Source organism: Pleurodeles waltl, chromosome 9 (assembly GCF_031143425.1).
Source record: "Pleurodeles waltl isolate 20211129_DDA chromosome 9, aPleWal1.hap1.20221129, whole genome shotgun sequence".
NCBI lineage: Eukaryota > Metazoa > Chordata > Amphibia > Caudata > Salamandridae > Pleurodeles > Pleurodeles waltl.
The window spans coordinates 643133881-643205969 of NC_090448.1; positions in this window are offsets into that span (position 1 = coordinate 643133881).

A 72089-nucleotide genomic window follows, 5' to 3' on the forward strand; every position below is an offset into this window, starting at 1 on the left:
ACGGGGACCAACGCGGCCCTTGATGTAAATCCGCGGATGGATCTGCGGATTTCGCCAAACATAGAAAAAAATATTATTTACATTTTCTACCTATTACTTCTCACTACTGCACATTGTTATACTCACTCTGGGGTCAGGGAACCGCTACCCTGACCCCATCATATTCATTTCCACCCCCATTTCTGCCCCAGGACCATTCCCAATATAAAAAAATGGCAGCCACAACTTTCCTGCTAGGTTGAGGCCAGCCAATCAGTGTGTTCCTGTGCCTCGCAGATCGATGTGCAATAGACCTGCAGATGATCTGCGGCCCTTGATATAATTTTTTTTTGCCCTTTAATACCACTGAACGGGTTTACACCAAACCGCAAAAAGCTAAATCTGTGTACCAACATCTACCTTCCTGCCAAATTTGGTGTAATTTCGCACAGCGGTTTAAGATGTAGGCGTGTCTAAAGACCATATGGGAAAATGAGTGGGGATAACACATTTTGGGACTTCCCACCCAATTTTTCGATCACCCCAAAACTTCACAGCTGACCTGACCCAAGTATAAGTTTTGAAAATGTGATAAAGACTCATCAAGAGGGGCAAAAAAAACAAAAAAACACTCTTGCTATGGAATCTAGATCCTAACTATAACTACCAGGTGGCGACCGTCAGTAGGCAACTGCCAGTAGGCTATATATATATATATATATATATATATATATATATATATCCTCACACTCAATTTCCTGGGTTCAGGAAAAGACAGCACTCTGTGGGTATCGTCATAGATATGGGTTTATTTGCACAAAAGAAAAGAACGCAGGAAATTGAGTGTGAAGTTATAGGCGAGGTAGCGCTCGCCACGAGATGAGCACCGCTGATGGTCTGGAGCAGTGTTGGCACGCTAACTAAAAGTGTTCGATATTTATATATATATATATATATATATAGGGTCATTATGACCCCAGCGGACAGCGTTAATATGGAGGAAAGTACTGCCAACAGGCTGGTGGTACTTTTCTCCATATTAAGACATGAAGCCAAACCGCCAATGTACCACACCGTCTGCCACAGCGGTAATGACCGCCAGGCTGGAGACTTCAGTCTCCAGCCCGCCCGTCACTAGCCCGCTTGCGGGATTATGACCCCGCCTACCACCATGGTTTTCGTGGCTGCCTTACAGCCACAAAAACCATGGCGGTAGGCACTATCAATGACAGGGAATCCCTCCTCTGTCATTGATAGGGGTCTTCCCCACCCCCTCCCTCTCCAGACCCCCTTCTTCACTCATAGACATTCATTCACATATGCACACACGCATTCACACACCCATTCCCACATTCAACCATGCACACAGACATCCATTCACACACACAATCACACAGACATACATACACACACATACGCATTCGCACAAAACAACATACAAGCACTCACACATCCATACATGCACACACATACAACACGCAACATACACCTGCATTCACGCACGCACAGACATGCACACACACGCACACAACACCCCCCGCTTCCCTACCCTGTCGGAGCACCCGATTTACCTTTTGTGAAGTGGCCCTCCGGCAGGAGGCAGCAGAATACTGCCAAGCCATATCATGGGTCATGATACGGTCTGTGGCGGTCTACTGGCTTCCGGCTTTGGTTATTATATGGCTGACCGCTGGTAGCCACGTTGACAGTCTTTTGGCGGCCAATGCTGCGGCGATAGGCGGTATTTACCGCCAATGTTGTAATGAGGGCCATACAGTTACAGTTACATCAATCAATTATAACTTGTGCCCTAAGGTATCTATAACTTGTGCCCCCGCCAGGCACAGTTTTCTCATCAATAGTGTTAATGTCACTGTAACATTTGCAGTATCATTATAATGATGTTATGTCATGAGTGCTGTAATATCTGAGGTCATTAGCAGTGCATGGCAAGGGCACGAGTTGTTACCTTGGAACACAAGTTATAGTTACTTGAAATACCTAACTATAACAGCGGAATTTCTATGGCTTTGTACATTTAAAATGTGAGCCTAACTATAACGCTCTTGTAACCTTTGGTTAAGGGAATTTCTATGCTTTAAAAAAAAATCTTTTTCCTAACTATCACGTCCTTGTAACCTTTGTTTTTTCGGTGAATTTTGATGTTTTTTTTAACATAAAGTAATTTTAATTACTATACATTAATCCAGCCACACCTGGCCCTGTGGCGAACCCCCTATAACCACACCCACACACCCACCCTGCGCCACGCACTGCCAAAGGCCTTGCGTGGCACGAGGGTTGGAGCTTAAAGGGGGCAACACTGAATAAATATATATTTGGGGGGGCCGCCCCAAAGGACCACCACCTCCCTGGGACATCATTAAGTATATGGGAGGGTCGCACAAACCCCCCCCGGTCACCACCACCTCCCCAGGCCAACATAATAATTGTTAGGGTGGACCATGTGGACCGACCCTGGGCCCCAGGGACCACCACCTCCCCGGGGCTACAAGATTACAATAAAGCGGGGGCAGCCGCATTGACCCCCCCGGGCTGTATGGATCACCACCTTCAAGGGCTACATTAACTTAATATAAGGGGGGCCGTGCAGACCCACTCCAGGTCCCGGGGACCCCCACCTCCCCACGGCCAAATAATTATTTAAAAAATGCAGGAGGGCCAGGTGTTCACTCTCGCTAGGCCGATTTTGGCCCCAGGGACCCCATCCCCTGGCCTTGCCACATGTTCGTGAGTGCCCTGGTCCCACCAGGGGAACCCAGTGAAGACTTGAGGGCACCGCACAGGTGGAGCCTCAAGTACCCCGCAGTTCCACCGGCTCCAGTCTCCTGCAGGAGCCGACATTGCTCCCACACAGAGGGAGCTGCAGCAAATAACAGCTCCTTGCATGCGGGAGCAAAAATATAATCTCGTTCCCTGCCCACATGTCTGTGGGGAGGGAAAGAGATGAAATCTCCGCTTGCGGGAGCATTTTTAAAGCTCCCACTTGCTTGAAGTGGAGTGTTTGTTTTTTGCTTGGCAGGAGCTATCATAGCTCCTGCCAAGCAAAAGCAAACAGCTACCTTCCGTGTGTGGGCATCTCGGGAGGTAGCAGGAGCCAGCCCTGGGGGTAGCGGTCCCCAGGGACATATGTGCCCTTGCAGAGGGTCCCCATGCGCCACCTCCATTTTTTTTGTATAAATGTGCGCAATGCACTGGAGGCCTGGCCCACCCGGGGACAAAATTAAAAGCAAGCGCAGGAGACTGCAGCTGCTCTTTTAAAAATAATTCACAGCGAAATTTTCGAATATTTCCAAATCTTGCAACTATTTTTTTTTTTTAAAAGGCATTTTTGCCCTGGCAGAGTCCCAATGGGAATCCTCGGCCAAGGCTGGGGGATTAGGGTAAACGTACCCTGCCCCACTTCTTTTCCTTTTTTTTTTTTTTTTTGCAGCCTAAGGTAACAATAACTCGCGCTTTCGCCATGCACAGCTAATTGCTCCACATATTATATCATTGATGACATCTTCTATGGCATCTTTGATATTATCACTGCAACATTTGCAATAAAATTATTGATTTAAAAAAACTGTGCATAACAAGGGCACGAGCTATAGTTACCTTAGGGCACGAGTTATAGTTACTTGAAATAACTTTAACTGCTGAATTTCTATGGTATTGTATGAGTAAATTCAGAACCCAACTATTAAGAGATGGTGCATGGCAAATGCACAGCTCTGATTGCCTGCCATCATGTCAAACCAGGAAGTGTTGGCAGCCCTCTTGGGACTCAGCTTCAGCCGAGTCTCAGAGGGGCCAGTGTAGAGTCACCCTGACTCTTTAGATCTGGTGCTTGGGTCCCAGAGGGACCATCCCAGAGCTAAAAAGCATTTTTTTTTTAATTTCACTGCGATTTGCACCAGAATCGGCAATTAATATTTTCTTTTAAAAAGGATGGGCTCCTATGCTTGTTTTCTATAGAGCCCCCGGGTGGGCCAGGTCCTGGGGGCACTGATTCATATAGGTGGGGGTACACAAGCCCCCCACCCCCTGCAGCCCCTGGGGACCGCCACCCCCTGGGCATTAAACAAATGTGGTGCGGGGGTTGAGACCCCACGCAGCCCCGGGGACAGCCATCATCCCAGGGCAGACAATGAATATGGTGTGGGGGCCATACAGCCCCCTCACAGCCCAGGAGACCACCACCTTCCAGGGGCTATGATAAAAAAGTGATGGGGATCAGTTTTGGAGCCCCAGGGACCACCACCTCCCCAGGGTAGCTTCACATTGTGGGGGTGGGGTGGGGGGGGGGCGCGCAACCCCCCACGTGGAGCCATACATGGCCCTGCGGACCGCTACCCCCAGGGCCGGCTCCTGCTATGTCCCGGGGTGACCACCTCTGGGACATTGCTGTTTGCTTTTGCTTGGTGGGAGCTGACAGTTCCCACCAAGCACAAGCAAACAAATTCCGGTTTATGACATCTCCCACGGTCAGAAAGCGGAGTTTTCATCTGTCTTCCCTACAAGAAAATATGTGTGCAGTGAAGACACATGAAAAAATTGCTCCTCCAAGCAGGGAGCTGCAATTAAAAGCAGCTCCCTGCTTGCAAGAGCAATGCAGGCTTCTGCATAAGTCAGGAACCGGATAGGAACGCAGGGCCGTGAGACACTCCTCCCCCCCACGCCCTGACCAGTCACTCTCTCTCTCCCTTCCATCCCTTAATGGGAGAGGGAAAGATTGGTATTTCAATGTTCGCTCCAAACAATGACTTGAAAGTATGACACCAGCAAAACTTTTCATGCACATCAACACAGAGTCAGTTCTAGCCTACTGATAAAGCTCTTGGACTGTTATTCAGTGGGTTGAAGGTTCAAATCCTGGTAGCTCAAAACAATGTGTTGTTTGTTTACACGTGTTTTGAATGTTAAACATGCCTAGTGATGGAACATTTACATCTTTTCCGCATCGGAATCTGTAGCTTAACTGCCATCATTATATCTGGACAATGTAGAAAAGAGTCACCTGTGGCCTAGTGGTTAATGTCTCAGGTTGTCACAATGAAGATTGTGGGTTGCAGTCTAAGGGGGTGATTCCGAAAGTCGAAAGACCGCGGAGGCCATTCAGGCTTTCCCGCTGGGCTGGCGGGCGACCGCTAGGAGGCCGCCCGCCAGCCCAGCGGGAAACCCCTCCCCACGAGGAAGCCGGCTCCGAATGGAGCCGGCGGAGTGGGTATGTGCGACGGGTGCAGTTTGCACCCGTCGCGTATTTCAGTGTCTGCATTGCAGACACTGAAATACTTTGTGGGGCCCTCTTACGGGGGCCCCTGCAGTGCCCATGCCATGCAGCCTGAGTGAAATAACGTCCACGTTATTTCACAGCCATTTACCACTGCACTTAAGTAACTTATAAGTCACCATATGTCTAACCTGGGTGCTAAGTTACTTAGTGTGTGGGCACCCTGACACTAGCCAAGGTGCCCCCTCATTGTCCAGGGCAAATTCCCCGGACTTTGTGAGTGCGGGGACACCATTACACGCGTGCACTATACATATGTCACGACATATGTATAGCGTCACAATGGTAACTCCGAACATGGCCATGTAATATGTCTAAGAACTTGGGGAGACAATTCCATGATCCCCCGAGTCTCTAGCTCAGACCCGGGTACTGCCAAACTACCTTTCCCGGGGCTTCACTGCAGCTGCTGCTGCTGCCAACCCCTCAGACAGGTTTCTGCCCTCCTGGGGTCCAGCCAGGCTTGGCCCAGGAAGGCAGAACAAAGGAGTTCCTCAGAGAGAGGGTGTTACACCCTCTCCCTTTGGAAAAAGGTGTTAGGGCTGGGGAGGAGTAACCTCCCCCAGCCTCTGGAAATGCTTTCATGGGCACAGATGGTGCCCATTTCTGCATAAGCCAGTCTACACCGGTTCAGGGACCCCCCAGCCCTGCTCTGGCACGAAACTGGACAAAGGAAAGGGGAGTGACCACTTCCCTGACCTGCACCTCCCCTGGGAGGTGCCCAGATCTCCTCCAGTGTGCTCCAGACCTCTGCCATCTTGGAAACAGAGGTGCTGCTGGCACACTGGACTGCTCTGAGTGGCCAGTGCCAGCAGGTGACATCAGAGACTCCTTCTGATAGGCTCCTCCAGGTGTTGTTAACCTATCCTCTCTCCTAAGTAGCCAAACCTCCTTTTCTGGCTATTTAGGGTCTCTGCTTTGGGGAATTCTTTAGATAACAAATGCAAGAGCTCATCAGAGTTCCTCTGCATCTCTCTCTTCACCTTCTGCCAAGGAATCGACCGCTGACTGCTCTGGACGCCTGCAAAACTGCAACAAAGTAGCAAAGACGACTACTGCGACCTTGTAACGCTGATCCGGCCGCCTTGTCGACTGTTTTCCTGGTGGTGCATGCTGTGGGGGTAGTCTGCCTCCTCTCTGCACTAGAAGCTCCGAAGAAATCTCCTGTGGGTCGACGGAATCTTCCCCAAGCAACCGCAGGCACCATAAGACTGCATCACCGGTCCTCTGGGTCTCCGCTCAGCACGACGAGCGAGGTCCCTTGAACCCAGCAACTCTGTCCAAGTGACTCCCACAGTCCAGTGACTCTTCAGTCCAAGTTTGGTGGAGGTAAGTCCTTGCCTCCCCACGCTAGACTGCATTGTTGGGTACCGCGTGATTTGCAGCTGCTCCGGCTCCTGTGCACTCTTCCAGGATTTCCTTTGTGCACAGCCAAGCCTGGGTCCCCGACACTCTAACCTGCAGTGCACGACCTCCTGAGTTGTCCTCTGGCATCGTGGGACCTTCCTTTGTGACTTCGGGTGAGCTCCGGTTCACTCCACTTCGTAGTGCCTGTTCCGGCACTTCTGCGGGTGCTGCTTGCTTCTGAGTGGGCTCTTTGTCTTGCTGGACGCCCCCTCTGTCTCCTCATGCAATTGGCGATATCCTGGTCCCTCCTGGGCCACAGCAGCAACCAAAAACCCTAACCGCGACCCTTGCATCTAGTAAGGCTTGTTTGCGGTCTTTCTGCACGGAAACACCTCTGCAAGCTTCTTCACGACGTGGGACATCCATCCTCCAAGGGGAAGTTTCTAGCCCTTGTCGTTCTTGCAGAATCCACAGCTTCTACCATCCGGTGGCAGCTTCTTTGCACCCACAGCTGGCATTTCCTGGGCATCTGCCCACTCCCGACTTGATCGTGACTTTTGGACTTGGTCACCTTGTTCCACAGGTATTCTTGTCTGGAAATCCATTGTCGTTGCATTGCTGGTGTTGGTCTTCCTTGCAGAATTCCCTTATCACGACTTCTGTGCTCTCTGGGGAACTTAGGTGCACTTTGCACCCACTTTTCAGGGTCTTGGGGTGGGCTATTTTTCTAACCCTCACTGTTTTCTTACAGTCCCAGCGACCCTCTACAAGGTCACATAGGTTTGGAGTCCATTCGTGGTTCGCATTCCACTTCTAGAGTATATGGTTTGTGTTGCTCCTATCCCTATGTGCCCTCATTGCAATCTATTGTGACTGTACATTGCTTGCATTGCTTTCTATTGCTATTACTGCATATTTTTGGTATTGTGTACATAAATCTTGTGTATATTTGCTATCCTCATACTGAGGGTACTCACTGAGATACTTTTGGCATATTGTCATAAAAATAAAGTACCTTTATTTTTAGTATATCTGTGTATTGTATTTTCTTATGATATTGTGCATATGACACCAGTGGTATAGTAGGAGCTTTACACGCCTCCTAGTTCAGCCTAAGCTGCTCTGCTAAGCTACCTCTTCTATCAGCCTAAGCTGCTAGACACCCCGGGACCTGGTGCAAAGTGTAAGTACCACTTGGTACCCACTACAAGCCAGGCCAACCTCCTACATTCAAGATTTGAGGTAAGTACATGAAATGCAAGGTACTTCACACAGGTAAGTATAGAACTTTGATTCAAAGCAGTAGTACAAACAGTTTTAGTTAAAATGGCAATAAGCTATTTTAAAAGTGGACACTGCAAAATCAACAGTTCCTGGGGGAGGTAAGTTTGGTGAAGTTTCTCAGGTAAGTAAAGCATTTACACAGTCAGTCTCCTGGGCATAGGCAGCCCACCGTTAGGGGTTCAAGGCAACCCAAAGGCCACCGCCCCAGCAACACAGGGCCGGTCAGGTGCAGTGGTCAAAGGAGGGCTCAAAACACATAGGTGCTTAAGAAGAACAGGGGTGCTCCGGTTCCAGTCTGCTAGTCGGTAAGTACCTGCGTCCTTGGGGAGCAGACCGGGGGGTTTTGTAGAGCACTGGGGGGGGACACAAACAAGCACACAAAACAAACCCTCTGGGACACAGGGGCGGCCGGGTGCAGGGTGCAAAGTAGGCATTGGGTTTGCTAATGAAAGCAATGGAGGGACACGGGGGTGACTTAGGCAATGCAGGCAGGGCACAGGGGGGCTTCTCGGGCCAGCCACAGACTGGTCTAGGAAGAGGGCCGCCTGCTGGTCACTCCTGCACTGGAGGGTGGTTCCTCTCGGTCCTGGGGGCTGCAGGTGCAGTGCTTGGTCCAGGCGTCGGGTTCCTTGTTACCAGGCAGTCGCGGTCAGGCTGAGCCTCTGGATCCTCTCTGCAGGCGTTGCTGCGGGGGTAAAGGGGGGTCGACTCAGGGTACCCACGTCGTCGTAGTTGCCTGGGAGTCCTCTCTGTGGTATTGGTTCTCTGGAGCGCGAGCCAGGGGCATCGGGTGCAGAGTGTGAAGTCTCATGCTTCCGGCGGGAAGAGAGAGTTCTTTGAAAGTTGCAAAGTTGCAAAGTTGTTGCAGTTTTTGAACAGTGCCGCTGTTCTCTGGAGTTTCTTGGTCCGTCGGGTTCAGGGCAGTCCTTTGAGTCCTTAGAGGTTGCTAGTCCCTGTCAGATGCGTCACTGTGCAGGTTCTTTAAATCTGGAGACAGGCCGGTAGGGCTGGGGCCAAATCAGTTGTCGTCTCCGTCGTTTCTCCAGGGCTTTCAGGTCAGCAGTCCTTCTTCTTGTAGGTTGCAGGAATCTGATTTCCTGGGTTCAAGGTCGCCCTTAAATACTACAATTAGGGGTGTGTTTAGGTCTGGGGGGCAGTATCCAATGGCTACTGTCCTGGAGGGTGGCTACACCCTCTTTGTGCCTCCTCCCTGAGGGGAGGGGGGCACATCCCTATTCCTATTGGGGGAATCCTCCAATCTCAAGATGGAGGATTTCTAAAGGCAGGAGTCACCTCAGCTCAGGGCACCTTAGGGGCTGTCCTGACTGGTAGGTGGCTCCTCCTTGTTTTTCTCATTTTCTCCTCCAGCCTTGTAACCAAAAGTAGGGGCAGTGGCCGGAGAGGCGGGCATCTCCACAAGCTGGGATGCCCTGGGGTGCCGTAACAAAAGGCATGAGCCTTTGAGGCCCACCATCAGGTGTTACAGTTCCTGCAGGGAGAGGTGAGAAGCATCTCCACCCAGTACAGGCTTTGTTCCTGGCCACAGAGTGACAAAGGCACTCACCCCATGTGGCCAGAAACTCGTCTGGTTGTGGCAGGCTGGCAGAAACTGGTCAGCCTAGCACTAGGAGTCGGACTGGTATTCAGGGGTCATCTCTAAGATGTCCTCTTGGTTTATTTTACAATAAATCCCACACTGGCATCAGTGTGTATTTATTGTGCTGAGACGTTTGATACCAAACTTCCCAGATTTCAGTGAAACCATTATGGAACTGTGGCATTTGTGTTTGACAAACTCCCAGACCATATACTCTTTATGGCTACCCTGCACTTACAATGTCTAAGGTTTTGCTTAGACACTGTAGGGGCATGGTGCTCATGCACCTATGCCCTCATCTGTGGTATAGTGCACCCTGCCTTAGGGCTGTAAGGCCTGCTAGAGGGGTGACTTACATATGCCACAGGCAGTGAGAGGTGGGCATGGCACTCTGAGGGGAGTGCCATGTCGACTTAGTCTTTTTCTCACCAACAGCACACACAAGCTGTGATGCAGTGTGCATGTGCTGAGTGTGGGGTCCCCAAGGTGACATAAGACATGCTGCAGCCCTTAGAGAACTTCCCTGGCAACAGGGCCCTTGGTACCAAGGGTATAATTTACAAGGGACTTATCTGTGTGTCAGGGCTGTGCCAATTGTGGGAACAAAGGTACAGTTTAGAGAAAGAACACTGGTACTGGGGCCTGGTTAGAAGGGTCCCAGCACACTTTCAATCATAACTGGCATCAACAGAAGGCAAAAAGTCAGGGGTAACCATGCCAAGGAAGGCATTTCCTTACACCCCCCATCCAAATTTGCCCGGATTACAACAGAAGAGTCCAGGAGTGCCAGCGAGAGTTCCTGGACGTCAAATGGAGGATATGCGCACGGCATCTTAAATATAGCTTAATCTTCCTGGCACGTCTCTGAGTAAAACAAAACAGAAAGACCCTCTTTTTTTGAGACCCCACAGGCTGCGGCTGACTGGCTTGATTGACCTTAATGGGGGAGAACAATTCCATGAGTGGAGAGAGTCCCACCGTGGGTCCAATTAAAACCCCAGCACTTCAAGGAAGGCATCCCCACCACAACAGGATTTCTCGCAGACCCAAACTGACAGGCGGCATAATTGTGGCCGAAGATGGCACATTACTATCTGAGGGGGCCCCAATTCAAACGCAGAACCCTTTTACTCCATTGAGCTACATCCCTGAGTCCTTAGAAGAGAACGCATCAATGGGATGAACTCCCTCGAACACTTCGAGTCGGACCTGGACTCATGGGAGGCATAATAGGCACAATGGGCCCTGATGGAGGGCATATTCAGAACGTAATACTGTACTCATCCAGATTATCACTGCACAAGCTATGTGGCACATATCCATCAAGACAGACATTATTTTATTGGGTGGTAAAGAGAGTTGAGGGAAAGGCACCCAGGAGCCCCGGCTGCAGAGACCTGTTGAGCCCATCTGTTGGTGCATGGTGAACAGGGACCGTGGGCACCGGACAAGAAATACACTAAACAACTATTATCCCTACTAAGAATATTTAGCCTTGGCTATGGGAAATTGGGGCTGGGTTCACCAGCCTCATACTTAGATGCATTCATGGGGTGTATGGGCCACTGGAGGGAGGGGGTTGAGATGAACCCAATAGTAAGTGTGTTTTACCGCTTAATACTGTTTGTACTAGGAGAGTATAGGACCACTCTCCTGCTGTTTACTCGAACGCTAATATTGTATTCTTTTTACATGTTTGAAAAGGAGACTGAATGAAGAGATTATAGCAGCTTTAGCCTCTTTGCCCAATGGGAAAGCTAACGGGCCGGATATGATTCCATTGGAATTTTTAAAGACCTTTTTTGATGAGTTAAAAGATGACATCCTTGCTCTATTTGTGTCAGTCCAGGAGGGAGGGCAAACGCCGGGCTCAGGGTTAGATGCTAACATTGTGGTTTTCTTAAAGGAAGAAAAGGACCCACTATTGCCAGTCTCCTATCGCCCTATCTCGTTAATAAACACGGGTATTAAACTGTATGTGAACATTTTCACAACCAGATTGAGTAGAGTAATTGGTGAGCTAGTTTTCCCATGGCAGCATGTGTTTATTCCTGGGCGTGGGACTGCTGATCATGTTAGGCGGGTTATTGCTATGCTGGATGCATCCCAGGTTGCTGCGGCCCCCATGTCATTAATCCTGTTAGATGCTGAAAAAGCCTTTGACAGGGTGAGTTGGGAGTATCTTTGGGAAGTGCTTCTTAAAGCCACTATTGGCCCTGGCTTTATTAGGGCCATACAGGCTCTATATCAGAAACCCACGGCACGGATTTATTCATCCAGAGTAGCATCTGACACTATCTTTATTACAAGGGGTACTAGACAGGGCTGTCCCTGCTCGCCTTTACTTTTTGCCCTTTACATCGATCCTTTAATTAGGAGGCTTTTTCATAGCAATTTGATCCAGCCTATGGAAACGGTGGAGGGTACGTTTAAAATTCTAGCTTATGCTGACGATTTAGCCGTTAGCACACCCGATCCCGGGTTGGCTATTGTAGAAATAGAGAAGCTAACAGCAGAGTTTGGTGTGGTATCGAGCTATTTATTAAATAGGGCCAAGAGTCAAATATTGGGTAATGAGTGGATTTCCATGGTTGATAATAGAAGGGTTGAGCAAGTGACCTACTTAGGAATTAGATTAACGGCTAACTTGGAGCAAATTGTTGAGAACAATTTTGCACCCGTACTTGCTAAATCTAGGAGAGAGCTGTGCCGCATGAATAATTTACATCTAACGATTATTGGGTGTTGTAACATCATTAAAATGCTATTTTTACCCAGGGTCCTGTATCTTTTCCGTACCATCCCATTGGAAATCAGCAAGGATTGGTTTATTATGGAGAATATAGCAAATAGTTGTATATGGTCCTTCTCCAAAACACAGCGGGCATATAAGTACTTAGTGCTTCCAAGAGAGAAAGGTGGGTGTACTGCTCCAAATTTTTTATTCTATTATTGGGTAACAGCTCTGCAATATATTCAACCTTTAATTACAGATGATTTGGACAATGGAGGCATTGTGGAGGAGTGCCCATCTATTTATAATATGATCTGGGGGAATCATGCTAATGCAGCTTTTATGAGGAATGTTGAGCCGTTTATTATACATGGATGAACTGTTGTATTTATATGTATTTGTATTTGTTTCCGGTCCGGGGAGGACTTGGCTTGGCAGTTCGGGCTGGACTGTTCCCATGAGGAACAGGGTCAAGACTGATTTTCATATGGCTGGGTCCAACCTGGGGTGGCAAGGTGAGCAAAAGAACAATGGATTAAACCCAAATCATTGACTGGGGGTGAGTGTTTGCGTTGTTCAGCACTCCGTCCATCATCCTTTTGTGTTGCTAGACTGTATTAGGGCCTTACAGAAGAGATGGTGAGGGACCCTAGAAGCAACATCCTACTAAGACAGCCCTAGAGGCACTTTGACCTGGATAGCTCCGGGGACCCTGTTCAAAACCAATAGGCAAGTCATAGATCCCGAAGGTCATTACACAGTCATTGAGGGGACCTTAGATGTACATCCATTATGTGTCATTAATATATACGCACCCAATACTGATGACGGGGGATTTCCTGGGGTTGGTCTTGCACAGTGCCCAGATCTCCCCTTACACAGAGATTATCCTAGCTGAGGATTTTAATTGTGTGCTGGTTCAGATCCTTTATAGGCACGCCTCCCCCAGATGGGATTAAAACCCCTGGTACGACTGCACTTCGCCGGACTCTCCAGAGCCTAAAATACATATATATTTGGTGTGACCGTCACCCCCAATCCTGCACATATTCCACACCCCGGCCACTAGCACTGACAGTCATCTGGACTATTTTCCTACAGGCCTCCACTGTGTCCCAGTGGACCACTATCTGGCGAGGTACATATCTAACCACTCGCCTCACCTATTAACATACTCCCTCTGTAGGCAACCACCCAAAGTTCCAATATGACACTTAAACACAGAGTCCTTAACAGATTCATCATTCCAAACAACGGTAGAGGAGTTGTTGACCCAGTACTTTGAGATTAATTGGAACCCGACAATGATCAAGGCTAATAAATGGGACACCATGAAGGTTGTCATCAGAGGGCAATTGTAGGGGGCTGGCCTGGTGTGTGGTGGACACTTATGGTGTTGGCACCTTATACCAGGTCCAGGCAAATTATTACTTAGTGTTACAGTGTCTTAGAATCCAGGGCTCTTTAGTGGTAGCTGTGGTGAGCAGTCAGGACTTATCTAGGACGAATGTGAAGCACTTCAAATACCACAGTAGTCACACAGTAACTTATCACATCTGAAAGGAACCACACCGTGTTGCAAAAATAAAGATTCTTTATTAAAGGAATACTGAACTAGGTTGCTATAGGCAATCCACCCTTTCTGGAGAGAAGTACACACAGAATATAAACACATAGGTATTAGGAATTAGTATAAAAACACCAGTAATCGCAAAAAATAGCAAGGGCCCTATAGGGGGGCCAAACCATATACTGAAATAGTGGTATGCGAGAATGGGTCCCTCCCCCACAGGATATGGAGTAGTTAGCCAAGGGCTGGGAGAGTATGGAACCCCAAAAGGTAAGTTTCTAGAAGACCCCCAGCAACTAGGACAGCAGAGGTAAGTTACCTGGTCATCCCATATGCTAACATGGGGACCTGGAATTAGAATATTGCAAGAGCAGGACCAGGTCGGTGTAACCCAATGGTGGATTCAAAAAGAAGAGGACCTGCAAGAGAAGGGGACAGAGTCCAGGCCACGCAGGAGTGTCCAGGTGGGGTAGGAGGCAATGCCCACCCTTCTGTGGGTGAAGATCCAAGTCGACGTTGGCGGAGGAAGTCCAGCTGCAGAGTCCAGGAGCTCCAGCTGAGTCCCTGAAGTCGCCTAGGAGCTGTCCCTCAACAGTCAAAGGGTCAGTGGCCAGAGCTCTACCAGCAAGCACAAGCAAATGCAAATTGGAGCTGAAGAAGATTTGCAGGGCTGAAGAGGACCGGCAAGGTCCACGGGACTCGACCTTCAGAAGGGAGTCCGGGTTTTCCCTAAGTAGACAGGAAAGCCAGCAGAAGCAGTCGGAGCTCCCACGAGCAACCCACTGGCAGCAGATACAGTAAGTCGCAGTGAGGCCCAGGCAGCACACCTGAAGAGGAGTCCCACGTCACTGGACCAGCAGAGAGGAGACTGTCCTTGCAGGGGTAGAGAGCTGGGGGTCAGGGCTACTTGGATCCTGACGATCCCTCGGAGCAGCAGTCAACAAGCCTTGGCTGCTGCAAAAGCTGCGGTGCACAGGGATTCCATCCAGGAGGAAAAGGCAAGGGCTCACCGTCTCCCAAGTTGGACAGAAGGCAGAGAGGACCCAGAGGACCCCTTAGAACTACCACCTGTGTTGGAGAATCTTCGCAGGTCCAGAGGACAGCAGACCTCAGCAGTCGGACGTCGTTGCCTTAGGTGACTGCAGATGCAAGGGAGTGACTTCTTCACTCTAGGGAGATTTCTTCTTGCATTTTGGTGCAGCAGACGTTTTACTGACCCCAAAGGATGCACAGCTGTGGAAATGTTGCAAGTTGCTGACAGGAGCTGTGGAAACAATGTTGCAAGGAGAGGTCATCTCCGTGTTGCAGTCTTGTTCGGTTCCTGTGAAGTCCAGGAGCAGTTCCAGTGGCCAGGAGCAGAAGAGGTTGTTGCAGAGGAGTCCGGGTGGAGTCTTGCACGCCAAATCTGGGGGCCCACCTGCAAGGGAGCCCCTGTATAGCCCAAAAAGGGGCATGGTCACTTTGCAAGGTGATCACTTATCAGAGGGGGTCACTGATGTCATCAGCCTAACCTGACCAGCCAAATGCTCCTAGCGGCCTCTGCCCATCTTGGTTTCAAGATGGCGGAATCAAGTGGCCACCTGGAGGAGCTCTGGGCACCACCCCTGGGGTGGTAAGGAAAGGGGAGTGGTCACTCCCTTTACCTTTGTGCAGTTTCGTGCCAGGGCATGGACTGGGGGTCCCTAGACTGGTGAAAACCGGATTATGCAATGGGGCACCACATGTGCCCTTCAATGCAGGCCGGTGGTGTGGGGAGGCTACCCCTCTCAAGCCTTGTAACACCTATTTCCAAGAGAGAGGAGGGTACATGCCTCTCCCACAGGAAATCCTTTGTTCTGCCTTCCCTTGCTTGAGCTGGTCAAGCAGCAGGAGGGTAGAATCCGGTCTGATGGGCTGCAGCAGCGTGGGCTGCTCACATACCCTGGAAGACAGGTAGAAGCAATACTGGGGGTCCTCAAATGAGCCCCCAGAGGGCAGGGAATCCTGCCACCAATACTAGCACCAGTATTGGGGTATGATTCCAACCTGTTTGATACCAAACATGCCTAGGTTCAGAGTTACCATTCTGTAGCTGGACCATAGGCCAGTATATAGCTAAAATGGCTTTCCGGCACTTAAAAAGTCCAGGGAATTGGAACTTAAGATGGTAAGGGGACCTCTCCTCTTGCAGGGGTGCCCACACACACAGGGACCTGCAAACTGCCCTTAAGGCTGGAAGGGCCTACCATAGGGGTGACAGTGACCTGGTGTAGTGACCAGCAGTGAAAGGGTGTAAGCACCTTTTCACGCAGGCTGCAAATGAAAGGCCTGCAGACACAGTTTGCATGGACTCCCATGGGTACCATAATACATGCTGCAGCCAATGGTGGACCCATGGTGTACCAATACCATGGGTACCTAAGTACCATATACTAGGGACCTACAGGGATAAACCAGTATGCCAATTTAGAGGAGAGAGCAAAATCACTGGGTCCTGGTTATCAGGATCCCAGTGAAAACAGTCAAGGCACACTGACAACAGGCAAAAAAGTGAGGATATCAATTGCCAAAAAGAGGTGCTTTCCTACAGCAATGTACTGCCACCACAGTGGGGGTGCAGCTTACATTAGAATGGACCTGTCAAAACAAGAAACCCAACTGGAGTGGCTGGAACAACAGCTTACCTCAGATGCAAACCTAGCTCCCTGGGTATGCAAATACATAAGTTACTGGGACGTGGAATTCCTATGGTCTGACACCCGGGACATATTGTTTGGAGTCAAGGGCAACAAGTATAAATGTTTATTTTGTTTTTGGGACAGGTAGGCCCAACCCACTGCAGCACAAACCCTTTAGCTGCTAGTTTACAGAGAAGGGAACTGCCTACAATTGAGGTAATGTGTGCCCATTGGTTAATTTTGTCAAACTTGTATTTATGGTTCATTAATTAAAAGCCTTCATTATTAGGGTGAGCACTGTAAATAGATGCTTTAAGGTCACACTGCACTCCTGACAGTGGTTCCAGGAAAAAAAAAAAAGAAGTGTACACACGTTTGAAAAGTTTAACAATTAGAAGCTAAGTATAATGCTCCCATAATGCTCTCTGATTAGATGCAAATGATTGTAGAAGCTTGTAAGCAAGAGTGATAATTATTTACGTTTAAAATAAAACGTTCTGAGATACCGCAATGTCAATAGATTGCAGATGCCTAAAAATGAAATAATGGCCCACAGTTTGAGAATATGCTTCATGAATATATGTGGGCTTAATAACCCCTAAAAAAGGAGAAAAGTGGCACTAGGGTTAAAATTAACCCAAGCAGATATTTATTGTATACAAGAGACTCATATTTCTTGGGAGAGGCGGGGGCTCATAAAGGAACTAGGGTTGATACCCCTCGCCTGCACGCAACAGATGGTGACAACACGGAGGGGGCAATTTTGGCAAGAAATTCTTGCTGTAATGCAAGTCGCTCTCTAGTGAATAAAGGGGGGTCGATTAGTTATCTTACAGTGTATGATGGGTGCAGCCAAGTTTACTTTTTGCACTATTTATGGCTTGAACCTTGATGAGGCCTAAGTATTAGATACCCTAAACTCCGAAATGATATCATGGCCACTACCATTGGTAATATGTGGAGATCTGAACATCCACTTGGAAGTCGGAAAAAACTTGGGCAATCAGAAGCGTTACCTAGTTCGTAAGCCCGAGGTATGGTGAGCCATCAGGAGACTAGTGAGAGGTCATGGGCTGGTGGATGTCTGCGAGAAACTCAAGACGGAGGTAAGGATAGATCATCTTCCCGGGTTTCTATCAGATCCTAAACTGCTGGTTTTAACTGTACCGATAAGTGGATTTGGGAAACCACGTCATTCTTGGTCATTCGATAAGAAGCTGTTAATCGATTCTGGCTATGTAGGATACATGAAGGCTTGGATAAAACAATTTTTAGAGGATAAAAGAGACACAGCGGCAACAGGACTGGTATGGGACGCATTAAATGCTGGATTTAGAGGGGAGACCCTGAGCTACAATTTACATTTACAGAAGGTAAGGGGGAGAGAGGTTAGGAACTTTCATTTAGAGCTCATGCAGGCAGAGAGGAAATTAATGCAGAGGATAATAAAAGAGGAGGATATCAGCACAGCACAGGCTCAGCGTTCCGTCCTAAAGGCTAAAGCGAACCAATACCTGAATAAAGCAGGTGCCGCCAACTATCAGAGTTAAAAGACAGAAAACTATGAATATGGAGAGACCACGGGTAAAGTTTTTGCTAGGTGAATAAGGCAAAAAAATGCTAGTTACAGGCATAGAGGTCATCATGGACACACAGGGGCGGAAATGTGAAAAGCCTGAGGAGATTTTGGAAGTTTTTAGGGATTTTTATCAAGAGCTATATAGGGATGATACAGAATATTCTGCTGGTGCACAGTGAGAGGCCATAGAATTTTTGGGGGGGACTGAGATCAACTAGGCTCTCTCAAGAGGATCAAATTGCATTGGATGCGCCGATTTGATTGGAAGAAGTATATGAAGCAGTAACTTCTTTAGCCTCAAGGAAAGCCTCATGACCAGACGCCCTACCACTCGAGTTCTGTAAGACGTTCTATAAAGAACTTCAGGGGACATTCTTGAAAATGGTCGCAAGGCACAACTAGGCCAGATTCCATTATCTTGGGAGATTGACAACACCGAATCATATAGACCAATACCCTTGTTAAACAGCGATGGGAAGATATATGCTAAGATCTTAGCAACTAGGCTAGCAAGAGTTATCCCTTTGCTAGTCTGCAAGAGGCAGCATGGTTTTATTCCCGGCAGGGGGACGGATGATCACATCAGAAGGATAATCTCCCTATTCGAGCTTGCGGAGATCCACCACACACCACTTGGCCTGGTGCTATTAGATGTTGAGAAGGCATTCAATCGCATTTCCTGGGACTTTTTATGGGGGACCTTGAAATGGAAGGAGATTGAGGAAGGCTATTTAACAGCTATTAGGGCCATGTATAAGGCTCCCAAAGCTCGGGGTACGTCTGGGAGGTTTTGAGTCAAGTTTAATATCGATTACTAGAGGCACAAAGATATTGTATCTGTTTTGGTTGATTCCTTTAGAGATTGCAAAAAGCTGGTTACATAAGCTAGAGGCAATCGGCAGCAATTTTCTGTGGGGTTATGCCAAGCCCAGAAAAGCTATGAAATATATGACCCTTCCAAAATGTTGAGGTGGCTGAGCAGCTCCCAACTTCATGCTATATTACTATGCTTGATGCCTTCAACATATGGATATATTGATAACTGGAGGTACAATATGGGGTATGCAAGCAGAGTATCCCTCCCAGTGTGAAATGTTGTTAGGCTCTGAGGCAAAAGGCTGGCTATTGAAATATATGGAACCCAGCTGTTTTAAAAGGGTAAGATTTAAAACTTTACTACCTCCTCATAAGGTTTGGGAGCAATTAAAACGATGGATTGGGATGGGCAGGATTAACTTTTATACACCGCTGTGCTCCTCATCACTCCGTTTTTCTATCTTTAGGGATCCTATTATAGATACTTGGCAACATCAAGGGATAGTGAGTATTGGGGATTTATATGCTAATTCTGAGTGTAAGTCATTTTGGAGTTATAGACGCCATTTGGCTTACCCAGGAATCTCTTCTTTAAATTTTTACAAATTCGAGATTTTCTCCATCGCCATAAGTATGAAGTTTCTCAGATGGATAAGATTTTAATAATAGAGGCTATTGGCCACATGGAGAAGATAGGCACATTGTATAATCTAGTAGTAGATGGTCAACAGGATGACTTAGTGATGCAAAATGACAGATAGGTTACCTGAGTGGGCAAAGAGGGGACATAGTTGGAGGAATCATTAGAGTTAGCACAAAGAACCTTTCTCTCTGCTATTTTAAAAACCCAGCATTACCAGACACTATTCAATCTGTATTATACACCAACAAAAATGTGCAAATTGGGCGGTTCTGATGGGAAATGTAACCGTTGTGGGGGGTCAGAAGCTGAGATTATGCATATGTTTTTTACATGCCCCAAGCTGAAATTATTGTTCTGTAAAGTAGAACTGTTCCTTAAGGATGTAATTGAAGGCAGGGTTTATCTTACACATACTCTAGTGCTACTAGGGGTGATGGACCCGCTGGAAAAGACTGGTTATATTAAAAAATATATATATTTTATTTTCATGGCGATGGCAATACTTTGGTTATGTATAAACTCGGACTGGATCAAAAAGGACCCTCCAACATTCAAAATCTGGAGGGCAAGACTATTGGCTTTTCACGGTATTGAGCTGAGCTTATACAGACATAAAAGCTATAAGAACAGGTGCTGGGGGGAACACATCTGGGCACTACTGACTAAATAGTTTGAAGAAATTGGCATATAAAATAGAGCTCTTCTGTATGGGATTAATTATGCTGAATGTACTGTATTCCCTGCCCGTAAATGATGACTTATAAAATGTATTGTGATGTGAGTGATCCTTGCTTGAATAGTAAAAAATGTTTTTAAAAAATGTTCTGAAAAAATGCAAGTAGGAAAAAAAATGTTTTGCTACTATGAAATTTAAGTGCTATTACTCTGCGGCGTCATTTAGTAAAATGTGTTGAATCATGCTAGTATTTCCAAAACATATTCCTAATTGAAAATCAGTGTAACCATTTTCAACAAGATCACGTGAAGTATGGAAATAAACAAGCACTGGCAAAGCCAAACGATACAACATTTTTGTGAGACTTTTGCCAATGCATGTCTTGTTTTGACATGGCTTTTGTAACACTTTATTGTTGTGGGGCTGCCAGACCTTCACCATTGTAACAGACACTGACAAAAAGGGGGAAAAAAAGGTTTTGGTTTCAAAAAGCACACATTGCCACCAGTGCCGTAACTTAGGGCCTGCAGTCCCCTTCCAGGGGGCCTACTCAGCGAAGCACCTGCCCTGAGGAGTCTGGAGGGGGGGGTGCCTCCATGTTCTTTGCAGGGGGTCGCCCTCTAGTTTTGTTACGCCACTGATTGCCACAGTGGTTCCTGGTGCTGAACAAAACTACTTTGTGTGCCAATATGCTTCTTGTGAAAATAGGAATGTGATCCTCACAGTAAAGCAGGCCAATAGAGAGAGAAATAGAAGTTTAATCAAAATAAAATGTCTTTGTTAATGCCAGACCTAATTAGGGACTCCGTTCACAAAAGTGCACACATGGTATATGTCTTTGAATCAGTGGCTTTCATGAATTCACAACAACTTACAGAAGTAGACCAGGAAATCGTACTCCTAGAAAATATCTGTGGGCTGTATTTTAGCACAAGCAGATATGCATGAGTAGATTTGCTCATGTGAAAATCTATTGAGCGTTTACAAGTTCATTTTCCCTCCAACCACTTTTTCCCAACCCTAGAAGAATTTTTTGTTCTGTCCTTGTCAGGAGTAAATTTCCAACCTTTCTCATTATGAGAAAAGATTAGAGAAGAGCTAGTGAAACTCCGTAAAACATGCAAGTTGTAAGGTTTGCAGACTCAAAGGCATTCCAGCCCTGGAACTATTGCTCACTGCTCCCTCCAGCCCCAGTATGTAGATCTGCGGAAAGGTGGCAAAATAAGAAAATTGCTATAGTAGGGATTGAAACTGCAAGTATTCAAGATCTACTATAGCCGTAGCCCTGGCATAATCAGAGAGGCTATTATCAGAGCTCTTACATAATGAGATTGCTGCCATAATTTGTCGCAGCACTACATGACATCAAAGGGACAACTAGATTATTTTGCAAGACAAGCAGATTTAAGAAGCAGCCTGTCCCATGGACAAGTAGATATTTCATTAAATTCAACACCCCTGGATCAACTAGAAAAATACAGTAAAAAGAAAACAAGATGCTGTTGGTACATAGACAGGGACTCTGGCTTGATTGCTTAGCTATGAGACGGTAACCTCACCAATACTTTCTATACGAGAAAGTGGCAGTAAGATACACTACATACAACATACAATCAATGCAGTTTTTACCGCCCTCTTACAGGCAGTGTACGCTCCGCCACAGCTCCCGGGACAATGGCCTAATAGACTATCTGAATCAACTCTCCTTGCCATGTTTGTCCTAAGAAGATAGGGCGATACTAGGAGCCCCAATAACTAAACAAGATCTGGTAAAGACTTTAAAAACCCTAAAAATGGCTAAGGCATGGGGGTGGGGGTTAGCCTATCCTTTGAAATTAATAAGACTGTCCCCAAAATATTGTTAGATAAACTAGTAGAGGTCTATGCAGAGGTATACAGTAGAAGGGAGCTCCCAGATTCCACAAATGAAGCATTGAAATCCCTCATACCAAAGCCAAGAAAAGATCAGCAGCAGACTAAATCCTATCGTCTCATTTCAATGCTAAATGAGGATCTTAACCTTTTTAGTCATGTGCTGGCTGCCAAACTTCTCCCTTATCTGCCTTGTCTGATCCATGTAGGTTAGTCACAGTTTTTACCTGGAAGAAATACCCTAAGAAATCTACGACGGTTAGCCCACGTGATTCACGATCCACAAGTACGGGAGGGGAGCTATGCATTAGCCTTTCTCGATATAGAGCAGGCTTTCAACATGTTCCACTGGGCATACGTATGGAGGGTTTTGGAGATGATGGGCTTAGGCACTACTTACATTGCCTGGATTAAACTGTTATACACCCGGTCAAAAGCAAGAGTGTGAATGGGCCGCTATGTATCAGCAAGGTTCAACCTCCACCAAGGAACCCTACAGGAGTGGCCACTCTCCCCACTACTATTTGCTATTGCCATAGAGCCATTGGCACGCCGACTCAGACACTCTTTGGCAGGATGGGGCATAAGGGTAGGACCCAAGGAACATATAATATCCCTGTACAGAGACAGCGCTTTGATCTACCTTAATCGCCCAGACCTCTCGGTACCAATACTACTAAATGTGATGCAGAAATATTAGGAATTCTCAGGACTGAGGGTTAACATGCAAAAATCGGTCCTATACCCTTTGGGTGATCTGGTGGGCCAGCACTTAGAGGGCAGTGCTCTGGAAGGCCTCCCTTGGGAAGACTGATGAAATTAAATACCTGGGCATGAATGTTGCCCATGATGAACGACAATTTTATAATCTCAATCTAGGGTCAGTAATAGCAAATCAAAAGCACTCCATATATTTTAGGAACACACTATATTTATTGCTAATGGGCAAAATAGCACTACTTAAAATGGTGATGTTGCCACAGTGCCTTTACATTATGTCGAGGTTCCTATTACGAGAAACAGCGGTCAGTTTTTCAGGAACTCGCTAGGCTAGTGCTTGACCTACTTTGGCAAGGTAAGAGCTGTAGGGTTAGTATATTGTCACTTTGAAGAGAATGGGAAAAGGGAGGTCTAGTGGTGCCTGACCTCGAGCTGTACTACCTGGCTGCACAATTAAAACACGCGGTACACTGGCTAGACGGGGAACCTAACTAGAAAAGGTGACTCCTTGACGGAACACATGGAACCCAACTGGGAGAACTTTTAAAGAAAAGCAATAGAATACCTAAAACTCTCCCTCTTCTTATCCAGGTAATGGGTAGAATATGTGAAAGAACGGTACAGAGAGTCATTAGGAGAGTGCCCTATGCTCAGGAAATCGATATTTGGATATTAGCCCCCTTCGTACAGATTCAGCAGATAATGTCCATAACCACGTGACAAGAAGGTGGGTGCCTTATACTCTCCTAACCCTATCCTGATGGCAGATTTATAATGTACCATCATGCACAAGACTCATTCGCTTAGGGTGCAGAGAATTTCCTACAATTTGCTAAAATTGTAGCGTTAGACAGACAACTGTGGCCTACATTTCCTGAGGCACCCATGTCTACCCAAATACTCAGCACACTGCTCATTATGGCCGGGGGACGCAGACTCATAACCCATTTGTATAGTGCACTGCACTTGGATAGACCACTACATCCTCTGCAAGTGGAACAGAGGTGGCATGAGTGCCTGGGAAAAGAACTAACCACTAAGGAATGGGCCAAAATACAGTTGGGTGTTAAAGAAGTGGTGGTTAGTGCCCGCTTTAAATTAATCCAATATAACTTCATACATATGGCATATCCGACCCCTAGGCCATTACACGCTATCTGCCTGTAGGAGGCTGGCCTGGTTTGTAGTGAGTACCAAGGGGTACTTACACTCTGCACCAGGTCCAGGTATCCCTTATTAGTGTAGAAGAGGTGTCTAGCAGCTTTGGCTGATAGAAAAGGGTAGCTAAGCAGAGCAGCTTAGGCTGAACTAGGAGACATGCAAAGCTCCCACTATACCACTAGTGTCATATGCACAATATCATAAGAAAACACAATACACAGATATACTAAAAATAAAGGTACTTTATTTTTATGACAATATGGCAAAAGTATCTCAGTGAGTACCCTCAGTATGAAGATAGCAAATATACACAAGATATATGTACACAATACCAAAAATATGCAGTAATAGGAATAGAAAGCAATGCAAGCAATGTACAGTCACAATAGAATGCAATGAGAGCACATAGGTATAGGGGCAACACAAACCATATACTCTAGAAGTGGAATGCGAACCACAAATGGACCCCAAACCTATGTGAGCTTGTAGAGGGTCGCTGGGACTGTAAGAAAACAGTGAGGGTTAGAAAAATAGCCCACCCAAAGACCCTGAAAAGTAGGTGTAAAGTGCACCTAAGTTCCCCAGAGAGCACAGAAGTCGTGATAGGGGAATTCTGCAACGAAGACCAACACCAGCAATGCAACAACGATGGATTTCTGGACGAGAGTACCTGTGGAACAAGGGGACCAAGTCCAAGAGTCACACTCAAGTCGGGAGTGGGCAGATGCCCAAGAAATGCCAGCTGAGGTTGCAAAGAAGCTGCCACCGGAGGGTAGAAGCTGTGGATTCTGCAAGAACGAAGAGGACTAGGAACTTCCCCTTTGGAGGATGGATGTCCCACGTCGTGAAGAAGCTTGCAGAGGTGTTCCCGTGCAGAAAGACCGCAAACAAGCCTTGCTAGCTGCAAGGGTCGCGGTTAGGGTTTTTGGATGCTGCTGTGGCCCAGGAGGGACCAGGATGTCGCTAATTGCGTGAGGAGACAGTGGGGGTGTCCAGCAAGACAAGGAGCCCACTCAGAAGCAAGCAGCACCCGCAGAAGTGCCGGAACAGGCACTACGAAGAAGAGTGAACCGGAGCTCACCCGAAGTCACAAAAGAAGGTCCCACGATGCCGGAGGACAACTCAGGAGGTCGTGCACTGCAGGTTAGAGTGTCGGGGACCCAGGCTTGGCTGTGCACAAAGGAAATCCTGGAAGAGTGCACAGGAGCCGGTCAGCTGCAAATCATGCGGTACCCAGTAATGCAGTCTAGCGTGGGGAGGCAAGGACTTACCTCCACCAAACTTGGACTGAAGAGTCACTGGACTTTGGGAGTCACTTGGACAGAGTTGCTGAGTTCCAGGGACCACGCTCGTCGTGCTGAGAGGGGACCCAGAGGACCGGTGATGCAGTCTTTTGGTGCCTGCGGTTGCAGGGGGAAGATTCCGTCGACCCACGGGAGATTTCTTCAGAGCTTCTAGTGCAGAGAGGAGGCAGACTACCCCCACAGCATGCACCACCAGGAAAGCAGTCGAGAAGGCGGCCGGATCAGCGATACAAGGTTGCAGTAGTCGTCTTAGCTACTTTGTTGCAGTTTTGCAGGCGTCCAGAGCAGTCAGCGGTCGATTCCTTGGCAGAAGGTGAAGAGAGAGATGCAGAGGAACTCTGATGAGCTCTTGCATTCGTTATCTAAAGAATTCCCCAAAGCAGAGACCCTAAATAGCCAGAAAAGGAGGTTTGGCTACTTAGGAAGGAGGATAGGCTAGCAACACAGGTAAGAGCCTATCAGAAGGAGTCTCTGACATCACCTGGTGGCACTGGCCACTCAGAGCAGTGCAGTGTGCCAGCAGCACCTCTGTTTCCAAGATGGCAGAGGTCTGGATCACACTGGAGGTGCTCTGGGCACCTCCTAGGGGAGGTGCAGGTCAGGCTACTCCTCCCCAGCCCTGACACCTTTTTCCAAAGGGAGAGGGTGTAACACCCTCTCTCTGAGGAAGTCCTTTGTTCTGCCTTCCTGGGCCAAGCCTGGCTGGACCCCAGGAGGGCAGAAACCTGTCTGAGGGGTTGGCAGCAGCAGCAGCTGCAGTGAAACCCCGGGAAAGGCAGTTTAGCAGTACCCGGGTCTGTGCTAGAGACCCGGGGGATCATGGAATTGTCTCCCCAATGCCCAGATGGCATTGGTGTGGCAATTCCATGATCCTAGACATGTTACATGGCCATGTTCGGAGTTACCATTGTGAAGCTATACATAGGTAGTGACCTATGTATAGTGCACGCGTGTAATGGTGTCCCCGCACTCACTAAGTCCGGGGAATTTGCCCTGAACAATGTGGGGGCACCTTGGCTAGTGCCAGGGGGCCCACACACTAAGTAACTTAGCACCCAACCTTTACCAGGTAAAGGTTTGACATATAGGTGACTTATAATTTACTTAAGTGCAGTGGTAAATGGCTGTGAAATAACGTGGACGTTATTTCACTCAGGCTGCAGTGGCAGGCCTGTGTAAGAATTGTCAGAGCTCCCTATGGGTGCCAAAAGAAATGCTGCAGCCCATAGGGATCTCCTGGAACCCCAATACCCTGGGTACCTCAGTACCATATACTAGGGAATTATAAGGGTGTTCCAGTATGCCAATATGAATTGGTGAAATTGGTCACTAGCCTGTTAGTGACAATTTGGAAAGAAATGAGAGAGCATAACCACTGAGGTTCTGGTTAGCAGAGCCTCAGTGAGACAGTTAGTCATCACACAGGGAACACATACAGGGCACACTTATGAGCACTGGGGCCCTGGCTGGCAGGGTCCCAGTGACACATACAACTAAAACAACATATATACAGTGAAATATGGGGGTAACATGCCAGGCAAGATGGTACTTTCCTACACTGCCCATCCAAGATCATACATGTCCCAACTGCGGGCAAATATAAGCCAATTTTCTACAGCTGTCATGGAGCAGCCCCACAATACACAACTTCTGGAAGGAGACACTTCCCCAGTTGAAAGCCACCATGGGATGGGAGGTTCCAGTGGAGATTGAAAATGAATATTAGGTCTACTTCCACAAAACCCTGAGGGCAGAGGAGATACACATACAAAGAACTAGGAGGGACATTAAAGCACACGACGTCCTGATGGCCTGGGCAGAAATGTCTAAGACCCTTCTCTCATATGCTGGGGCACAACCTAATGCAGGTATGTCGCAAGAGCTGGAAACTACTTAATAAACATGTGGGTAATAAAATGGGAAGGGTAGAGGGGGGTTTGTCTATAACTCACCATACAACCACAATAACAGAATGAAACACGAGAGAAGACACCTTTATTGAACACTGGCTTATAGATGTCAGACCAGACATGGAAGGTTAAGGGGGGTGGGTGAGGGATCATAGGAGGGGTGTTCAAGGTTGTTTTATAGTTTAAATCATTACAATGTAAGCTGTTCGACCTATACAACAAGACAAGACAATTATGCTATTACTCATCCGTGTAACAGGAAGTATAGGATTCATAACAGACTCTGTTGTGAAGATACTGTTTAATAATTTTTTATTTTTTTTAACAAAATTTTGCCACTTGTGAAATGCTAACATCATTGAAAATATCAATGTAATACTTGCAGTAAACATTTTGATGAAAAAAACTATTTGGCAAGGGAGCGAGTTTTAGTTACCTTAGGGCACGAGTTATAGTTACTTGAGATAACTAACTATAACTGGTGAATTTGTACGTTTAAAATATGAACCTAACTATAACGTCCCTTTAACTTTTGTTTTTTTTAAGTCTGTATATATATATATATATATATATATATAAATAAAGAAAACAAAGTGTTGTAAAATACGTTTGTGGACTTGTAACTTGGTACTTCCTACATATATTTTAGGACAACTACATCCTAAAATATATATTACATATTCACTTTTACATGAGTATAGTCCCCTGATTTTATGGGCTGGTTTTCCTCCCATCACCAACGTTTTAATTTAATGCTTTCCCCATTTTTGCATGCTTTGCATTTAGAACATTTGTAGAACCCATTTTTTTATTTAACCAAGTGTTACTTATTTCTCCCTTTCTGATATCACTTCTCACCAATTCATCTCTCATAGATTTCCCTCACCGATAAGTAATCTGTGGACTGCTCTTTATACCTACACCTATCACGGGGTCACTTTTCAACATGTGCCAATGTTTTTGTAGTATCCTTCTTATTTGTGTATGTGCAGTATTATAAGTAGTTATAAACATATGATTTTGTTGTCCCCTTGTCTGTTTCTTATTTTCTTGTGCATTAAACAATAAAAAATCTGTAGAACGTGAGCTTACCTTTCTGCTTGCTGCATCTAATGTTGTACTAGAATACCCTTGCATTTTTAATCTTGCCAACATGTCTTACTGAACTATTTCAAAATGTCTTTCTGTACTGCAAATTCTCTTGGCTCGCAGTAACTCTCCTAAGGGGATACTCTCTTTCAGTTGTTTGGGATGGAAACTAGCCACATGCAATATGCTATTTCCTGCTGTAGGCTTTCTATATAAAGTTGTCTCCAATTTACGATTCTTTATCCTAATTTTAACATCCAAGAACTCAATATCTTGTATGTTGATGTTGCCCGTGAATTTCAAATTCCAATTGTTTCATTGATATCACATAAGAATTGTTTTGCACTTTCCACACGTCCTCTCCAAATAACAAATATATAATCTATATATATCAGTCACATTACAATATAGTCATTCCATGCATCTAAAGGAGGGCTATTAAGAACCTGTTCCTCTCACTAACCCATATACAAATTCGCATAGCTCGGGCGAAACAGGTTCCCACAGCAGTCCCATACTGTAGTTCAAAGACTTCATTGTTGAAAAATAAAATATTGTGCTTTAGGCACCAATTTATCATACTGATCAACATTTTGCTATGTTTATAAAATATTTGCAGTAAACTTTGACAAAAATAAATACATGGCAGGGGCGAGAATTATAGTTACCTTAGGGCACGAGTTATAGTTACTTGAGATAACTCTAACTATAACAGGTGAATTTCCATGATTTTGTATGTTTAAAATGTGAACCTAACTATAATGTCCCTGTCACCTTTGTTTTTTTAAGTGTGTGTATATATCATTCTGGCAGTCACCAGTATGTAGTTACAGTTAGTATAAGTATAGTTAGGACCTAGTTTCAATAGGGAAAGTGTTTTTAGTTTTGCCAATAGCTTTGGCACCATTTGACCAATCTTCACAAAATTTTCAAAATTAGTACGCCATTCACTTCAGCTGATGCCTTGAAAGTTTTGGCATGATTTGCCAAGCGGAAACTGAGCAAAATAGGGGGGCTCCCAAAACTTCCCATGCAATTTCCTATATGGATTTTAGACAGAACTACAGCCCAAACTGCTGGATGGAATAATACCAAATATGGCAGAAAGCTAGCTCTTGTTCCGGAAAGAGCCCTTTTTGTTATTTGGTGTAAATCCATTCAGTAGTTCTAGAGTTATTAAAGAAAAAAGAAATATAGATATCTAGTGACTCAGATCCTCTGCAGATCTCTTGTTGAGATCTGATTGGCTTCCAGCACTTTGATCAGGAAGTGCTGTCAGCCATCTTAGGACTCGGACTCAGCCTAGTCCCAAGAAAAAACTGTTTTAAAAAAAAACAGAAGAGACAGGGTTGAAATACCCTGACCCCCTAGGGCTGGTAGTGCGGTCCCACAGGCACCCTGCTGGGGATCAAAAACAGCTTCTTTTTTTTATGTTTCGACAAAATTAAGTTGTATCCACGAATATGTTGCAAAAAATATTTTAAAAAAAATCATGCCTCCTGCGCTTGTTTTTTGGTTTAGTCCCCCTTGTGGGCCATGTCCAGGGGGAATTGTTTATGAGTGCAGAGAGCTAGAGATTGAAGCCCTGAAGTGGAACACGGAAGTTGATGGAGCAGAAGGAAATTAGGAGCCAGGCATTGCAGCTTAGTAGAATTCAGCACCACGTGCTATCCAAGGGGAACTACCATGTGTCCCAAAGGGATTATCTGGGCTCCGGTGCACTGCCTGTGGCAGCTGAGGGACCCGAGGATCAGAAGGTGGGAGAGCAGCCCATGGACATTAGTGCCTAAGCAAGAGGCACCTGGTGTCTACCTCGTACGGACCAGAAGAGCACTCAGAGTTCCCATGTGCCGACAGAAGGAGGAGATCATCATGATCCTCACACTTAAGTGCCGTCCACGGGCGCAACTGCAGAGGTGCATGCTTGGTGTGAAGTCCCTCTGGATGGTACTGGAGAGGATTCACAACCAAATTAGAAAGAATGGCTGCGGGAGTTGGGATCTGACAAGTCAACTGTTTGCCACTTCAGTACTCTTTGCTGGGGGGTAATCTGGGGACGTGGTCTCTGCAGCTTGGCTGCTGTTGGTCTTCCCAGAAGTTTTGTTTGTGGCACGTAAAGCAGAGAGCGATCAGCACATCTAATGTACCCAGCTGCCTGCACTGCAGGGATTCCACCAACGTACCCACAAACACTGTATTCTTTACTGAGTCATTTCTTCTTAAATTATGCCTCGTTGTTGAATCTCAGGGACTGGGGTAAGGTAAGTCTCCCTCTGGAAGTTTCAGGTGGTGCCATGTGCGTGCAGGATGCAGAGGGAGCAATATTGCACGCACTCTGTCCCCACAAAAAGAGTGCTGTCCCTTTGACCCCTTAAATGTATGTGCTGATAAAAGGAAAGCATTGGGCAGCTTGCTAAAATAAATAAACCCAACCTGTCTCAATCAACTCACTGAAGTCTCTGGAGAAGAAGGCGTAAACAAAAACAGTTGGGTTAAAGTGTGCATCAAGGACTTTTTGGTTCAAAGATGTATATTTTTATATAGGTAGCGTTCCCGTCAGGGGGTCGTGCTAAATTGTTCCAAGTTAAGATTTTACCACTGAGGCTTTTGAGGGTCAGTATGTTTTGTGAAGGCATGTAATGGTCATCAGTGGCGCACCAGTAGGTGATATCATTGTGTGAGTGTTGTGAGTCTTCCACTAGAGAGGCGATCTGTTTGAATTAAAGAGGTTGTACTTAAAATGTGGAAAAACGCTTAATGACAACCGTTTTACTTTTGCAGCGAGAAATAGGGTGGCTGGGTGTTTTCAAGCCGTGTGCCCAAAGGAAACAAACAGAAAGGGACACTTTCATTTGTTTAGTTATTGTTTTATGCAGCGCAACCTTTATCCTTCTCTAGGCTGCCAGAGCCAAATCTGTTATGTTGTACACTGAGGATGATGTGAGCAGAAGAACAATATCACCATGCGGCATTCACAGTCGTGAGTCATAAGTCTGATATTTTCTTAAACAATTAAGGTCTCAATCAAACAGCAGGCTACAACAGTGATTCTTTGACAGCCCACCAACTTGCCTCAAAAACAGTGCATACACTACACAGTTGCAACAGACGCAACCTGGTTTTGCAAGTGCTGTTGTTCCGTCACCGCTCCAGCGAGTCCTTTCAATGGAACATGAATGATAGCAAGAACTTTTTGAATGGCCATTGGCTTCCCTACTGGCATGTACGTTTACTTACAAGGAATTGCAGGTGTGTATGTAATTTTATGTTATACTGTTATTAAGTTTCTACATTCTTCATTGTTAGTCAAATGGCTAGTGACACACACAGCCCTTTTAACAATGGCGTGGTTACTATGCAGAGCCATGCTGCCATCTTCTGGTGTGTAAGGATGGTGGAGAACCCACCTTCCTTTAGATGTGCTTGCACTCAAGTTAGCGGTTACCTCTCCATATGCAGCATCTTCAGACATGCATGTTGGCTTAGGGTGTTATATAAATGACACTTTTTAAAGTGTTCTTCCATAGTGCCCTTTTATACTTGCAGCTTCCTTTGGAAAAAATCAGGGAGGGGCAGCTAATCATGTCTTTAAAGTGACCAATAATTAGTTTGCTGACTTTGAGGAGCCAAATAAATCAACCCCTGGGCCGGGTGGCTCTCCAAAACTATGAGGGCAGGGCTGCTGCCTTTGATGAATAGCCAACCCCAGCTGGCGGAAAACAGCTTCTGGGCATCATAAACAAACAGAAAAACAAATAATGTCTGAGTAATCAGACTGTCCTAGGGCTTCTCCACAGCTTAGAGGAGGACCCAGACTGCATTTCTAAAGACTATTACTGGCCCCTTGTGCAGCCCTCAGCTACTTTTGAAGTTGTACTTTATAATTATTGGGGTCGAGTTCTCGACATATGCTGTTTCCCAAAATAGTTCATTTCCTTTTATCGACATCGAAAAGATGGAAGACCGATTCAGCCGTAACCATTTTGGAAGCTGTGATCAGGCTACACCGGGTACCTACAGTATCCAAGTTGGGGGAAGGGCTGGTTTATTTTTTAATACATGGGTAGTGTCCCCAGGCTTTGCAGCCAAAATACAAGGAAGTAGGGTAATTTGACCAACTTGTAAAAGGGAGAGATCAGTAATGTTGTTTGAGAGGTCATCAGTGATGTCACTGACCATGTAATGAGTGATGTAATATGTGAGGTCATAAGCAGTGTATTGCGGGGGTGTAAGTTATAGTTGGCTCAGGTAACTAAAACTAATGAATTTCTAAGGTTTTGTGTGTGTAAAATCTGAACCCAACTATAACGTCCCTGTAACCTTTGTGTGTGTGTGTGTGTGTATATATATATATATATATATATATATATATATATATATATATATATATATATATATACATACAGGGAGTGCAGAATTATTAGGCAAATGAGTATTTTGACCACATCATCCTCTTTATGCATGTTGTCTGACTCCAAGCTGTATAGGCTCGAAAGCCTACTACCAATTAAGCATATTAGGTGATGTGCATCTCTGTAATGAGAAGGGGTGTGGTCTAATGACATCAACACCCTATATCAGGTGTGCATAATTATTAGGCAACTTCCTTTCCTTTGGCAAAATGGGTCAAAAGAAGGACTTGACAGGCTCAGAAAAGTCAAAAATAGTGAGATATCTTGCAGAGGGATGCAGCACTCTTAAAATTGCAAAGCTTCTGAAGCGTGATCATCGAACAATCAAGCGTTTCATTCAAAATAGTCAACAGGGTCGCAAGAAGCGTGTGGAAAAACCAAGGCGCAAAATAACTGACCATGAACTGAGAAAAGTCAAGCGTGCAGCTGCCACGATGCCACTTGCCACCAGTTTGGCCATATTTCAGAGCTGCAACATCACTGGAGTGCCCAAAAGCACAAGGTGTGCAATACACAGAGACATGGCCAAGGTAAGAAAGGCTGAAAGACGACCACCACTGAACAAGACACACAAGCTGAAACGTCAAGACTGGGCCAAGAAATATCTCAAGACTGATTTTTCTAAGGTTTTATGGACTGATGAAATGAGAGTGAGTCTTGATGGGCCAGATGGATGGGCCCGTGGCTGGATTGGTAAAGGGCAGAGAGCTCCAGTCCGACTCAGACGCCAGCAAGGTGGAGGTGGAGTACTGGTTTGGGCTGGTATCATCAAAGATGAGCTTGTGGGGCCTTTTCGGGTTGAGGATGGAGTCAAGCTCAACTCCCAGTCCTACTGCCAGTTCCTGGAAGACACCTTCTTCAAGCAGTGGTACAGGAAGAAGTCTTCATCCTTCAAGAAAAACATGATTTTCATGCAGGACAATGCTCCATCACACGCGTCCAAGTACTCCACAGCGTGGCTGGCAAGAAAGGGTATAAAAGAAGGAAATCTAATGACATGGCCTCCTTGTTCACCTGATCTGAACCCCATTGAGAACCTGTGGTCCATCATCAAATGTGAGATTTACAAGGAGGGAAAACAGTACACCTCTCTGAACAGTGTCTGGGAGGCTGTGGTTTCTGCTGCACGCAATGTTGATGGTGAACAGATCAAAACACTGACAGAATCCATGGATGGCAGGCTTTTGAGTGTCCTTGCAAAGAAAGGTGGCTATATTTGTCACGGATTTGTTTTTGTTTTGTTTTTGAATGTCAGAAATGTATATTTGTGAATGTTGAGATGTTATATTGGTTTCACTGGTAATAATAAATAATTGAAATGGGTATATATTTTTTTTTGTTAAGTTGCCTAATAATTATGCACAGTAATAGTCACCTCCACACACAGATATCCCCCTAACATAGCTAAAACTAAAAACAAACTAAAAACTACTTCCAAAAATATTCAGCTTTGATATTAATGAGTTTTTTGGGTTCATTGAGAACATGGTTGTTGTTCAATAATAAAATTAATCCTCAAAAATACAACTTGCCTAATAATTCTGCACTCCCTGTATACATATACATACATACATACATACACACGCACACACACATTCACTGGCAAAAACCAAAGGTTATAGGGACGTTATAGTTAGATTCTGAATTTATTCGTACAAAACCATAGAAATTCAGCAGTTATATTTAGTTATTTCAAGTAACTATAACTTGCGCCATAAGGTAACTATAACTTGCGCCATAAGGTAACTATAACTCGCGCCCTCACCATGCACAGTTTTCTTAACAATAATTTTATTGCAAATGTTGCAGTGATAATATCAAAGATGCCATAGAAGATGACATCAATTGTATAATATGTGGAGCAATTAGCTGTGCATGGCGAAGGCGCGAGTTATAGTTACATTAGGGCGCGAGTTGTAGTTACTTGAAATAACTAACTATAACTACCGAATTTCTATGGTTTTGTAGGAGTATATTCAGAACCTAACAATAACATCCCTGTAACCTTTGTTTTTTTCAGTAAATTTCTCTGTTTTTTTAACGTAAAGACATTTTAATTACTATACGTTAATCTAACCACCGCTGGTAGGTGTTGGCAGCAGGGCCTGGCCTATGGCCAGGCCCTGCAGCCAACCCCTTATAACCAACCAACCCCGTGCTGCTCACAGCTTTGGCTGTACACAGCGGGAGTTGGCCAAAGGGCCTGCCTCTGTCAGTAGATCTATGAGAGAGTGCGTGAGTGGGTCTGAAAGTTGGTGTGTGAGTCTATGAGTGGGTGTGTGAGTCTATGAGTGGGTGCATGAGTCTCTGAGTGGGTCTGTGAGTGAGCGCACGAGTCTCTGAGTGCATGTATGAGTGAAAGAATTCTGTATGAATGAGACTGTGCCTTTACATGTATTTTTTTTGCATATTCTCGAATAACCTCAAATATTTTAGGATATTTGCAAACATCGCACGTGGTAAAAAAAAAACATTTTAAACCCATAATTTGACCCTCAAGCACTCCTAGATCACAACCCTGGGGTCAGGGTACAGCCATCCTGACCTCTTATGTCACTTTTAATTTTATTTTTCAGCCCCGGGAACCGCATCCCGTTACTCAAAATGGCAGCCGAAACTTTCTAGTCAGATAGCGGGCAGCCAATCACTGCAGTCCTGCTGTCGCGTGCATTAACAAATTCACTGCGATAATCGCGAAAACGTTAAGAAGGATCTACGTCCACAGATATACAACTTTTTTCCCCCTTTAATTTCTCAATAACTACAGAATGGATTTACAGCAAATAAGCAAAGACACAATCTGTATTTCGAAAGCTAGATTTCTGACAAATTTGGTGTCATTCCAATCAGTGGTTTGGGCTATAGTCGTGTTCAAAGGTCCTATGGGATTAACATGGGAAAAGCATGTTTTTTTACCCCCCTTTTTTCTCTGCCCCCGATTGAAGAATCACCCAGAAGCTTTCTGTGCTCAATAAGAATGACCAGCACACTTTTTGGGGGAAAAAATCATTAAGATTTGTCAAACGGTGCCAAAGCTATAGGCGGGGCAGAAAATGCTTTTTCTATGGAAACACGGTCCTAACTATAGCTACCTGCTTCTTTGTGGTCACACCTCAATGCCATGAAAAATAAATTATGTATGAGCAATGTCCTTTGCTTGCCACTGCCTTTCTTATTCAAGATACGAAGCGGAACTTTAGTCATGCATGTATTTATTTAGATAAAGGGTATATTCTGGTGTTGCTTACTACTTTTTGAGGAGGGGTAGAAAAGCACTTCGTGTAGCCACAACCCCTTTACAGTGGTGCTAATTCAGAACAGTGTACGGGTCCCTTAAACTAATTTTCTTTGACCCAAACTTCTCACGTTACTAAATTCTCGAAATTCCCTCCCTTAGTCTGTGGCTACCTGTATTTTATAGTGGATCTCGTTTAATCCTTTGCACAAGTACTTAATCGGTGACTGCGTCCAAGAGCCCTTCTACACCATTTTTTGCATCCGAAGGCACCTTTATCTAATTTCCAGAAGCTCTAGGACACATTTTTCTATCGTATCCACTATTTAATAGCCCGTCGTACCAACACCCGGGCCTTCTTTTACCTTGCGCCATGTTACCCCAAATATCCCAGTTTAACCTATTACCGGGCATCTTCGATCTCCTGGATCCGATCCTACATAGACATACACTAACCCATAAATATCCCCGACCCTCTTTGTTTAGCTCAATTCCTTGAAATTCTTCACCTTTTTCTAGGGACCACTGGGAGACGGTGATTCGGTGCATCTGAGAAGTAGCGGTCGCGTTCTTCACTAGCGTTGCCTTCTGGCACCCACATTGCAGCAGGCGTGCCTGTGCGGTGTACGAATCTTCAGCGCTGTCTTTCGTGCTGTGACGGGTTCTTCTAGGCTCTTCTCTGGGGCTCGAGGTATTTTCTCTCCAGTATGCTAATCAGCACAAATTTGGTTCACTGTCAAGGCACTTCTGATTTCTAATTGTCCGCGTAGTTATCGAAGATTCCGTCTCTACTATCACGTGCCGGATTCGCGTACACGCGCAACGTCCTTTACGCAAGCCGACTCCTGACCCTTCAACCTACAGTAAAACGCGCGGAAAAAATGTTTTCGGCTCTGAGGCAAATGGAAGTTTCAGCGGTGAGGAGAAGCCGTGGAAGTTTAACAACACTGATAACGTTGTCGTTTTATTCAGTCTATATTATACCAGTCCCAGAATGAAAAGGGAGAACACATGCACTGAACGACTCACGCATTGGATCATCTATCATTTCAAAATGAGGGGCAATTTTTAAAAGTCATCCCAAAGACATATTTAGAAAGAAGAAAATGTATCAAACTTGGTCCCACCGTCCACTCTTTATGTCGACTGGACTTTTATGATAGGAATTTCGGGATTCATATACACAAGGCATTTGGTGTGACAAAAACAGTACAAACCAGAACAAAAAAATAGTTGTGAAAACACAACAACACAACAACAAATTAGGAAAAAAGCAAACATGGCTGCATCATATGGGTTGTTCAAATGGCCAGGTTTGTAAATGTATATTTACCTCAAAGTGGAGATCTGGCAAATGGGACCATGTTCCAGCTCTCTACAGCTGAAGGGGATAATGTGATGGCGCCAGGGTATATGGAAGCTGCTGTTCAGTAGTGCAGCTTAATATTCCTATCATTCTAGGCCATTTATCTGAAGTTGGCAGCAGCAAAGGGATACCTTGGGCCCGTTTTATATACTGGTGGTATGTCTTAACCCCTTCGCTGCCAGGCCTTTTCCCCCTCCTGTGCCGAGCCTTTTTTTGGCTATTTGGAGCAGTTCGCGCTTAGGCCCTCATAACTTTTTGTTCACGTAAGCTACCCACGCCAAATTTGCGTCCTTTTTTCCCAACATCCTAGCGATTCTAGAGGTACCCAGACTTTGTGGGTTCCCCAGAAGGAGGCCAAGAAATTAGCCAAAAAACAGTGAAAATTTCGTTTTTTAGAAAAATGGGCTGCAGAAGAAGGCTTGTGGTTTTTTCCCTGAAAAGGGCATCAACAAAGGGTTTGCGGTGATAAAATCACCAGCTTCCCAGCTTTCAGGAACAGGGAGACTTGAATCAGAAAACCCAATTTTTCAACACAATTTTGGCATTTTACTGGGACATACCCCATTTTTACGATTTTTTGTGCTTTCAGCCTCCTTCCAGTCAGTGACAGAAATGGGCATGAAACCAACGCTGGATCCCAGAAACCGCAACATTTCTGAAAAGTAGACAAAATTCTGAATTCAGCAAGGGGTAATTTGTGTAGATCCTACAAGGGTTTCCTACAGAAAATAACAACTGAAATAGAAAAATATTGAAATTGAGGTGAAAAAAACATAAATTTTTCTCTAAGTTTTACTCTGTAACTTTTTCCTGCAATGTCAGATTTTCGAAAGCAATATACCGTTACGTCTGCTGGACTCTTCTGGTTGCGGGGATATATAGGGCTTTTAGGTTCATCAAGAACTCTAGGTACCCAGAGCCAATAAATGACCTGCACCCTGCAGTGGGTTTTCATTCTATGCCGGGTATACAGCAATTCATTTGCTGAAATATAAAGAGTAAAAAATAGCTATCAAGAAAACCTTTGTATTTCCAAAATGGGCACAAGATAAGGTGTTGAGAAGCAGTGGTTATTTGCACATCTCTGAATTCCGGGGTGCCCATACTAGCATGTGAATTACAGGGCATTTCTCAAATAGACGTCTTTTTTACACACTGTCTTACATTTGGAAGGGAAAAATGTAGAGAAAGACAAGAAGCAATAACACTTGTTTTGCTATTCTATGTTCCCCCAAGTCTCCCGATAAAAATGATACCTCACTTGTGTGGGTAGGCCTAGCGCCCGCGACAGGATATGCCCCAAAACACAACGTGGACACATCACAAAAAACAGACCTGTTTTTAGCAAAGTGCCTACCTGTAGATTTTGGCCTCTAGCTCAGCCGCCACCTAGGGAAACCTACCAAACCTGTGCATTTCTGAAAACTAGAGACCTAGGGGAATCCAAGATGGGGTGACTTGTGTGGCTCGGACCAGGTTCTGTTACCCAGAATCCTTTGCAAACCTCAAAATTTGGCTAAAAAAACAGATGTTCCTCACATTTCTGTGGCAGAAAGTTCTGGAATCTGAGAGGAGCCACAAATTTCCTTCCACCCAGCGTTCCCCCACGTCTCCCGATAAAAATGATACCTCACTTGTGTGGGTAGGCCTAGCGCCCGCGACAGGAAACGCCCCAAAGCGCAACGTGGACACAGCCACATTTTTGAAGGAAAACAGAGGTGTTTTTTGCAAAGTGCCTACCTGTAGATTTTGGCCTGTAGCTCAGCCGCCACCTAGGGAAACCTACCAAACCTGTGCATTTCTGAAAACTAGAGACCTAGGGGAATCCAAGATGGGGTGACTTGTGTGGCTCGGACCAGGTTCTGTTACCCAGAATCCTTTGCAAACCTCAAAATTTGGCTAAAAAAACACATGTTCCTCACATTTCTGTGGCAGAAAGTTCTGGAATCTGAGAGGAGCCACAAATTTCCTTCCACCCAGCGTTCCCCCACGTCTCCCGATACAAATGATACCTCACTTGTGTGGGTAGGCCTAGCGCCCGCGACAGGAAACGCCCCAAAGCGCAACGTGGACACAGCCAAATTTTTGAAGGAAAACAGAGGTGTTTTTTGCAAAGTGCCTACCTGTAGATTTTGGCCTGTAGCTCAGCCGCCACCTAGGGAAACCTACCAAACCTGTGCATTTCTGACAACTAGAGACCTAGGGGAATCCAAGATGGGTTGACTTGTGTGGCTCGGACCAGGTTCTGTTACCCAGAATCCTTTGCAAACCTCAAAATTTGACTAAAAAAACACATGTTCCTCACATTTCTGTGGCAGAAAGTTCTGGAATCTGAGAGGAGCCACAAATTTCCTTCCACCCAGGGTTCCCCCACGTCTCCCGATAAAAATGATACCTCACTTGTGTGGGTAGGCCTAGCGCCCGCGACAGGATATGCCCCAAAACACAACGTGCACACATCACAGAAAACAGACCTGTTTTTAGCAAAGTGCCTACCTGTAGATTTTGGCCTCTAGCTCAGCCGCCACCTAGGGAAACCTACCAAACCTGTGCATTTCTGAAAACTAGAGACCTAGGGGAATCCAAGATGAGGTGACTTGTGTGGCTCGGACCAGGTTCTGTTACCCAGAATCCTTTGCAAACCTCAAAATTTGGCTAAAAAAACACATGTTCCTCACATTTCTGTGGCAGAAAGTTCTGGAATCTGAGAGGAGCCACAAATTTCCTTCCACCCAGGGTTCCCCCACGTCTCCCGATAAAAATGATACCTCACTTGTGTGGGTAGGCCTAGCACCCGCGACAGGATATGCCCCAAAACACAACGTGGACACATCACAGAAAACAGACCTGTTTTTAGCAAAGTGCCTACCTGTAGATTTTGGCCTCTAGCTCAGCCGCCACCTAGAGAAACCTACCAAACCTGTGCATTTCTGAAAACTAGAGACCTAGGGGAATCCAAGATGGGGTGACTTGTGTTGCTCGGACCAGGTTCTGTTACCCAGAATCCTTTGCAAACCTCAAAATTTGGCTAAAAAAACACATGTTCCTCACATTTCTGTGGCAGAAAGTTCTGGAATCTGAGAGGAGCCACAAATTTCCTTCCACCCAGGGTTCCCCCACGTCTCCCGATAAAAATGATACCTCATTTGTGTGGGTAGGCCTAGCGCCCGCGACAGGATATGCCCCAAAACACAACGTGGACACATCACAGAAAACAGACCTGTTTTTAGCAAAGTGCCTACCTGTAGAGTTTGGCCTCTAGCTCAGCCGCCACCTAGGGAAACCTACCAAACCTGTGCATTTCTGAAAACTAGAGACCTAGGGGAATCCAAGATGGGGTGACTTGTGTGGCTCGGACCAGGTTCTGTTACCCAGAATCCTTTGCAAACCTCAAAATGTGGCTAAAAAAACACATGTTCCTCACATTTCTGTGGCAGAAAGTTCTGGAATCTGAGAGGAGCCACGAATTTCCTTCCACCCAGCGTTCCCCCACGTCTCCCGAAAAAAATGATACCTCACTTGTGTGGGTAGGCCTAGCGCCCGCGACAGGAAACGCCCCAAAGCGCAACGTGGACAAAGCCAAATTTTTGAAGGAAAACAGATGTGTTTTTTGCAAAGTGCCTACCTGTAGATTTTGGCCTGTAGCTCAGCCGCCACCTAGGGAAACCTACCAAACCTGTGCATTTCTGAAAACTAGAGACCTAGGGGAATCCAAGATGGGGTGACTTGTGTGGCTCGGACCAGGTTCTGTTACCCAGAATCCTTTGCAAACCTCAAAATTTGACTAAAAAAACACATGTTCCTCACATTTCTGTGGCAGAAAGTTCTGGAATCTGAGAGGAGCCACAAATTTCCTTCCACCCAGGGTTCCCCCACGTCTCCCGATAAAAATGATACCTCACTTGTGTGGGTAGGCCTAGAGCCCGCGACAGGATATGCCCCAAAACACAACGTGGACACATCACAGAAAACAGACCTGTTTTTAGCAAAGTGCCTACCTGTAGATTTTGGCCTCTAGCTCAGCCGCCACCTAGGGAAACCTACCAAACCTGTGCATTTCTGAAAACTAGAGACCTAGGGGAATCCAAGATGGGGTGACTTGTGTGGCTCGGACCAGGTTCTGTTACCCAGAATCCTTTGCAAACCTCAAAATGTGGCTAAAAAAACACATGTTCCTCACATTTCTGTGGCAGAAAGTTCTGGAATCTGAGAGGAGCCACGAATTTCCTTCCACCCAGCGTTCCCCCACGTCTCCCGAAAAAAATGATACCTCACTTGTGTGGGTAGGCCTAGCGCCCGCGACAGGAAACGCCCCAAAGCGCAACGTGGACACAGCCAAATTTTTGAAGGAAAACAGAGGTGTTTTTTGCAAAGTGCCTACCTGTAGATTTTGGCCTGTAGCTCAGCCGCCACCTAGGGAAACCTACCAAACCTGTGCATTTCTGAAAACTAGAGACCTAGGGGAATCCAAGATGGGGTGACTTGTGTGGCTCGGACCAGGTTCTGTTACCCAGAATCCTTTGCAAACCTCAAAATTTGACTAAAAAAACACATGTTCCTCACATTTCTGTGGCAGAAAGTTCTGGAATCTGAGAAGAGCCACAAATTTCCTTCCACCCAGGGTTCCCCCACGTCTCCCGATAAAAATGATACCTCACTTGTGTGGGTAGGCCTAGAGCCCGCGACAGGATATGCCCCAAAACACAACGTGGACACATCACAGAAAACAGACCTGTTTTTAGCAAAGTGCCTACCTGTAGATTTTGGCCTGTAGCTCAGCCGCCACCTAGGGAAACCTACCAAACCTGTGCATTTCTGAAAACTAGAGACCTAGGGGAATCCAAGATGGGGTGACTTGTGTGGCTCGGACCAGGTTCTGTTACCCAGAATCCTTTGCAAACCTCAAAATTTGGCTAAAAAAACACATGTTCCTCACATTTCTGTGGCAGAAAGTTCTGGAATCTGAGAGGAGCCACAAATTTCCTTCCACCCAGGGTTCCCCCACGTCTCCCGATAAAAATGATACCTCACTTGTGTGGGTAGGCCTAGCGCCCGCGACAGGATATGCCCCAAAACACAACGTGGACACATCACAGAAAACAGACCTGTTTTTAGCAAAGTGCCTACCTGTAGATTTTGGCCTCTAGCTCAGCCGCCACCTAGGGAAACCTACCAAACCTGTGCATTTCCGAAAACTAGAGACCTAGGGGAATCCAAGATGGGGTGACTTGTGTTGCTCGGACCAGGTTCTGTTACCCAGAATCCTTTGCAAACCTCAAAATTTGGCTAAAAAAACACATGTTCCTCACATTTCTGTGGCAGAAAGTTCTGGAATCTGAGAGGAGCCACTCATTTCCTTCCACCCAGCGTTCCCCCATGTCTCCCGAAAAAAATGATACCTCACTTGTGTGGGTAGGCCTAGCGCCCGCGACAGGAAACGCCCCAAAGCGCAACCTGGACACAGCCAAATTTTTGAAGGAAAACAGAGGTGTTTTTTGCAAAGTGCCTACCTGTAGATTTTGGCCTGTAGCTCAGCCGCCACCTTGGGAAACCTACCAAACCTGTGCATTTCTGAAAACTAGAGACCTAGGGGAATCCAAGATGGGGTGACTTGTGTGGCTCGGACCAGGTTCTGCTACCCAGAATCCTTTGCAAACCTCAAAATTTGACTAAAAAAACACATGTTCCTCACATTTCTGTGGCAGAAAGTTCTGGAATCTGAGAGGAGCCACAAATTTCCTTCCACCCAGGGTTCCCCCACGTCTCCCGATAAAAATGATACCTCACTTGTGTGGGTAGGCCTAGCACCCGCGACAGGATATGCCCCAAAACACAACGTGGACACATCACAGAAAACAGACCTGTTTTTAGCAAAGTGCCTACCTGTAGATTTTGGCCTCTAGCTCAGCCGCCACCTAGGGAAACCTACCAAACCTGTGCATTTCTGAAAACTAGAGACCTAGGGGAATCCATGATGGGGTGACTTGTGTGGCTCGGACCAGGTTCTGTTACCCAGAATCCTTTGCAAACCTCAAAATTTGGCTAAAAAAACACATGTTCCTCACATTTCTGTGGCAGAAAGTTCTGGAATCTGAGAGGAGCCACAAATTTCCTTCCACCCAGGGTTCCCCCACGTCTCCCGATAAAAATGATACCTCACTTGTGTGGGTAGGCCTAGCGCCCGCGACAGGATATGCCCCAAAACACAACGTGGACACATCACAGAAAACAGACCTGTTTTTAGCAAAGTGCCTACCTGTAGATTTTGGCCTCTAGCTCAGCCGCCACCTAGGGAAACCTACCAAACCTGTGCATTTCTGAAAACTAGAGACCTAGGGGAATCCAAGATGGGGTGACTTGTGTGGCTCGGACCAGGTTCTGTTACCCAGAATCCTTTGCAAACCTCAAAATTTGGCTAAAAAAACACATGTTCCTCACATTTCTGTGGCAGAAAGTTCTGGAATCTGAGAGGAGCCACAAATTTCCTTCCACCCAGGGTTCCCCCACGTCTCCCGAAAAAAATGATACCTCACTTGTGTGGGTAGGCCTAGCGCCCGCGACAGGAAACGCCCCAAAGCGCAATGTGGACACAGCCAAATTTTTGAAGGAAAACAGAGGTGTTTTTTGCAAAGTGCCTACCTGTAGATTTTGGCCTGTAGCTCAGCCGCCACCTAGGGAAACCTACCAAACCTGTGCATTTCTGAAAACTAGAGACCTAGGGGAATCCAAGATGGGGTGACTTGTGTGGCTCGGACCAGGTTCTGTTACCCAGAATCCTTTGCAAACCTCAAAATTTGACTAAAAAAACACATGTTCCTCACATTTCTGTGGCAGAAAGTTCTGGAATCTGAGAGGAGCCACAAATTTCCTTCCACCCAGGGTTCCCCCAAGTCTCCCGATAAAAATGATACCTCACTTGTGTGGGTAGGCCTAGAGCCCGCGACAGGATATGCCCCAAAACACAACGTGGACACATCACAGAAAACAGACCTGTTTTTAGCAAAGTGCCTACCTGTAGATTTTGGCCTCTAGCTCAGCCGCCACCTAGGGAAACCTACCAAACCTGTGCATTTCTGAAAACTAGAGACCTAGGGGAATCCAAGATGGGGTGACTTGTGTGGCTCGGACCAGGTTCTGTTACCCAGAATCCTTTGCAAACCTCAAAATGTGGCTAAAAAAACACATGTTCCTCACATTTCTGTGGCAGAAAGTTCTGGAATCTGAGAGGAGCCACGAATTTCCTTCCACCCAGCGTTCCCCCACGTCTCCCGAAAAAAATGATACCTCACTTGTGTGGGTAGGCCTAGCGCCCGCGACAGGAAACGCCCCAAAGCGCAACGTGGACACAGCCAAATTTTTAAAGGAAAACAGAGGTGTTTTTTGCAAAGTGCCTACCTGTAGATTTTGGCCTCTAGCTCAGCCGCCACCTAGGGAAACCTACCAAACCTGTGCATTTCTGAAAACTAGAGACCTAGGGGAATCCAAGATGGGGTGACTTGTGTGGCTCGGACCAGGTTCTGTTACCCAGAATCCTTTGCAAACCTCAATATTTGACTAAAAAAACACATGTTCCTCACATTTCTGTGGTAGAAAGTTCTGGAATCTGAGAGGAGCCACAAATTTCCTTCCACCCAGGGTTCCCCCACGTCTCCCGATAAAAATGATACCTCACTTGTCTGGGTAGGCCTAGCGCCCGCGACAGGATATGCCCCAAAACACAACGTGGACACATCACAGAAAACAGACCTGTTTTTAGCAAAGTGCCTACCTGTAGATTTTGGCCTCTAGCTCAGCCGCCACCTAGGGAAACCTACCAAACCTGTGCATTTCTGAAAACTAGAGACCTAGGGGAATCCAAGATGGGGTGACTTGTGTGGCTCGGACCAGGTTCTGTTACCCATAATCCTTTGCAAACCTCAAAATTTGGCTAAAAAAACACATGTTCCTCACATTTCTGTGGCAGAAAGTTCTGGAATCTGAGAGGAGCCACAAATTTCCTTCCACCCAGGGTTCCCCCACGTCTCCCGATAAAAATGATACCTCACTTGTGTGGGTAGGCCTAGCGCCTGCGACAGGATATGCCCCAAAACACAACGTGGACACATCACAGAAAACAGACCTGTTTTTAGCAAAGTGCCTACCTGTAGATTTTGGCCTCTAGCTCAGCCGCCACCTAGGGAAACCTACCAAACCTGTGCATTTCTGAAAACTAGAGACCTAGGGGAATCCAAGATGGGGTGACTTGTGTGGCTCGGACCAGGTTCTGTTACCCAGAATCCTTTGCAAACCTCAAAATTTGGCTAAAAAAACACATGTTCCTCACATTTCTGTGGCAGAAAGTTCTGGAATCTGAGAGGAGCCACAAATTTCCTTCCACCCAGGGTTCCCCCACGTCTCCCGATAAAAATGATTCGTCACTTGTGTGGGTAGGCGTAGCGCCCGCGACAGGATATGCCCCAAAACACAACGTGGACACATCACAGAAAACAGACCTGTTTTTAGCAAAGTGCCTACCTGTAGATTTTGGCCTCTAGCTCAGCCGCCACCTAGGGAACCCTACCAAACCTGTGCATTTCTGAAAACTAGAGACCTAGGGGAATCCAAGATGGGGTGACTTGTGTGGCTCGGACCAGGTTCTGTTACCCATAATCCTTTGCAAACCTCAAAATTTGGCTAAAAAAACACATGTTCCTCACATTTCTGTGGCAGAAAGTTCTGGAATCTGAGAGGAGCCACAAATTTCCTTCCACCCAGCGTTCCCCCACGTCTCCCGAAAAAAATGATACCTCACTTGTGTGGGTAGGCCTAGCGCTCGCGACAGGAAATGGCCCAAAACACAACGTGGACACATCACATTTTTTCATAGAAAACAGTGCCTACCTGTGGATTTTGGCCTCTAGCTCAGCCGGCACCTGGGGAAACCTAGCAAACCAGCGCATTTTTGAAAACTAGAGACCTAGGGGAATCCAAGATGGGGTGATTTGCGGGGCTCTGACCAGGTTCTGTTACCCAGAATCCTTTGCAAACATCAAAATGTGGCCAAAAAACACTTTTTCCTCTCATTTCTGTGACAGAAAGTTCTGGAATCTGAGAGGAGCCACAAATTTCCTTCCACTCAGCGTTCCCCTAAGTCTCTCCATAAAAATGGTACCTCACTTGTGTGGGTAGGCCTAGCGCCCATGAAAGGAAATGGCCCAAAACACAACGTGGACACAACATATTTTTTCACAGAAAACAGAGGTGTTTTTTGCAAAGTGCCTACCTGTGGATTTTGGCCTCTAGCTCAGCCGGCCCCAGGGGGGGGGAAATGCCGTAAAATAAATTTGACCCCCTCCCCCCCAAACCCCCCCTGACCAGGAGCGACCCTTGCCTACGGGGTCGCTCCCCCTGCGTGACATTGGCGCCAAAAAACAAATCCCCGGTGCCTAGTGGTTTCTGCCCCCTTGGGGCAGATTGACCTAAAATCGACCAATCTGCCCCCAAGGGGGGCAGAAATGGTCTAAATACAGTTTGCCCCCCAGGGGAGCGACCCTTGCCTGATGGGTCGCTCCCCATCTCTAAAAAACCAAACATACAAAAAAAAAACACACAAAAAAAATTTGCCCTGGCGCCTAGAGGTTTCTGCCCCCCCGGTGGCAGATCGGCCTAATAATAGGCCGATCTGCCCCCAGGGGATGCAGAAATGGCCTAAAATAAATTTGCATCCCCAACCCACACCCCCCACCAGGAGCGACCCTCACCTACGGGGTCGCTCCCCCTGCGTGACATTGGCGCCAAAAAACAAATCCCCGGTGCCTAGTGGTTTCTGCCCCCTTGGGGGCAGATTGACCTAAAATCGACCAATCTGACCCCAAGGGGGGCAGAAATGGTCTAAATACAGTTTGCCCCCCAGGGGAGCGACCCTTGCCTGATGGGTCGCTCACCATCTCTAAAAAAACAAACATACAAAAAAAAAACACACACACAAAAAAATTTGCCCTAGCCCCTAGAGGTTTCTGCCCCCCCTGGGGGCAGATCGGCCTAATAATAGGCCGATCTGCCCCCAGGGGGGGCAGAAATGGCCTAAAATAAATTTGCATCCCCAACCCCCACCCCCCCACCAGGAGCGACCCTCACCTACGGGGTCGCTCCCCCTGCGTGACATTGGCGCCAAAAAACAAATCCCCGGTGCCTAGTGGTTTCTGCCCCCTTGGGGGCAGATTGACCTCAAATTGACCAATCTGCCCTCAAGGGGGGCAGAAATGGTCTAAATACAGTTTGCCCCCCAGGGGAGCGACCCTTGCCTGATGGGTCGCTCCCCATCTCTAAAAAAACAAACATACAAAAAAAAAACACACAAAAAAAATTTGCCCTGGCGCCTAGAGGTTTCTGCCCCCCCCATGGTGGCAGATCGGCCTAATAATAGGCCGATCTGCCCCCAGGGGGGGCAGAAATGGCCTAAAATAAATTTGCATCCCCAACCCCCACCCCCCCACCAGGAGCGACCCTCGCCTACGGGGTCGCTCCCCCTGCGTGACATTGGCGCCAAAAAACAAATCCCCGGTGCCTAGTGGTTTCTGCCCCCTTGGGGCAGATTGACCTAAAATCGACCAATCTGCCCCCAAGGGGGGCAGAAATGGTCTAAACACAGTTTGCCCCCCAGGGGAGCGACCCTTGTCTGATGGGTCGCTCCCCATCTCTAAAAAAACAAACAAACAAAAAAAAAAAACACACACATTTTTTTTGCCCTGGCGCCTACAGGTTTCTGCCCCCCATGGGGGCAGATCGGCCTAATAATAGGCCGATCTGCCCCCAGGGGGGGCAGAAATGGCCTAAAATAAATTTGCCCCCCGAACCCCCACCCCCCCACCAGGAGCGACCCTCGCCTACGGGGTCGCTCCCCCTGTGTGACATTGGCGCCAAAAAACAAATCCCCGGTGCCTAGTGGTTTCTGCCCCCTTGGGGGCAGATTGACCTCAAATCGACCAATCTGCCCCCAAGGGGGACAGAAATGGTCTAAATACAGTTTGCCCCCCAGGGGAGCGACCCTTGCCTGATGGGTCGCTCCCCATCTCTAAAAAAACAAACATACAAACAAAAAAACCACAAAAAAAAAAAATTGCCCTGGCGCCTAGAGGTTTCTGCCCCCCCTGGTGGCAGATCGGCCTAATAATAGGCCGATCTGCCCCCAGAGGGGGCAGAAATGGCCTAAAATAAATTTGCCCCCCGAACCCCCACCCCCCCCGAGAGCGACCCTTGCCTACGGGGTCGCTCCCCCTGCGTGACTGGCGCCAAAAAACAAATCCCCGGTGCCTAGTGGTTTCTGCCCCCTTGGGGCAGATTGACCTAAAATCGACCAATCTGCCCCCAAGGGGGGCAGAAATGGTCTAAATACAATTTGCCCCCCAGCGTAGCGACCCTTGCCTGATGGGTCGCTCCCCATCTCTAAAAAAAAAACCAAACAAACAAAAACACAAAAAAAAAAATTGCCCTGGCGCCTAGAGGTTTCTGCCCCCCCTGGGGGTAGATCGGCCTAATACCAATAGGCCGATCTGCCCCCAGGGGGGGCAGAGATGGCCTAAAATAATTTTGCCCTCCCTACCTCCCCCCCCCCCAGGGAGCGACCCTTGCCTACAAGGTCGCTCCCCTTGCGTGACGGCGCAAAAAAAAGATCCCTGTTGCCTAGTGGTTTCTGCCCCCCTTGGGGGCAGATTGACCTAAAATCGGCCGATCTGCCCCCAAAGCGGGCAGAAATGGCCTAAATACATTTTGCCCCTCCAGGGGAACGACCCTTGTCCAAGGGGTCGCTCCCCATCTGTAAAACAAAAAAACAAAAAAATCCCTGGTGCCTAGTGGTTTCTGCCCCCTTGGGGGCAGATCAGCCGAATCAAAATAGGCTGATCTACCCCCCAGGGGGGCAGAAATGGCCTAAAATAATCCCCCCCCCCCGGGAGCAACCCTTGCCTAAGGGGTCGCTCCTCTTGCGTGAAATTCACGCAAAAAAAAAAAACTCCCTGGCGTCTAATGGTTTCTGCCCCCTTGGGGGCAGATTGGCCTCATCAAAATAGGCCAATCTGCCCCCAAGGGGGGCAGAAACGGCCTAAATATAATTTGCCCCCTAGGGGAGCGACCCTTGCCTAAGGGGTCGCTCCCCACCTAAAAAAAAAAGGAAACATAACAAAAAGAAAAAAAAAAAGAAATGATCCCTGGTGCCTAGAGGTTTCTGCCCCCCCTGGGGGCAGATCGGCCTAATAATAGGCCGATCTGCCCCCAGAGGGGGCAGAAAAGGCCTTCCTAAAAAATGCCCCCCCTGGGAGCGACCCTTGCCCAAGGGGTCGCTCCTGTTGCGTGAAATTTGCGGGGAAAAAAAACTCCCTGGTGTCTAATGGTTTCTGCCCCCCTTGGGGGCAGATTGGCCTCATCAAAATAGGCCAATCTGCCCCCAGGGGGGGGCAGAAATGGCCTAAATATATATTGCCCCCTATGGGAGCGACCCTTGCCTAAGGGGTCGCTCCTCACCTAAAAAAAAAGAAAACATCACAAAAAAAAAGGAAAAAAAAAAAGCTCCCTGGTGCCTCGAGGTTTCTGCCCCCCCTGGGGGCAGATCGGCCTAATAATAGGCCAATCTGCCCCCAGGGGGGGCAGAAAAGGCCTTCCTAAAAAAATGCCCCTCCTGGGAGCGACCCTTGCCCAAGGGGTCGCTCCCATTTGACAGTTTCATTACAAAAAAAAAAAATCCCTGGTGTCTAGTGGGGTTTCAAAAGCCGGATTGCAAGCAATCCGGCTTTTGAAACCCTGTGAGAGACTTCAAAGGGAAGGAAATACATTTCCTTCCCTTTGAAGCCTCTCGGGGCCTCCCCCATGGGATTGAAAGAGAAATGCAAAAGTATTTCTCTTTCAATCGCGCTGGAAGCTCTGCTTCCAGCGTGATGGGGGAGACCCTGTGACTAATCAGCGCGCGCTCGCGCGCTGACTTCACAGGGGGGGTGGGGGGTGGGAGGGGAAGGGCTTCCCCTTCCATCCCTGACTTTGAGGGGGTGGGGGGAAGCACACAGAGGGAGCGAGAGCGCTCCCTCTGGGCTGTGTGCCAAGGACGTAGTGGTTACGTCCTCGGCACAGCAGCACTGTGCCGAAGGACGTAACCACTACGTCCTCGGCACAGAAGGGGTTAAAGGTGACGGTCTATACATACCTTAAATATGAAGGTCTGCCTACCCAATTTAAATGCAGGCGGACCTTCGGTTAGACCACAGCAGATTCTACTTTGTCTCTGCCACAGACAGACGTATCAGACCTGGGAGTAATGGCAGTCGGAGAAAAGGCTGCATATCCACCTTCCAATTTAAGTGACCGAGCATGCAGTAATTTTTTACTGTTACTTGCCGCCAGGTAGGCCGTGGTGGTAAGGAGTTGTAAAACATTTAAAATACTTCCTCCAAACAATGGAGAAGCCTCCTATGGCGAGGGGAGAGTTACATATTTTCTTTTCAAAAAGAAAATCCAGTTACTGGTTTTCTTATTGAAAAGAAAAAATAATACTGTTTGGTAGCGATCTGCATTCTTCCGATCCTACATCGACATACACTAACCCATAAATATCTGTGACCCTCTTTGCTCTGTAGCAAACGGTAAAATGCATTGACAGGAACCGCAGTGACAGTGGTGCCTGCTAGTGCATTTATAAGTGACCGCTTGCTTGGCAGTTATTTATAAATTAGGTGGGTGGCCTCTCCATCATTAGGACAAAGTACTTTACTCTGTCCTCATGGCGGACCCATGGGCCGTCTACATGAAAATAAATTAGCCCCCTTGTTCCAAATCACCACTGGTGGGACATAGCATTATGGAGAACTGAGCTCTAGATCGCTGCCACTAGCTCAGTCTGAGAGCTTGTACTGTGCCAGATATTGAGAAGCAGGACTTTTGAGAGAGGTGAGCAGATGTTCAGGGATTGGTAGCAGAGATCCCATTGCCAGAATTGGACCTGAAATGAACTGAGGACACCATGGACTATTGAGGATGTGGGAAAATCATGCAGTATCGATCCAGCATAGTCAGATCAGTGTTTCAGGAGGGAACCTGGGTCACCTTAAAGTGAATAAAACAGTGGTTCCACAGAACACCTACTCTGTTAAATAAGGATTTAAAGATTTTAGACTGGTCTAAACTATGCAAAATTTGGATTTTACTTTAAAGTTACTGTATTACTCTGTTCTGGAGCCACAGGGTAGGCAGAGTTACTGCGCCACAAACTTGGTGGCTGTTGTTGTTTGCCTTTAGTGTCCTGGTGTTCACCTTTCTATATATCGATTTCAAACTTGACTCTCAGGTCAACAAGGAAGAGCAGTCAAAGGCTTCCCAGTAAGGTAGTGTGGAGGGAAAAGACTCAGGGCCAGGTTTATTGAAAAGTGGTGCAGCATGGTGCTGTGCCAAAGTTGGCAGTGCTGCGCTGCGTCACTTCTGTGGCGTTAGGGCCTATAAACAGTTTCACCCCCAGCCTTATGCACAAATAATTCACCCACTACAGTGCCCTTCACCCTGCTCTACAATGTCCTGGTATGTAGGGCTACCCCCGTTTGTAAACGTTTAGGCGAGATTAGATGCAAATGCAAATTTCACTACACGGTCACCTTTAAAGCAGTGCATCAGTTCATACAGGTCGTTAGCCCTAAAGTGTCTTACTGTTAAAGAAAATTCCTTACGGCTTGGGGTTACCTTCAATTACAGAATCTGAGTCTCTGGAGGCAGTGCACATCGACATCCACTGTCAGTATTTCCTGTGCCATCTCTTTGACCGTGATGGCAGTACTGCTTAACTCTTTTTCTCTTGCGGACAATTTCAGGTGTCAGCTTGCCTTCAGCGGATGTTGCTCCAGGGTTGATTGTCCTTTGCACATGCAGAGTCTGGGCCAGGACAGATTTTTCCCACCTTGATACCAGCAGCTCTTCTGAAGCTGCAGCATTCAATGGCAGCCACAGCACAAGTCCTTCACTGTAGAGGTGCTGAGCGTCGCTGGTTATTAATATATGCTTCTTCATGCACATCTTGCAACATAAATCGATCCCAGCTTCATTCCTAATGGGTAGCGGCTTCTTATGAATGCTCCATACACCCAGAACACAACTGGACTTCACCTGGACAGTGACTCATTCTGCAAGGCTAGGCACTATCCTTCCCTCACTAAGCAGACATGGAAGTTTCTAAGTAATAGAGCAACCCACAGCTTCCATAGCAGTTGCAGGCTTCAGGTGATGACCACCATCTCTGTGTGACTGATTGTCAGACAAAGTCTAGCCATCATTGCACAGCAGCTTGTTGACTACTCTGCAGGGCACTGCCTTTCTTAATCAAGAACAATGTGGAATTAGAACAAATTGGGATGGTTTGGGTCTCACTTTTACACCCATTTTCAAGAAAAGGGAAGTGCATACACTATCTAAAGTTATGAAACAGGTTTGAGGTGCTTCCATTCTAAATGCAATTTTCTGACTGTAGTGCATAGTCTTTGTGCAAGGTGGTGACATTCTCAGCATTTAGTGATGATGCTGGCTTCAAACAGGGGAATCTAAAACATAGGCACAATGCTACTTGAAGTCTCTGCACCTGGCTGTCATCAGCTTTCCCAGAGTGGCAGACACAGACATACAAATGGGCAAGCCCTGCCAAATAACAGAAAATGTTGAGTCACTCCCTCTCTACTACCATCTACTAAATGGTGGTATTTAGGAGAATCCAATCAGCAACCCCCTGCTGGAAGACCCTCATAGGATTTCTAATGGTATCCCTGTCACAATCCTCCCTGACTGCAACATCTGTGTTCTCCACCCTCTGGCTTCAAGACTGCTAGCCATACTCTTCTACTGTCTGAAGGAAGCTTTATCCATCCTCCATTTTGTGCCATGCTAAACTACGACCCACTCAAAATGGCTAAATCTTGTCGTAGCAACCCTATGCACATTGGACAGAGTTTTACTATCATGTAATCATGTATGTACACTCAATAAATGCAATGGACATGTACACAGGATGTCAGCTTATGTCAGCAAAGGAGTCTTGACGCTACAGAGAAGCTAAACATTTGATTGAGTTTGGCCAATGGCTATGCACCCTTCTGACACAGAAAGAAGGTCAGGCTAGAATGATTAATTGGAAAAAACATGTTGCCACCACCATTTCATGTCAATTAGCCAGGACATGGGCAGTAGACCCATATCATTAAAAGGGGCATGCTTGGTGAACTCCTCCAGGTCACAGAACCATTTCCGGACCTTGTCATTACCAGGACAAGCCTACGCCTTATCACACACACTGTATTAGTGTGACAACTATGCCCGTAAAAATCAGGATATTAGATTCACACGGTTGGGTCATTCAGAGCAGGTGTACATTGCTGCATTCCATGAGAAGGCATTACTGTACAAACAGGTACAATATTCCATTCAATACAAGGAGTCAACTTAATCCTATGTATGGGTACAGATGAATGCAAACTTTTTCAGTAATACAGTAATGTTGCAAAAGACCCACAGAAAAAATATACATAACTGCAAACATATGTAAAGCGTGCCACATGCAGTCCTCAATGACAACACCTACGTCAACACAACACTTACTTTGAACAACCACTGTGTGTTGAACTAACTTTCCAGCAGAGCACATTCATTTTATAGAAGTGTTGATCTGTTGATAGCTGTTTGAGGGCTGACATATAATGGTGCCTTGGGCAGACAGGACCACATAATTAATGTACTAGGTAGAACATAGAAAACTTCTGCCTGCGGCTACTGGGCATTAACTGTATTCATAGGACAACCATTAAAGAAGAAGCCTGCTAGTGCCCATTGTTGATGGCAGATGGTGAGCCAGGAAAACAACTCCCTAGTGGAACAAAATGAAAGCAAAGATGAACTTTATGAAAGGTGCATGAAGAGGTTTGTTGTGCACCCTCTTAACTTTGATTACAGATACATCAGCCTAGGTGTCTGATATAATGCTTAAACTTTAGCTTGATCTTGGCCAATGATAAAATGTTGTATTGCCTCACGCATATAGTATGTCACTTCTGATGGGTTTGTTATGTGCTCCGATCTGCATTAGGATCCTTGATGCCATTTAGGAGTGCATGATTATAAAGGGTGTTGTTTGTAGTTAGACCGAAATCCTACATGTGTGTTGGGGTGAAGCATTTGAGGTTTGGAGTAATGCTCTAAATATGGTGTTTTAGCAACTACTACTACTAGCGATGGCAGCAACGAAGGACCTCCATCTCTGTTTGGGCAAGTTTCATTATGGTGCCTCAGCTGTAGTTCAGGGCTTTTATTTCTCTTTCCACCATTTGCTTCTATATGTTCTTTCGCCTAATCTCAGATAATACTTGAGCCAGCTTTTCTGTGTCATACATAGTCCCTACGTTGCAGAATCCTATCCAGGGTTAGGAAAAAGTGGTTGGAGGGAAAGTAAACTTGTAAAATCAACAGATTTTCACTTGAGCAAATCTACACATGGATATTTGCTCGTGCTAAAATATAGTTCACAAATATTTTCTAGGAGTACGATTTCCTGTCCTACTTCTGTATATTATCGTGAATTAATGAAAGCATAAATCTGCACTAATGCATACTATGTGCATTTTTATGATTTTCTTCAAGAACCGGGTGTCTAATTGGTTATCCATGACCTTTTGTTTGTATTAAAATTCTATCTCTCTCTCTCTGTTTATCAGTTGGCTTCACTATGAGTGACAGCATTCTACTCCTTCACATAGAGCATATTGGCACATAAAGTAGTTTTGTTCAGTGCCCTGGCCTACAGTGGCAAGGTGTGCTTTCTGAGACCAAAGGTACTTTTGCTTTTTGCCAATGTTTGTTATGATGGTGAGGGCCCAGTAGCTCCCACACCAATAGAGTTTTATAAATTATGTGTTGAAACTAGACACACATTGACAAAACCAAAATGCTGACTGTCAATGTCAGGTCTATTGGCTTTGCCAATGCTTGTTTATCTTAATGTTTCCCATACTCTTGTTTGAACTGGTCAATGTCAGTTTGGTACTATGGATTTTTGTCTTTCTCCATTGCCTTTTCAAAGGTCATCACTTTGAGAGATTTTAGCTTTTTTTTTAAACCATCTTTATTGAATTTTGACAGTGTTTATTACAGTAAGCATGATGAGTGTCATCAGTAAACAATAAATTGCCAATGGTATGCTGAGTTAAAATCACATCACTTTTTCCCAGATTTCACAATGGCATGGCAGTGCACAACTATTACTACACAAATCCAATTACGAGCCTTTTAACCTGTGTTGGATACAATTGATAATTAAGAGGTGTAGTCCTGGTTGAAGGCCACTTTGCGGTGCAGGGTGATAAAACCACTTTGTGACGCTTGTGTGGGCTCTGTAAAAACAGTGCATCATCATTTCTGCTGTAATGTATCTATGAGTTATGGGAGGTTGAGATATACTTTTGTAGGGGTCGTGCAATTGGAAAGGTGAATGCTGTGGCAAGTCATTCAGACCTCCTGTTGCCCCTGGGGGGGTCCTTGGAAGGTAGAGAGCAGCTCATCTCATGAGGCTGCAATGGGACACTCTTACAATCCCCGTATTTATTTGCAGCAGAGTACAGCAGCCTCTTCTATACCCCATTGAACAGTCACGCCCTGCAAGTATGCCATGATGGGCAATGTTGGGGCCTTCCAATGCATTTCACCCGCCTGCATGACAAGCAGCAGCACCGTCTCAATGAACCGATTGGAGGCCTCTCCTGCTTTTCAGCACATATTGAGGCCCACTAAACAGCTGGCCATGCAATCTAGATCCTCATGGCCTGACGCACATGAAAATGTGGTGCGACCTCCACCCACAGCACACGGACTGTGGAACAGCTCCTAAACATATGTACCATGTCTGCCTCAAGAGTGTGGCAGTCAGGACGTTACAAAGATGTGGTAGGGTATATCTTGTGTAGCCTGGACGGTGTTAAGTAGGCTCTCTGTAAAATGTTATACTGTATGTATTGAAAACAGGTGTTGTGTGAAACCTTTCTCAGGTATATCAGCACCCTGTCCCAGTCCGATTGCGTCAATGCACGGCTGATGCCTCGCTCCCAAGCCTGCCGGAAGATGAGCCAAGGAATCAGTCACTCATTACCAATTTGTAATGCTGTGAGTATTTAACAACTGACTCCATCTTGACCATTGACTCTATTTTGTGTCCTGCTTCAGTTGCCGTCACAGCAGCACAGGGTTTTTCCACACAAAACATGTTTTCCACACAGAACTTGATTTTGCGTTTCTCACCAGAAAGGGCTCATACCGTGCTGGAACATAATATTGGGATGTGGACGAGATACAAGTGCACAAGGCTAAGAATGTTTTCATCAGAAAAAGGTACAGCTCTGTCTCAGGAATGCGAAACTGGGGCCTGGCCACTTCTTTTTCGAGTTTTCGATAAAGATTAACTACGGCCATCGTTTTATTTTATAACAAAGGGAAGGGTGTTCTAGAATGCTCTTCTAGCTTGTTTAAGGTATAAAAGACAGGGAGTCTTTGCGCTAAGACAGTAACTCACCTGTGGAGCGGACGCGCTGCCTGGGATACTTTGACCCCATGTGGTCTCTTGCCTTGGCCGTTTGAGGGTTCTCTAGTTGGTTGTGCTGGAGAGGATGATGGATTTAACCCCCATGGTGATACATTTTTGTTGATGTATGGCACATTCCTGTCTGTGATTGTTTATCTGCTATGATATATTCGTGTGCTTCTATTTGTTATCTGTGAAGTGCCATAATAAATGTATTACTCAGACTAAGAGTGCTGCATTCTTTGGCATTGTTTTCTCTTAGTTCAGGCAAAAGCAGTACACCATTGTATGGACTACCTGTGTCAAGGGGTGCATTGCAGGCTTAGTGTCAGAAATTCCCAGGAGAGTTTAGCTTCAATGTAATGCTGGCAGCTTTTTATCATTGATTGTTAGTTATGGAGGTCTTGATTATGAGGATGTTGTCAAAGACAGATGTTAACCACTGGTGTAACTTCTGAGTTACAATCGTTGGAATATTTAAAGATTAGGAATGTTGAGCAAAGAGAGTGTGAAAGTCTAGATTTTCCAATGATCTGAATGTTGTTTTAGGGACTTTCGCTGTAGTCTTCAGTGGCGGAGAAGAGATGTGGAGGTTGAAGTGAATTAAAAATTGATCAGTCAGGGGTGTGGCCAAGGTGGTTGAGTAGGGGGATACCCTATGCTGCTGCTGCTCCTAACTGACCAGGCCCAACCTCAGTCTTACCCAGCATCTGACTCAATCCATCAGAGTCAGTCAGGCTCACCAACGCCGCATGAGCTAATAGAGCGGCCATATGGAGTGGCAATGTTGCCTTATTCACCCCTCCAGCTAGTGGTGGCAGCTCTAAGGCAAATACCAGGTGGACTTTGACTGAAGCGCATGAATTGTATGCAGCCTACCTAGACTGGTGGGCTTAGTTTCAGTACAGACCATTGCTCCAATGTCCACGTGCGGCAGAGGAGGTAGGCAGACCGGTCCTTGGTAGAGGGTGTGGACCCTTTTGGCTGTCCTGTCGGAGACATGCGGAACCTACGAGACGCACTCTGGACTAGGGGTAGGTGGAGCACTGGGATGGGCCTGTTCCTACTGTGCTTCTAGAGGGATGAGGGCGAAGAGGGAATGCAGGCACCAGCTTGATCTGGACTTAGGGGCGATTTAGTACATTACATTAAAGCATCTTTAACACTGCTCAGCTAGATCCTGATAGCTACTGCAGACTCTGTGGGATGGCACAGTCACTCATGGCGGGCCTCCCTGCCTGCTACACAAACCTATCTGATGGTGTCCTGGCCTCTTGACTGTCAGCATTGCAACCAATGGTCACGGGCGTACCTTGGTCAATATAATTGGGGGTGTGTGAGCTTCAGATTTCCCAACATTCATGCTTGTACATCTTGTTAAACACATGATATGAGAAGTAGGAAATGAGGGGGGCTTAAGGGGCAGTAGAAAGAGAGAGGAGTGTGGATTGTTAGGGGTATTTAAAACAAAATATTTTGTTCTCATTAAAATTTTTAAGGCCCTCAAAACATAGACAAGAAAGAGTGTGTGCGTTTTTGTCAGTGTGGGCAAGTAAAAATTCCAGGTACAATTTTACAGACACTTCACATTACCCGACTGAAAGCAATTGTACCCAACTATTTACTACAGAACACATTCTTAGGGCGGTGTCACACCCCAAACACTCTTCCTGGAGCTATGCTCCTACCAATGGTGCTGCTGTAGCCCCCTATTTATTGACTGAATGAGATGCCTCAGCACCTGGTTGTTTCTGAGACTATAACCGGCCCATATTACACTTACCCTGTGGAAATACCAACAGCTAAGGTAAACATGTAATTGATTGTGACTTCAGGAAGGAGGCATAATGGAATAAAGAACTGTTGATGGTCCAGGCTCCCCATCTCTGAGGTGCCCACAGGACGACTTTTTGGGGACCTGAGCCTGATCCTTTTACTAAATATCTTCTAGGCAGCCATGGGTTTGGGATGAGGTGTGGTATTTGAGGGTCATATTACCACTAATAACTAATGGACTTGAAGAGCATTATCCTAGCTTTAAGAGGTATGTGCACCTAAGGCTCACCTCTGAAATTGTGCTATGAGCCAACGACCACTGTTGCTCAAATGAGATTTCACCTTTAAAAAACAAAAGACAAGAGGGGCCTGACAAAACAGGAAACAGTTTGTTTAATTAAACATTACGGCCCGGAGAGCAGTTACAGCACTGGGGTCTGAGGACTTTCTCTCATAGCACATTAAAAATGACTCATGTTGTATACATTCTTCTGACAGCAATAAACACAGCAAACATTCTTTCCCTAGTGAAATATACAAACAGTTTGACAAGGAGTCATAGATACAATTTTCAGATAGGGAATGCAGGCGGGCCTGGACTTGGTGTGGAAACTATTTGGGCCAGCGAGTATGTGGCCAGATGTCCAGCCTGAGGAGCCTATAATAGCCGCGTATCTTGTGTGTGCTGTGTCCTGATTGGCTAAGTGTACCTAACTACATGGGGGGTCTAACTTTATGGTGTTGTGGAAATGCATGCGTCCCTCCAGCTATTTGTGCTTTATTGATGCCAATCTCCGGCGACCATTGTAGTGGTGCTGCCTATCTGTGGGATCTAATCTAAGCTTGTGTGTTTGGCTGTTGACTAAGTGCTACTCCACCTGTGACCTGTTAGTAATTAACGTTCAGGCCTGGGACGCAGAGCATGCCTGACCACATACCTACGTGCTGGGGTTAATGGAGAGTTCATGACAGGGGATTCCAGCAGGGGTGTTGTAGCTTTGTTCATGTATGAAAATGTTTTATTTGTGTATAAAGGTGTCTTGTTGTCGTGTGCATTGATTGATCCAATATTAACACCACCATCTTCTGATTCCTCACTCTTCCTTCTACGCAGCAGCTGATAGAAGATTGCCCCCTGAGGACAGTGTCAAGACTTCCCTTTTTTCTTCCAATTCCCAGTACTCCAGTGGACGCACCAGGGGAGTTCTCATCTCTCCCCCAAGGAGAAGTCTGTTTGTGATAGCCTCATCGCCTATCTCAAAAAGTCCAGGCACCGCTTGATGAATACCTCTGATTTCAAGACCACTCAGTTACACCTAAGTTTGGTCACAATATCTTTGACTAGACCTGACCTCCTGGAAAGTCACTGTACATGTACTATTGAATTTAGAGATGAGCTTTGTCAAGTCTCTGTCAATAGCCTGTAGGACTCGTGCTCAGATTTAGGGGCTAAAATGCAGGATCTATGATCCGACTTCGACTCAATGGGCCAAAGAATGTTTGATGCTGGGAACAAGCTCAATGAGCTGGAGGTGGGTCACTTAACCACCACAGCTAAAAGCAGTACACTGGAGGCCCAGTTGAAGGGAGAGAAAATTTACGAGTGTGAGTCCTTAACAAGGAGATCTCAAACTCTAAATTCAACAGTTTTATCACAGGAATGTTCTCCTCTATTCTAAGTGATGGTCACCTGAAACTTCGTATTGAAAGTGCTCAAACAACATTGGCAAGGGAGCCTCTCACAAGACTATGCAGTGAAGAACTGTGTTTCTGGCCCAGGCCAAAATTCAGAGGGTGTGATAGAGGTGAGAGATAGCTTATTTTTAGATCCTCCTGGATGCTACAGCACCTATATTGTCACAATTGGAGTCAAATGTCCCATTGATGGAGGTGTGGGAAGGAAAGAGGAGTCATTTTTCATGTTCTTTGGTTGTGTCCTGTGGTTGTGTCCTGTGGAGGTCCATACTGGACTACAGTGTATGACGTAATGAAGGCCCAGATTTAAGAGGGTCTAGCGACATTCCAGCGCCACATTAGCATAATGTTTTTTAGGCTAATGTGGCGTTGGAAGGCCAAAAACGCACGCCTTATTAACAAAGTGGTGCATTGCTTTCATTGTGCCACTTTCTAAACCATTGTGCCACATCATTCCTGCGCCAGGCATAGTGTATGCAAGGGGGGGGGGGGCGTTCTGGCGATAGGGGCGGGGAGCCCAAAAATGGCGCAAACAAATCAAAGAGATTTCTTTGTGTCATTTTTTGGCATTTTTAATGCCTGCTAAGAGCAGGCGTTAAAGGGAGGATATCATTGTTTTCAATGGACCTCTGGGTGCTTTGCAGGATTAGCATAAACATTTTTGACGCTAATCCTGCAAAGCACCGGACAAGTGTAATTATGATGCCAGTACCCCTGACTACCATCATAATGTGCCGTATTTTCAATATGGTGCACACATGGTGGCATTAGGGGGGTGCTAAGGGGTGCAAGAAAAGTGGCACTGCACTTGGTGCAGCACCACTTTTCATAAATCGTCCCCTGAATATCTTCTTGTGGGCACTACAGGCATTCTGTACTACACACTCAACACCTCAGTACTACACAGTATGATCACACATTTTACTAGAGCGCGGCATCTCAGCCTCCACTGTATAACTTGGAACATACAAGGCCTTAATAATCCTAGGAAAGGGAAACAGGTCCTCTGTTACTTAATCAGGCATTGGGTCAAGCTAGCATTGCTAGGAGAGACCCACCTCATCTCACATGCTGAATGCATGTACAATGTTGCCTGGGGGCCTAACCGCTTCTTCTCACACTTCAGTTCATTTTTCCGAAGGGTTTCCATACTCATACACAGGAGCATACTGTTTAGGTACAAATACATTATTGTTGATATGGACGGCAGGTACGTACTGGTGAGTGTGCATGTAGCAGATAAGACTGTACTACTAGTCAATATTTACACACCTATTATATATTCCTCAGAATTCTATTGAAAGCTATCTGTTAACATCAGCCGCTTCCAAGCAGGTTTTTTTCTTATGGGTGGTGATTTCACTATTAGTTGCTATCCTGCACTGGGCACCACCAGCTCCACAATAGTCACTAAACCCTGCTCCCTAGAAGAACTCAAGCTACTTAATACCTTTCAGTTAGTAGATACTTAGAGCACTCGTAACTCACATAATAAAGACTACACATTTTACTCTGCACCACATAATGTATGGACCCAAATTGACCACTGGTACTTGTCATGTGGAGCCTTTCTGTGGCTCGCAGTCATTACTCACATGCCCCCCACACTATTGGATCACGCCCCTGTTACAGTGACAGAGCTCTTACCATGTCAGGATAAGTTTAGTAAGCATTGGCGATTCCCAGAAAACGGACTACATGATGAGATCTTCGGTACAGAAATCAGCAATGCCATTCTAGAATACTTTAAAACTAAACTCGTTCTGTAGCAAAGTTCTCTACTATCTGGGAGGTTTTTAAGGCATATTTAAGGGGGGGTATGCATTACCAAACATACATGGGTTCTGGGGAGTATCAGGGACGATGTGGACAGAGTTGAACGGAAATTATGTAACATGGAACTGACTGGTATAACTAATGCATCGCTCTCTCAACTGCCCGACCAGTTCAAGCTACTGCAGGAAATCGAGATCTGGCAAGAGGGAGGTGGCCTATGTGTGTGACTATGCTAGAGCATGCCAATATGGGGTTGGGGGTGAAAGGCCAGGACAAATCCTGGCACAATTCCTCCTACCTAATTACCATACCACATTTGTTTTGTGCCTCTTGGCAGACGATGGCACTGCTGCGCTTGACAATACCTCTATGGTGCAAATCTTCTCCAATTACTATCAACATTTATACACTACCCGCTTTAGTGATAGCCACTCAATGTTAGCTAGCTACCTGGCTCACATAGCTATTGTGTGGCTCACCCCCAGGCTTTTTTTTGTTTTTGTTTTTTTGAAGGTCGAACATGAAGTGAAACTATCGGCTGCCATATCTAAAGCGATTATTCTGAAGAGATTTGGTGAAATCATGGTGGAAGGAGCATATTTTTAGTTGACTCGGATGTGAAGCGAGGTGAAGTGATGTTGAAGAAGATTGTGGCTTCAAGAGTGAGATTGTACTAAGTTGGTCCCCTATCGTTTTAGTCCTGATGAAGACCCGTGTGTGAGCCCGGAATTAGCCCGAGAGCCAGAGGGGGTCGAAACGTCGACGATGGTGGTTGAGCCTGGATGTTTTTTCTCTTTTTTATAATGAAGGAAGGACTCGAATGGGGATTTAATACTCTTGTATTTATCTTAATGATTCAATGTGGAAGAGGTTGACCCAACAGGCTTGTCTTTTTAATCTTTGTTTCCATTGGATAGTTGTGAGACTTATGGTTCTCTTTCTTTTCTAATCATGTGCACTTGTTCTTTCGGCACTTTCTTTTGTCCTTCTCATTTTGTTTTTTGATAGAGGTTTATTCTTATGTGTATATGTAATATATTTTTTGTATATAAAAAAAGGATGTTTTTCAAATAAGTATTTTATTATCCTGCATGTAAATTATAGGATATATGTCTGTTATTAGACTTGGTTCCAGAGTGGGCATTGTAGTCTCTTAATAATTTCTACCCAGCCCCTCTTGGGTTTGGCAGGGTTACCCTCTGTGGTTCGTAATACACCCCCAGGCAGCAGCAGTTTCTTGAGTCCCGATCACATGCAAAGAAATAACGCAGGCCATAGATGCCCTGAGTGGCCCTAAAGCCCCTGAGCTTGATGGATTTATTGGGAACTTTTATAAGGCATTTAAGCATATCCTGGCCCGCAACTACTGGAGGTATACTTTGAATCTATTCGAGCTGGTGCGTTGCCCCATCTCTTCGCAAGCCGTCATTACTCTATTATTGAAAACAGGCACCACGCCCACCTCTGTACCTCCTACAGCCCATTGTTGTTCTTGAACCATGACAACAAGATACTGGCAAAAGTCACAGCAGTACGCCTTACTGTTCTAATGGAACACATTGGCCCTCATTATCACTTTGGCGGTAAATCCCACTTACCCTCACGCTGACGGCCGCCATCTTACTGCCATGGCGGCGGAAATCGGTTCACCATATTATGACACACACACACCAATCCAACAGAATACAGCCACACACAAAAATCCACCAGCCCAAAGGTCAGTGATAAACTGGTGGTATCCAAACCCACATTGTTACGCCAACAGAACAACGCCCACTACATTATGACCCACAAATCACCATGGTGGACATTCGATGGCAGTGAACCATTGGCGGTACACACCAGTGCGCTCACAATGGACACCCACAAACAAAACAACACCACTTTGGACAATTCAAACAACAAAACACACCTGACACCCATACACACCACACCCATGCCACTATAAAACATACACCCACAGTACCCACAACCCTTTACGACTACAAACCATTGCCACCAGAGAGACACCAAGACCACTGATACAACCAGAGCCACACACTGCTCACACCTAAACACCACTCACCCACTCCACATTACACACCCCAACAAATTACCCAACACAACTCACACAACATCCATGGCACCACAAAGACACCCCCGTTTCACAGAGGAGGAATGGTGGAGGAAATCGTCAGGGTACAGCCACAGCTATTTGGAGCACAGGTGCAGCAGATATCAATACCCAGGAATATGGAGCTATGGGGGAGAATCGTGGACAGGGTCAACACCGTAGGACAGCACCCAAGAACTAGGGATGACATAAGGAAGAGGTGGAATGACCTACAGGGGAAGGTACGTTCCATAGCAGCAAGACACCAGCTCGCTATCCAGAGGACTGGCGGTGGACCCCCACCTCCTCCCCCACAACTCACAGCATAGGAGGAGCAAGTCTTGGCAGTACTGCATCCTGAGGGCCTGGCCGATGGAGGACTGGACTCTGGTAAGTCAACTCTACTATCATCACCCCCCTACCTGTACGCCATCACATACCCTCACACCCATCACTCCACTACATCCCACACACCGCACCATCATATCTCACTCATCCCAATGCCAAGCCCTGCATGCTGTACCAATGCATAGACACCCCTCACAGCCCTGCATTGACACTCATCACTAAAGCATGCACACCATAGAGAACTAACAATCCCACCATATACCAACATACACAAGTGAAAGCTGCCAGGGCAAATCCAACCATAGAGGGGAATCCACAGAAGTACAATATGTCAGACACATCAACCATAACACATCATTTACGTCCTCACAGGTACCCCAGCCAGTGTCAGCAGAGAGGAGGTGCCAACACTATCCAGTCCCCCAACTGCAGAGGCCCACAGTGATGACAATAACTCTGGTCTTCCGGATCTGGATGACGTACCTGGCCCAACTGGGACCACTGGACAGCTGGTTACCCAGGCCCAGTCACACACCACCACAGAGCCTCCCCAATCAAGAAACACCACCACAGCACCCACCCAGCGTACCTACACCTCTGTCCCCAGGACGCGTCAATCAGTAGTGTGTCCACCTCTACAGGGACCCCAGGCCACACCTTGCCCCCAAGACAATCAGGGACATACACACACACACACACACACACACACACACACTTAACTTCAGCTCACAGGTCCCAGGAGGTTTGGGACTACTGCCTTCCCTCACTGGCTGACCTTAGGTCAGCCAATGAGGGAAGGCAGAAGTCCCAACTTCGTCACAGAGTGGGATGGGGTCAGTGAGACTTCTGACCCCACCCCACTGTGTGACGAGGTGTCACTAATTGACACTCGCCATGGGCGCTTCAGTGCTTAAACCTGAAGCGCCCAGGTTGAAGTCAATGGGTGACGCTTCCCCTCGTCACCGAGAGGGAGGGCCTCAAGGGTCCTTTGCTGAGCCGAGGAGGTCATGCCCATAGGAGCTGTGATCTCTTCAGCCCAGCAAAGTTCAGCTCAGGCAGCCAGGAGTCTGCGCAAATCGCGCATGTCTCGCTCCTGGCTGCCTGAGCTGAACATGAAGAGTGTCTGTCAGGCTGACTTTTGCTCAGCCTGACAGGCACTCTTCACAAGGGGCAAATGGGGGGGGGGTGTGGCCACTCCGGCCTAAAGGACGGGCTGTGGCTGCTTAGTATGTTCTGTGAATGCCGCTCTGGATGTTGCGACCCTCCAGTCCCTTTCAGACAGACCTTTTTGTGCGTGCTTTTGTTTAAAGTTATTTCACCTTGACAACAAGCGTGTGGTGCTCATAGCGATGCTACTGGCAGCAGGCTACCCCCATGTCACCACGTTCAAGTCCTGGGCTCTCCTTTAACTAAACAAGGGCCAGTTCCAGGGAGGCAGAACTACAACTCCCAAAATGCATTTGGTCGGTACGTGAAATGCCGCAATTGCAAAAGTGATTGGGGACTCAAGCAACCGATAGGCTTTGTGACTGGCCTTGAAATGCCTTTTGGGGTCACAAAAGTGTCCCCTACAAGCTCAACACTTCCGATGGGTGACTGACTGTCTTTTCAGGGGCCTCAATAGTCAGGGAAATCTGTTTCCATCCAGGGTTATTTGTCAGAAGGTGCTGCCCGTCATTTACTTGGCACTTTGCGGGTTAAGACTGAAGTATTTTTTGCGGTTTGCAGTCTACTGGGTAGAAATCGCAATGTGCAAATCCACAGAGCCCATTTGTACATAGGAAAAGGCTGTTTTGCATCTCTTAACGAGCTGAAATTGCGATTCAGTCTGTAAAAAATTGCAAAAAGCTTTTGTACATATGGGCCAAGGAGTAGGACTGTGACAGGAGGAGGGATAATAATAGGAAGTAGCAGTAAAAGTAGGCAGAAGCAGAAGAGTAGATGTAAGCAAGAGTAAGTATAGGAGTCTGGGAGTTAATGAGTAAGTCAGAGTAAGTAGAGGTAAAAACAGGTATTACAGTAGGTGTGAGTAAGAGTAGGAGAATTTAGGAGTCTGTTAAAGTGTAAGAGCAAGTAGGAGGACTAGGAGAACTGCTGTCAGTGCCTAATTTGAGCTATTAGTTTCCGGTGAGGGCACGGCACTTATTTTTGGGGGCAGCACTTATTTTTCTGCATCAGCAATTACGGAAAGCAAAAGACACATATGGGAACAGCAGAGGAAGAGAAAGAAGGAAAAGTTCACAAAGGGAGAAAGCAGAAAGCTGCAAGACTGAGCCGAAAGGGCAGGTAGTGGCTGTAAATGGATTAAAGAGTCCTGAGATGGCAATAGGATTATGCTGCCTCAGTTGTCTGTGCTCCCACATTTAATTAAAACAGACAGATGTTTCAGAGGAGACCTTTGGGCACCAGCATGTTTCAATTCACAATTTAAGTGCTGTCTGCGATGGTGGTGGGGTAGGTGTAGGGATACATGTAGGAATAGGTTATAGGAAGGGGTGTGCACAAGACTAGAAGTGGGAATAGTGATATGGATGGGAGTAGGGGATAGAGCGATTGACGGGTTAGCTGTAGACATAGCTTTAGGGTAGGAGTTAACTAAATGGTGTGCCTCCATTGAAGTGAATAGATTCTTCACCTTTCATTGACTGCAATGGAAGTATCCTTTAGGCAGGCCAACAGAGCTAATAGCCAATAGCATGATGGCAATGAGAAAATACTCTTGTAGGCTGGTCTAAAATGTGAATTACTTTTGTCAAGTATTGCAGAAGGGAAGAGAGCAAAGCAAAATCAAACAAGCATTTGCAATGCAGTGGGTCTTGCATTTGCTTGAGTTAGAACTACTAGCCTTGTAAATTCTTAACTGGACTTTTCTTGCCACATAAATTGAAAATGAAAAGTGAAACAGTTGACATAAGCGAGCCGAGTCACAGCGCCTTGGCCGCCATGAGCATGAAGGAAAGACACAAAAAGAAAAAGAAGTTTGCTCGCAGTCAAACGTATCGGCAATCGTGCAACTATCCATGTAACAGAGGCAGTCTGCAATGCTGTAACAAAACCGCCCCAAGGAGGGACAAACATAATGCACTTCCCAATGATGATAAATGATTTTTGAAAGGGAAGCCCACAAACAAGTGAAAGTGATGAGCGTGTGGTGGCATGGTTAAAAGCTCACAATACTAGCAACAGGTAACAGGGTTGCACGATCGACCTAAAAAATGGCTAAAGGTGCCAAACTAAGGCCCAGATTTACTAGAAAATGATGGAGCACAGCGCTGCCCCAAATTTAGCAGCGCTGCGCTCCATAATTTTCAAATCGTAGGGTGCACCATATTTAATAGAATATGGCACACCACTGTGTCTACCCCTGCGCCGGCACTAAATTTGCTGCAGAACGCCAATGCAACCACCCTTGCGCCATGGTGCAAGTATGGCTGCATTGACGGGTAGATTATTTTTGTGCAGGAAGGGACACCTTCCAGTACAAAATCAATCTTAAATGGCGAGCATTTCTCCTCGTTGCGCCACTCTAACGCCACCCCTGGTCTGACGTTAGATTTTGGTGCTGCCTCAGGTTTTGTGAAGGGGCTGTATTTACAAGGTGGTGTTAAGCCACAAAAAGTTGCTTAACTCCACCTTGTAAATACGGCGCAGGGCATTGCGCCACCGGAGCATCACAAAACGTGATGCACTGGTGGCGATAAGGCCTTGTAAATCTGGCTCTAAGTCTTTGTTTATTCAGTGCTTGAGCTGCAACATTATGCTACAAGTGTCTCTGTCAGACATAAAAAAAAACTTCTAACCTAAAAACCAACGTTCTACTTCTCGGTAGCTTTGCATGACAGACTTAGGCCCGTCTTCACAGCGAACCCTTGAAGGAGTTCATCTTTCTCATCCATAGAAGACCAGTGGCAATTAGCAAAATCTAAACAATTTACCAAAAAATGAAAACGAGATAATCAAAGATTCAGAAGGCTGTCAAAGACATGGGAAAGGAATCAGCTGGCAGACTGTACAGAGCGTGCAGCGTGTGTGCTTTTCGGTACATATGCAAGCATAGCCAGGTTTTGTTGCCCGGCTAATATCTTATCAGTTGAATATGAGCTCTTATCTTCTACAAGAAGATTGTTTCTGAGGTGTTTCCTTCCTATATTGCAATGGCGATAGAGCACTTTGCAGACATGTATAGTAGTAATAATGTTGATTTGATAGTTACACAACGTTATTAACAACAAGAACTCTTTGTAGATGAATATTGTGCACAATAACTGATTATTCATTAACATTTGATAGTCGCTGTCGGATCTTGGATACAGGGTGGAAGGCTAGCACTGTCGTAATATTTCATCCCGCGCATTGTGTCTTGTGTTTAAAGGTCATATTTACACAAGAACACAGAGAACAGACGCATGTTAATAAAGATATATCTTCTCCAAGCGCAAAATACCGTATCCTTTTAGTCTTCACAGCAAGCATAATAAATGGTCTGCAGGTAAATTGTACCATTAAAACGCCATTTTATTTTCCTTCTTTATTATAATAATGCTAATTGGTACCAAAGCAGCACAGTTATATTTTCAGGCCAACTCTTTAATCAAAGATGAAGATGTTAAATGGCCTACACAGTAAATGAAGTCAGAAGGATACGTTTTACAACCCAATCTGGCATCATCAAACAAAGGGACATTAAAGGACCATTATTGTAGGTGACCGAAGATGATGAAGGTTGGGTTACAGAGCTAGATTCTTTTCTTTTCACATGATGGCCCCTTCTGAATGTAGAAGAACATACTCCTCAACAACTAATTACATCCCTTGTGCAGAGATTCGTATTATCAGAAAGAAAATGTTTCATGATTCTCTCCTGCAGCAGATATTGTATTAAAGAGGCACAACTCTCTTAGCTGGATGCCACCAAGTGCACATTCCATACAAATGTTGTATGTTGGAGTGTGTAATCATAAGGAAACTTATCTGATGACCAAACTTTAGTGACAAAAATGTGAAATAAAGTCATTGTGACAAAACAATTAATCAGTGGTAACAAAAAGGCTTACATAAAGTGGCTGGCTCAGAAAACAGGAAATGTAAGCACAGCAAATAACACGTCAGTCGCGGTGATTGCTGAACCTGGTATTTGGCAGTTTGAACTCACCCTGCTAGTTGACACTACGCCAAGGACTGCAGAGGATAAACGTTCCTTATATATTGAAAGGCCAGAAGTAAAATAAAAAATTATGCCATTTTAGAATGCATTTGTAGCCTCCTTCTGCGTTTGATGGGCTCCACGGAAATATTTCTACTTTGGTGAGACACAGACATACAGGGAAGCTCCGATGGTTAGAATACCAGCAATTATTCTAATGTAAGTCCTATTTGAATTTCATGGGTGAAAAATAGAAATGGGCACTTAGTTTGTCAACCATTTATATTTTATTGCAGATATAAGATTCATAAAAACAACACAAATATGAAAAAGAATATATTTAATTATCACTGCCTGGTAGCCGAGTGGAAAAGACCCACGCTGTCCTGGCCAATTGACTATCAATTCATGTAGGCAGAGCAATCAAAGCACCGCAAAAGATCAAGGAAGAGAGAGTCTCGTCCACTAATGAAAAAAAAACAAATTATATAAAAAATACATTCAGCAGAATGTGTTCTGTTATGAAAGAAACATCAGGCAAGAATTAATTTGTCTTAATCAAGTAAGTTTATCCTACCGAAGCCACGCCCAGCTCAGCCTCAACTTTATCTTTCTGCTGCAACAAGTTACATCTTGATCTCCAATAATTGTTGCTAAGTGACTTAGTTCTAGATTGCTATACCTGTCCTTTTCATGACACAATGGATTTAAAAATTAATTAGTGCAACTCTAAGCGCTTGAGTGATAACCAAGGAGCTGGCAGCAGGGTCCTGTCGCGCTGCACTACGTTAAGTGCCCTCTGTCTTGAACAATGCAAGAACATGTCATCAGTTGTAAATAAATGTGTAATTTTGTTCTTTATGGTGCTCCAAGTCTATTTATTTTCAACTTTTTAGTTGAAAATAGGAGTCAGCTTCTGATAACTTTCTCCATTTGCATTGGCATGAAGTAGAAGTTCCCCACCATCTTGTTGGTGACTTGTGTTCCATATTTTAACTGCATGAATAAAGTAAACAAGTTATTATTTACATAATGTTTTAAAGTCGGCACCTTTAGTGCGTAGTCATAGTCGTTTTTGAAGTACAATATGCAAATCATCTTGGAGAAGACAGTTTACAATCAAATCCATTCTTTCCTATTGCACAGGTTCACGTAAAGTGTCTGATATCTTTATCTTCTACTAATAGATAATTTACAAAGAGATATATACCTTTCTCTTTTATGCAATGTGTAATGTGTAATTATAACTATAATAATAATAATGCCAGAAAACGTTGGACATGAGCCAGAGGTTACTAGTGGTGAGTAATGGGTGAATTATCCAGTCTAGGTTTTTTAGTGCATAAATGTAGTTGAAGTCCTATTTATTCCATTATGACTTCGAGGTACCAGAATGCAGAGACAAAGTGGGCAGAATGATGTAGTCATGCATGAAATCTGGAAATATGGGCGATGGCCTGAAAGAAAAAAAAACAGGAGGATGTTACTACTTTACTGGCAAAATGGGGGTTGAAAGTGTATTCATAGTAACTTTTGGTAAATTGATTATTTATATAGCTCCTTGAGTCAATACCATCAATACAAATGGGTGTGATTAAAAGCCTGTTTGGTCTACTGTTTGCAGGACCTACCTACCCCAAGGCTCAAGACTTCTGCAAAAGGGGAATTTTAAAAAACATAATTTTAAAAACATGGGACCAGTAACACCCAAAACAAGTAGATAGAATTTTATCATAACACTGGACTGCATTGTACTTTGGGGATCTCCACAATATTGAGGTGTGATAAATTGCACATTGAAGCTCAGTAGCCCTTTGACATTGGTTCTTAATGTGCTGTAGATGTTACTTTGCTGAGGGTTGTAGAGTTTTTTCCCAAGAAAATTAAAGCTACTTTGGTCAGACCTCACTTTACTTATATCTACCTACGCAAATTGACATGTTGACATAATCTGTGAATGGGAATCTGTCTTTCGACCATGGGCGAAATTTGAGTTTTCTTACATCTCACTCAGCGTAGTCTCTCTAATGTGTAAGACTTATTAAGCCAGGTCACAGGTTTTCAAAATTATTTAGTGGCATAAAATAAACAACGTTGACTATTAATGCTATTTCAAAACATAGGAGTGACCTTTAAATGTCGTGTCCATTCCTATTCATAAATGCTCCTCATATAGTCCATGTAGATGCTGTTAGAAATTGGGTTATTGGTTGACTGGGGTGTAAGCCCTGGTCAAGCAGCAACCACAATCCTAGTCAGGTTAGGTCACAAACAACCCAAAATTAACCTCTGCTCAACCCCCATGTAGCTTGGCACAGAGCTAACTTGAAGGCAATGTGTAAAGTATTTGCAACACTTCAAACCATAAAACAGTAAAGTCACCACACAAAAAGATTCCACACCAAGTTAAAAAAGTAGAATATATTTAAATAAATAAAAAAAAAAAAAAAAGAC